The 72,089-nt window shown below is 35.6% G+C and overlaps 3 protein-coding genes across 3 annotated transcripts in view; 2 read left to right on the forward strand and 1 right to left on the reverse strand.

Moving 5' to 3' along the window:
* Positions 1–1,953, forward strand: part of LOC127840416 (uncharacterized) — a 2,897-nt gene extending 944 nt beyond the window's left edge. The window contains exons 2-4 of the mRNA XM_052368831.1: positions 1–220; positions 624–839; positions 1,711–1,953. The exon at positions 1–220 is cut by the window's left edge and continues 17 nt beyond it. Coding sequence (XP_052224791.1) covers positions 1–220; positions 624–839; positions 1,711–1,953 — 679 coding nt within the window. The remainder of the gene's footprint in view (positions 221–623; positions 840–1,710) is intronic.
* Positions 1,954–13,221: 11,268 nt separating this feature from the next.
* LOC127842766 (coatomer subunit alpha-like) lies at positions 13,222–57,566 on the reverse strand. The gene is made up of 29 exons (XM_052372476.1): positions 57,405–57,566; positions 55,473–55,586; positions 55,117–55,190; positions 53,478–53,558; positions 53,075–53,151; positions 52,330–52,466; positions 46,410–46,598; positions 45,408–45,543; positions 43,742–43,975; positions 41,522–41,588; positions 40,852–40,930; positions 40,274–40,356; positions 39,532–39,671; positions 33,915–34,000; positions 32,906–33,044; positions 31,936–32,098; positions 29,971–30,117; positions 28,144–28,333; positions 26,881–26,976; positions 24,877–25,176; positions 24,122–24,300; positions 23,332–23,400; positions 21,471–21,607; positions 20,457–20,643; positions 20,202–20,312; positions 18,267–18,428; positions 17,838–17,950; positions 15,970–16,051; positions 13,222–13,839 (listed from the first exon to the last, which is right to left on the reverse strand). The coding sequence occupies exons 1-29, from the start codon at positions 57,442–57,444 to the stop codon at positions 13,780–13,782; spliced, it is 3,672 nt and encodes a 1,223-aa protein (XP_052228436.1). The 5' UTR covers positions 57,445–57,566; the 3' UTR covers positions 13,222–13,779.
* A 13,497-nt stretch (positions 57,567–71,063) lies between these two features.
* LOC127842772 (tetraspanin-18-like) overlaps positions 71,064–72,089 on the forward strand; it is a 2,692-nt gene continuing 1,666 nt past the window's right edge. Inside the window, exons 1-2 of the mRNA XM_052372483.1 lie at positions 71,064–71,151; positions 71,772–71,954. Of these exons, the coding sequence (XP_052228443.1) occupies positions 71,083–71,151; positions 71,772–71,954 (252 nt within the window). The 5' untranslated portion in view covers positions 71,064–71,082. The remainder of the gene's footprint in view (positions 71,152–71,771; positions 71,955–72,089) is intronic.

The raw sequence follows: 72,089 nt of genomic DNA on the forward strand, positions 1-72,089 counted from the left end.
TGTGCGAAACAGCATTCGCCGAACAGAGGATGAGGTGAGAGTCCTCATCTTGACGAGCACATCGAAGGTGCTCATGTCGGCACCCCTTCAGGTGCCTCCACAACATGTGCAGGAGGGTGAGAGGCTTCTGAATCCACCACCGGCAGAGATTGTTGCAATAAAAACTGCACTAACTTCACCTGCAAAGAAACGGGTCTCCATAAGTGGGAAAGTCACTCAGGTATGCATACAAAAATTTCATTTCAATTGATATACATGTATTTAAATGAATCTCTTTCATTTCTGTCTGACTAAAAGAATTATTTTATTATTATCTTAACAATATAGAAGATATAATAGCTGTATTTCCACAAATTGCTTAAATCTTCATTATTGATGTCATTTGAATTGACAAATAATACATGCATATACATGTCTATACACATAGTGGCTCAGTTTTGTGCACTTATAATTTTTTTAACCTCCCTTGTTCTTCACCTTCCATTGCATTCAACATTGAGACAATGTTGCCCACCAAAATCAAAAGCTGGTCATAACTAACTAATGTTTGTGCTGAAATCTTCCTTATTGGACACTTACTATTTATGCAGTATTTTATGTACTCCATAAATTCATATGAGCAGGAAGACGAGCCAAGAGAGGTGCAGGTCCAATGTGGAATGGTCCCCATCAAGACCATCACTGTCATGGATGACAGTTCAAAGACACAGGTCACTCTCTGGCGTGATGCCGTTCAAAGTGATGTGAGGCCTGGTGACCATGTGACGATCACCGATGTGATCGTCAACAGCTATCAGAATGTCCTGTCACTGTCCACAACTGCGAGGTGGAAAATCCAAGTGAGCATTTTTCTTAAGTTTTGGCATACATTCTTATGCATTAAGGAAACTTTCTGCATAAGTGAGCGATATAATTTTTGGATCATTGTTGCATGTCGTCAAGCTCGGCGTTTGATTACATGACCTGTGAAAATTATGCCATTACTGATGACTGAAGGTCATCTAGTTGGCTATTTTGGTGTCAATGCTTTTCACATTATGCATCTTTTTTGCCTATCACTATATTCTTAGTGTCTATGTTTGAAATTTCTTTATTTAATTGATTCATTTACTTTTATGTGGCTCTGGATAGACGCGCTCTTTCAACCTATGTACTTTGGCCCTTATCAAGCATATGTGGCTTCTTCAAAAATTGCATAACAATAATCCAAATAACGCTAAATCTCTTGAGCTTTTTTGTAAAGTGGAGATATAATGTACAATATTGTCTTCTATATTTGCTCTGTGCCTAAATTTGGAAATTCTTTCCTTGCCAAACTAAAGGGTCGCATTGTACACTAAGGTTTCCCTCTTGCTGGTGCAACAAAATGTTCAATTTTATATATTTTGTCCATTGGGACATCCCACCTATTACATAAAAAAATTACTTTTAACCAGAACTTTCTTTGGCTGATGGTTAATCCTTCTATTGAGTCATATTCCTTATGCAAAAAAGTTATAGTATCTATTTTCCGAAATCAAGTTCAATATTCCAAATGATTGTTTAAATTGATAATGTTTAAAAATAAAAGCACTGTAAAAGTGTTAAAACTACTATTGGAACAAACAAATTGATGATTAGAATTTTCAATAAATCAAAGTTTATCTATAAACTCAAGAAATAACAATTTACAAAAAAAAGGTTTGTTTATATTTATTTCTTTTTATATAGAAAACAGAAGCTCCCCTTGTACAGTCTATCGTCACTGTGGAGGCAATCGGTGTGAGCGACGGAGTTGCTGAATGTTTTCGTAACAACGGAGAAATTGTAAACATGCCTGCTGAACTTTTCCAGCAGGCATTAGAGGAGGATGGACTTGTAATGCCTGACATCGAGATGGCCACTGCAACTGCTCCAATTGACCTGCAGTTGGTCTCCAAGGGCTCTGAAGTTGTGAGCGTCATCAAATTGTAGTTAACATGAAAGTTCTGTACATGTACAAAGTGTAAATATAGTAAATATAGTCTGTTTTTTTTGCGTGTTATTAATGTCCAAATACCTCATTTTAATGACAATAAATGCTCAATTAAATGTGCTACCTTTACAACCTATTTGTGGTTAACTTATAGAATCAAAATATGCTAATTATCTTAAAATAGAAAGTAAAAACATGTGCGCTTTATTTGCAATAACCGAATTTTGTATGAAACATATTCTTCTTCTAAAGTTAGTGTAGCATGTTTATGATGTTATCTTGTTGCTATGTAAATATTTCCTTCTAGTCTAATTGTTTCTAGAACTTTTTGCTATGTAAATATTTATGCCCCCCTTCGAAGAAGAGGGGGTATATTGCTTTGCACATTTCTATCGGTCTGTCGGTCGGTCCGTCCACCAGGTGGTTTCCGGATGATAACTCAAGAATGCTTGGGCCTAGGATCATGAAACTTCATAGGTACATTGATCATGACTCGCAGATGACCCCTATTGATTTTCAGGTCACTATATCAACGGTCAAGGTTACGGTGACCCAAAATAGTAAAATGGTTTCCGGATGATAACTCAAGAACGCTTATGCCTAGGATCATGAAACTTCATAGGTACATTGATCATGGCTCGCAGATAACCCCTATTGAATTTCAGGTCACTAGGTCAAAGGTCAAGGTCAGGGTGACCCGAAATAGTAAAATGGTTTCCGGATGATTATCCAAGAACGCTTATGCCTAGGATCATGAAACTTGATAGGTAGATTGATCATGACTTGCAGTTGACCCCTATAGATTTTCAGGTCACTATATTAAAGGTCACCGTCACTAGGTCAAGGTCATGGTGACCCGAAATAGTAAAATGGTTTCCGGATGATAACTCAAGAACGCTTTTGCCTAGGATCATAAAACTTCACAGGTACATTAATCATGACTTGCAGATGACCCCTATCAGTTTTGAGGTCACTGGGTCAAAGGTCAAGTTCACGGTGACCCGAAATAGTGAAATGGTTTCCGGATGATAACTGAAGAACGCTTATTCCTAGGATCATGAAACTTGATAGGTACATTGATCATGACTGGCAGATGACCCCTATTTATTTTCAGGTCACTAGGTCAAAGGTAAAGGTCACAGTGACAAAAAACATATTCACACAATGGCTGTCACTACAACAGAGAGCCCATATGGGGGGCATGCATGTTTTACAAACAGCCCTTGTTCCTTCTAGTCTTATTGTTTCTTGAACATTCACTATTTCGCCATTAAAATAATCTTATTTAATAATTACATTACATTGCTAGTCAGGTTTTTTCGGCAGTGTAAAAAGTAGATGTCAATTTGTTTTATGTTTATGCCCCTCTTCGAAGAAGGGACCAATTGACCTGCAGTTGGTCTCCAAGGGCTCCGAAGTCGTGAGCGTCATCAAAATGTAGTTGACATGAAAGTTCTTTACATGTACAAAGTGTAAATATAGTCTGTTTTTTTTTTGCGTGTTCTTCATGTCTAAATACCTCATTTCAATGAAAATAGATGCTCAATTAAATGTGCTACCTATACAACCTATTTGTGGTTAACTTATAGAATCAAAATATGCTAATTATCTTAAAATAGAAAGTAAAAACATGTGCGGTTAACTTATAGAATCAAAATATGCTAATTATCTTAAAATAGAAAGTGAAAACATGTGCTCTTTATTTGCAATAACCAATTTTGTATGAAACATATTCTTCTTCTAAAGTTAGTGTAGCATGTTTATGATGTTATCTTGTTGCTATGTAAAATTTCCTTCTAGTCTTATTGTTTCTAGAACTTTTTGCTATGTAAATATTTCCTTATAGTCTTATTGTTTCTTGAACATTCACTATTTCGCCATTAAAATAATCTTATTTAATAATTACATTACATTGCTAGTCAGGTTTTTTTCTGCAGTGTAAAAAGTAGATGTCAATTTGTTTTATGTGTATGCCCCTCTTCGAAGAAGAGAGGGTATATTGTTTTGCAAATGTAAGTCTGTCCGTCTGTTGGTAAGTTTCCAGATGGTTTCCGGATGATAACTCAAGAATGCTTAGGCCTTCATAGGTACATTGAACATGACTGGCACATAGCCCCTATTGATTTTCAGGTCACTAGGTCAAGGACAAGGTAACATTGACTCGTATTAGTAAAATGGTTTCCGAATGATAACTTAGAATGATAAGGCTTAGGATTATGAACCTCTATAGGTACATTCATCATGACTGGCAGATGACCCCTATTGATTTTCAGGTCACTTGGTCAAAGGTCAAGGTCACCATGATTCGAAACAGTAAAATGGTTTCTGGATGATAACTCAAGACTGCTTACGCATAGGATCATAAAACTTCAAAGGAAAATTGATCATGACGGGCAGATGTCTCCTATTGATTTTCAGGTCAAAGGTCATTGTCACAAATACTCAAAACAGTAAAATGGTTTCCATATGATAACTTAAGAATGCTTAAAATAGTATCATGAAACTTCATATTTACATTAATAATGAATGACAGATGACCCCTTACGATTTTCAGGTCACTAGGTCAAAGGTCAAGGTCACAGTGACTCAAAACAGTAAAATGGTTGCCTGATGAAAACTCAAGAATAATCAGGCCTAGGATCATGAAACTTCATAGGTACATTTATCATGACTGGCAGATGACCCGTATTGATTTTCAGGTCACTAGGTTAAAGGTCAAGGTCACAGTGACAAAAACGTATTCACACAAAGACTGCCTTTACAACTGACAGCTCATATGGGGGGCATGCATGTTTTACAAACAGCCCCTGTTATTTTTTCAGATAAACAAAATTTAATAAGCATACAGAAAGCTTCTGTATATTTCTGTTGTTAACATTGACATTGAGAACATTTCAAATATTTTTAAGATTAACAATGTATTTTGCTACAAGTCTTATATTCTGCCATGTGTCAATCCTTGTCACACCAATTGCAGGTCATTTGTTTATATGATTTAAGTCACACATCTTAATTCCTAAATCTGTTCAGCAACACCTACCAATTGTTCTACAGCCAAAGCAATGAAGCATCACATGTATATATTATTCTTGTATGATCTTTTGTTTATACCATTTAATGATGGAAATCGATTTTGCTTATTTGATTCGTATGGTGATACAGTACATGCACAGACTCTAAAGTTGTTTTATTCTGTTAAATTAGCCAATGCTGGACGTTATTTGAATTTCCCGACATCATTTCTTGTTTAGTCAGTCTAAGCTCATTTATCGCTCAAATGGTGCGATGATGATTAAGTGGGTATCCCATACTTCAAGTTATTTTCTTTTTACTTCAATGTTTTGTATGATATATGCTAACCAGTGATTGCAGACTTTTGTCTTTTTACAAAGTTCCTTCACTTGAAATATTGTTGCTGCAGCTTGTAAATAAATATGGTGATAATAAGCTTTGGAAAAAAATCAGTATTTCTTGATAAGCCGAATATATATGTAAGGCATATTTACTGTTTTTTTGTCAAATAGTCTTAATACTCACATAAATGCATACATATTGCAGCTTCATATTAAGGACATGCCCTGCTGTGTTGGTAATAAATATATACTAACATTTTCCTTTATAAACATGTATAACATATTTTCAATAAATGTATTAACTTATGTAAATAGTACATTTCAATGATAATGTGCTTGCCAGTTTACTTTTCCACTTACTAGTATTTTTATTGATAGCCAGGGGACCGTTTCAATAAACATCGTAGCACACATTTAATTTACCATGCATTTTTCGAAGGTGCATAATTGCTTTAGTCCATATCATATGAGTATAAATTAGAAGTATTTAATTAATTACATTGGCATCATAAGCGCCGTATATATTTGACAAGCATGACGAGCTAGTTCGTCTACATATAATGAGTACAAAATTCTCCCGGAAGTTTAAATTGTCGTACGATCGTTTGTGAAACAGCCTCCAGCATTCTATCAGGAACATTACAGTGATTTTGGAAGTAAAAGTTAAGAAATAAATTTAATAAATATATGTCAGTACAGTCATTCAAATGTGAACCATTTCATTTTCTTGTGTAAATTTCATTTAATCGACAAATCATGTTTGGTGAATATGATATTCTACTATTTGAGAAAGAGACATTTGTTCTTGTTTAAGTGAATTGATATTTACAATTTTGGCATTGTTTTTCTGTTATACATGCATTCTTTTACAATAAATAGGTAAAATTTGAGTGTTCTTTTCTTTTTTGTTGTCCCTTATGACAACGTATTTGCCAACTGATTCAAAACAGGACCGTAATGTCCTCCATTCAGATTCTTCCATTTTTGTTGCAGTATAGATGTAAATGAATACTCTTTAAAACCTAACCCTTACCTTGATAATTTCAAGTGGAGTGTTGGATTCAATGGTGAATCCTATGTTCAATTATGAGAGATGGTGTACACTAAGTGAAATCGCATTTATGTGTTTGTATTCTTCGTGGCAATACCATTGGCCAAACTTAGATGGTTTCACTTTTATCCTGTGACTGTAATATTGAATACATTTCTAAGAGCGAACATCTGCAGTGCCTTCAGCGCTTTGATTACTTCAGGACTCTGGCAGGACTGCATGGGTCACTGGTTCGAAACCTGCTCCGGGCAATGTTCTTTTCCTTTTTTAATTTTATTCTTGATTTTTTACTGGAGCTTTTACGATCCAATGTTTACATTTATCAATATAAAGCATTTAATGAATAAGTTAAAAAATGCCAAAATCTGTGAAAAGGCCCCTTTAAGGTTTTGCTCACATATACTTCAACATTGTTCAAGCCAAATAGCTTCATATGGAAAGTAACTGAATGTTGCATTTTTTAACCTTCAACTGGGATTTTTTAGAGCAATTGGGAAATTTGTATGCTTTTTCCAATTGGGAAAGTGCCGTTTTCTGGTACTTTATAAAGAAGGAAAAAATTCGCTGTTTAAACAGTGAACTATTTCGGTTGAGATTGAGTTCGTTTAGAAATGATACACATGTCCTACATGTTGTTTAAACTTGTAAACAGTTTATGATAGTTGTATAAAACGATATGTTACATATATTTATTCAACATCGAAATCCTCATTTGCAGGATGGTTATATGGAACACTAATTTATGCAAACGTGGGTACCCTTGCAAGTGAAGGTGGATCTTAAAATGTGTGCCATGAAAACATGATCTTTTTATGCAGTGTATATATATACATTAACACTTGCTTTATCAATAGTCAAGTTAATGCTTAAGAAAAAACTGGGGGGGGGCGTGATTGAGGGGGGGGGGGGGGGGGCGTGATTGAGGGGGGGGGGGGCATGATTGAGGGGGGGGGGGGGGCGTGATTGAGGATTAGCAATATGGAATGTTTGAGGACCCTTAATTATTCGGAAATGCTTTCTTTAACCTTCGTTTGGATGCAGCATGCCATGACAAAGTGAAATATGTAAAGAAAGAACTGAACATCGAAATGTGGTATTACAGTTCAAAAATAAAATCTGTATGTAGATATAATGCGGCTTAGAATTGTTCAGAAAAAGTCTTTGATTTTGTTGATTTTTGTGACGATCGTTTTAAACCAACAAAAAAAAAACCACAAATAACACCGATGTCGTTTAATTTATCTAAATATTTTTTTCTCACTGATTCATCGTGGGTATGGGGTTGGTGGAAAAAGGTCAGCTCTTCACCGTAACTTATAGCCCATAAACCATCAAGATCAACGAATATTCCATACAATATTTCGAAAAATAAAGTTAACACATAAACAAATCAATGTTCCTTATAGCAAAAGCCAAAATATCAACGATACATGTGGTCTGGTAACATAGATTTAACAAGATACACAATGCTCTGTTTTTGTTGTACACTATATTCAGCACATGTTCATGTACCAAGTTTGTGTTCGTGTGTCGTATGAATAGATATCGTTGCGGGAAATTAAAATGAAAGCGCTCCACACAAAATAAAAGCGAGCATTTTGTATCTGTTTAAATCTATGTTACCATAGCATATCTAGCCTCTAACGTTTGATAATGAACATTAATTTAATGTGTTAACTTTATTTTTTCGAAATAGTGTACGAAATATTCGTTGATTTAGAGTATTTGTTACTTTAAATGAATTACAAATACACCAATACTTTGTTAAATTACATGTATACGTACAAACCAAATATAACAGTCATTGCTTTGTGGAAACTGTGCTTATGTGCAACTGTAGTAAACACAAAGATCACATTTAAGAGGTCAAAGGTCATATAATTTATTTCAATGCTGTTTTACCACTAGTGGATGGCCTTGTCATTTCAACCAAGTAAGTTGATGTATCAAAAAGGAGCTTAGTCGCACAGGTGGAAGTAACGTACCCTGGATAGTATTTTTATGTTATTTATTTTTTTAAGAGCCCAATATTTCAAATAAATACATAAAATCATGTTTAATGAGAAAAAAATTGACAAAGAGCCGTGAAAAAAAAATCCCCACCCTCTGATATTGGAATCATAACAAGGTCATTAACTAGAATTTATCATAGACCTGTCTTCGCGGGCCGCAAAAATGTCAAAAGTAGCTTTAATCAAAAGCATCCATTGATCCTCCTATGGGCCATTGGACAACTTTTCAAAAAAAGTTCACTTTAAAAAAATCTGTCCAGCCGTTAACTCACAGTCGGTCGAAAACCGAGCAATATTTCGAGTCCGTTTGTCAACCCGAATAAATCTTCTACAGACTTTCAAACAATATTTTCGAGTTTTTGCCGCTTAATCGATAGCTCGCGTCCTATTCCTTTAAAACAACGAGGCGTGTCAAATAATGCATGCACATGCAACCACTTACCCCTAAAAACTTATTCCAATACAATCAGAATGATAAGTATTTTTCATTTATTTACATTTATTAAACATCGTTGTTGTTGTTGATTGGATATTTATGTGCCTGGCTCTGTCAGTGTAATTCACTGCTAAGCCGGGTTCAAGAGCGATGGCTACTTTCGTTTTCAAGTAAATCAAATTTAGAGTTATAACAGTTGTTGCAAAGAAAATATAACATTTTGGAATAAGTTTTTAGGGGTAAGTGGTTGCATATGCATGCATTATTTGACACGCTTCGTTGTTTCAAAGGAATAGGACGCGAGCTATCGATTAAGGGGCAAAAACTCAAAAATATTGTTCGAAAGTCTGTAGAAGATTTATTCGGGTTGACAAACGGACTCGAAATATTGCTCGGTTTTCGACCGACTGTGAGTTAAAGGCTGGACAGATATTTTTGAAGTTAACTTTTTTTTAAAGGTTGTCCAATGGCCCATAGGAGGATCAAGGGGTGCTTTGGATTAAAGCTATTTTTGACATTTTTGCGGCCCGCGAAGACAGGTCTATAATTAAGTCTAGTTAATGACCTTGTTATGATTCCAATATCAGAGTGTGGGGATTTTTTTTCATGGCTCTTTGTCAATTTTTTTCTCATTACACATGATTTTATATATTTATTTGAATATATTGGGCTCCTAAAAAATATATATATGAAAAATACTATCCTGGGTACGTTACTTCCACCTGTGCTTAGTCGTGGTAAAAACTGACAGTATTTCGAAGTTTAGTAATTCCTTTCGCGTCTGAGGCTGCATTTCGTGAGGATGCGGAGTGTGTCACAACATTGCTACCTGATTTACCTACCCGACACGCGAATTTTGATTTATAGCTGCAATTTGCGCATGCGCATTCTAGATGAATGAAGAGGAGCGGAATGCGCGAAACATAACCGATGATGACACTATTCGCATATGGAATGGTTTTTCATCGGCGCAAATTTGGCCCTAAATATTACCGCGCCAAAAAGCACCTGTTTTGTTACTAGGGTTTTGAATGACATAACATTATTTAACGTATTTAATATTTCCATAAACCGACACAATTTGTCTTATAGGAAATCGTATAATTATGGGGTGCATGGTTTGTTGTTTGTATGTCGTATTCATGGTTTCAATAAACACGTAGCCCGCCAATATGAGCTTCAGTGCTTGATACTTTGGCAAGTATATGTAAGCATGTATTACATCGTACTGTCTTCGATTGTGTCATATAATCACGAGATTAATGTCAGTACAACAGTAAGTTAGAAGAACATGCTTTAAATATATGTATAACCTACATCCGATCAAGGTGATGTTTAAAAGTTACAAATGCCTTACAATTCACTTGGGTAACTGGGTAACTAAGTGTAAAATGTTAAGCTTGAAACCGTTGACTGCCCTACTGGAATCAGAGATATGAGAAGCATAGGTTTCGCGTATACAACCTTTGAATACCATGGGTAACAACGCGAAAGTGCGATGTGCGGGCACCAATCATCCAGGGGTAAAAAGCGAAAAAAAGCCTTAAAATAACACCCCTGTTAACCTTAAATGCACGTGTTTGTATAGTGGTCCATTTTTACCCTAATTGAAATACCAATTGGTTGAATACCAATACAAAATGTATTTGTGCACGAGAATATAGATCCATACATGTACAAAGTACGTAGGTGTAGGTATTTTTGTGTATTTTAAATGTTAAGTTATACAAGGCACGACATATACCTGTGTATCAATTTTTGCTTCGCTTTTAACATTATCGTTTATGGCATTCTTATGTTTGATTTTTTTTTATCTAAAAGTTCGGTTCTGTATATTTGTGAATTAATGGCACTTGTTCACAGTTAGGCAAAAATACAACAAGAGGGCTTAAGATGGCCCTAGTTCGCTCACCTGAGAGGAGTCGGTTCATTCAATCTTTACCAAACGTCAAACTTGACCTAGATATTGTCCAGACAAGAATTCTGGTCAAGTTTCATCATTATTGAACCAAAACTCTGGCATATGGAGTGTTTTTGTTTTTGTAAGATTTGACCTGGTGACCTATATTTTGAGTTGACCCCCTTACCAAACATCAAACTTTGCTTACAAAACTAAATATATTTACCAAGATTCATAAAATCTGAAACAAAATTGTGACCTCTAGAGTGTTTACAAGGATTTTGTATAATATAATGAAAATTTGGACAATCTAAGGGCAATAAATATGGCATTAATTATGTGATTTTGCTCAATATCAAACTTGACTGAGATCTTTCAGCAACTTTCATAAGGAATGCTTGAGAAGTGTGAATGCTTGAGTGTTTACAAACCAAATGTGGACGGACGGATGGTGGACAAAGACCAATCCTAAAACCTCACCTGAGCAATCAAGTGAGCTAAAAAGTGTGTTTCACCGATCTGAGCCATTTTCCAACTTGTCCGAGAAATCAATAAAACCAATGTATTGACTAAGTTTCACGTTTATTAGGCAAAAAATGTGACTTCTATAATGTTTGATCACAAGGTTTCTCTGTAGTCACATAAGGAACACTGCCCCACCCCCCTGGCGGCCATGTTTTTTGACAGATCGGGACCATTTGCGAACTCATCTGAGATATATATAAAACCAATCTTTTCACCAAGTTTCATGATGATTGGGCAAAAAATGTGACTTCTATAGTGTTTACAAGGTTTCTCAATAGCCAAATAAGGACAGGAACCACTTTTGAACTCAACCAACATATCATTAAGACAAACATTTTGACAAAGTTACATGAAGATTGGGCATGAAATATGACTTATACAGTGTTTATAAGTTTTTTCTTTTTTTTGACCCCTTGACCTAGTTTTTGATCCGGCACGACCAAGTTTCGAACTCGACCGAGATTTCATAGGGACAAAGCTTCTGACCAAGTTTCATGAAGATCAGACAATAAATGTGGCCTCTAAAGTGTTTACGAACAAATGTATACGGAGGGACGGACGTACGATGGACAAAGACCGGTCACAAAAGCTCACCTGATTGCTAAAAGTTAAAAAAAACACACACCACATGTTCGTATATTGATAATCATCAATTGAAATCAGACATGTACTAAGGCGTTTCTAGTACCATCCAAATTAAAAAGCTGGAATGGAGCCATGGCAGGGCTTTATATTTTAATTCTAGAATTCCCGGGTTTGAACTAAAGTGCAGGCACATCTTTGTATTTTGCCATTTGCCTTGTTAGTATAATTAGCTTGAACTTTTCCAAATCTTATAGTTTTGTCAGTAAAATAATATATTGACATTTTTCAATAAAACGAAAATCTGTTAACAAGTCTTTTAACAAGAGCTGTCAGAGGACAGTGCGCTCGACTATTCAAGTGCTTGTCAGTATAACATAATCCATCATGGGGAAATTGTTCATATTCAGTAATTTATAAGACGATCGTTCAAAAATAAAAAAGGAACAAACAGGGTGGTGAGAGGGGGGTATAATGTGGGGTGTGGTAATTTATTAGATGATGTTTAAAAAAAAAAATGGAGGGGGGGAGGTGGGGGGGGGGGGGGCAGGGATTCTGAGTAGGGGCGTGGGGTATTGTTTGGGTGGAATCCATTGTGGTCTTCAGGTAAGTGTTGTTAGTTGACAAAGTATTAATAAAATGTGATCATAAATAAAGAAGTTATGGCAATTTAAGCAAAATGTTCAATTATCTAAGTGTAAAAGGGGCCATAATTATGTCAAAATGCTTGATACAGTGGTCTGCTCTTGTTTATAGGTTGGGGTCATTTTGGTAAAAAAGCATGCAACATATAAAAGCAAAATGTTAAAGGATATAGGAAATATTTGGGGTAGTACGCAAACTTTAACATAGATTTATCAATAAAATGCATATTCTAAGTGTAAAAGGGGCAATAATTCTGTCAAAATGCTTGATACAGTTGTCTGCTCTTGTTTATAGGTTGGGATCATGATGGTTAACAAGTATTCAAAATATGAAAGCAATATGTCAAGGGACATTGAAAATAGTTGGGGTAGTACGCAAACTTTAACATTTGCTGCATATTCTAAGTGTAAAAGGGGCCATAATTATGACAAAATGCTTGATATAGTTGTCTGCTCTTGTTAATAGGTTGGGGTCATGATGGTTAACAAGTATGCAAAATATGAAAGCAATATGTTAAGGGACAATGAAAATAATTGGGGTAGTACGAAAACTTTGACATTTGCACGCTAACGGAAACTTTAACGCCGAAGCCGTGGTGAGTAGGATAGCTCCACTATATATATTTCATATATAATAGTCGAGCTAAAAATCCAACAAAACCTTTCTTTATAAGGGTAGGCGACAGTGGTAATAATGAAACATCCACAACTTGTACTTGGCTGAAGTGTGTACTTAGTAGCAATGACTTTACACAACATACATCAAATAATAAATATTGTTTATTCTTCTCGCATAACCTTCATACAATATATGTTGTAAACATTTAAGTTTAATAATACTTTGTCACTAAAAAATTATGAATTTACAATCACCATTGCACAGAAAAAGTCATCAGCATAAATAAAAGAAAAAGCAACTAGTTGTTAAGGAACAATGACAACATGTATTAGCCTTTTCATCATGATGAACATGTCCACAGAAGTTATTTTAAGGTGGCTCATTTTATTCTCTGTTAATATTATGTTGATTAATTAATTCTTGCTATTTATCCCTTATTACCTGGGGCAAACACACAGGAACATTTTCATAAAAGAATCTCAAGAAACGAAATATACCATTATAATCCAAATGTTATTTCATGATTTAAAATGCCTTTTCCAACATCATGGTAACACATGAAGTATATACATCAATACCCTCTCTAATGATATTTCCAAGTTAAAGTTTGATAAATGAATGCAGTTTTTTTTTTAAACAATGAAATCATTCAGAACCCAGCAAGTCTTTGTACAGCACTGTTTGTATTTGTCACTGTGTTTTCCTATCGGAACTGGATTTGGCTTATCCGAAGCCCGATGCAATCTTTTCCAATTTCTGTCACCTAAAACAAACAAGAGAAAGATGTTAAACTTAATATATAAAATACACAGACCTCCAAATGATCTGCCATTTACTTCAAATAATTTTGGAACTGTCTGTTTAAAATGCTGTTTTAAGGAGATGATAATAAATAAAGATTGCTTTAAAGAAGCACAGTTGATTAATAATCATTTTTATATATGTCACTACACAAGATTTAAATTAAATTCATGTAAGAACAAGCAAATTCGTTGAATTGATATCCCCCGCCAATATGCTTCTGGACACAAAAGTGTTATATTTGACACTCAAAAAAGCATTTTTTCAAGATACAAAGGGCCACAACTCTGTTATTAACGGATGGTGTACAATGCCATTTGGCGTGCATCATCCTCTTATCCATAAATATACTCATACCAAGTTTCAATGAAATCCGCCAAGCACTTCCAAAATATGGCTCCTGACGGACAGAGGGACGGAAAGACAGATGGACGGACAACACCAAAACAATATCTTGGCGGGGGATAAAAACAATGGCTGCTGCAGTCGTTACAGACTTTCGCAACAGAGAGGATTTAAGCTTAGAAGCAAGTCTCTTGGAACTGATTCAAAGTGCAAACAGCAACTCTATTTTACCAATCTCAACACATGATTCCGTCATGCAAACAAGAGCTGTCAGAGGACAGCGCGCTCGACTATTCGAGTGCTTGACATTATAACGTAAGCCATCATGGGGAAATTGTTTATATTCAATAATTTATTAGACGATCTTTCAAAAATAAAAAAAGGAAAAAAAAAAGTAATGTTTTTTTTTTTGGGGGGGGGGGGGAGGGATTGACAGGGGGTATAATGGGGGTATAATGTGGGGTGTGGTCATTTATTACACGATCTTTCAAAAATAAAAAAAGGAAAAAAAAAATTTTGGGTGGGGGAGTGGGGGAAAGGGGGTAAAGTAGGGGGGGGGTAGGGGGATGAGAGGGGGCTATACTGTGGGGTTTGGTAATTAATTAGATGATGTTTAAAAAAAAAAATTTGGGGGGGGGGTAGGTAGGGGGAGGGTAGAGGGGGTGGGGGGTTGAGAGGGGGTATAATGTGGGGTGGGGTAATTTATTAGATGATGTTTAAAACAAAAAAAAAATTGGGGGGTGGGGGGTGAGAGGGGGGTATAATGTGGGGTGGGGTAATTTATTAGATAATGTTAAAAAAGAAAAAAAAATTGGGGCAGGGGGGAGGTTGGGGGGGGGAAGGGATTCTGGGTAGGGGCGTGGGTATTGTTTGGGTGGAATCCATTGTGGTATTCAGGTAAGTGTTGTTTTGTCAAAGTAATACTAAAATATGATCATAAATAAAGAAGTTATGGCAATTTAAGCAAAATGTTCAATTATCTAAGTGTAAAAGGGGCCATAATTATGTCAAAATGCTTGATACAGTGGTCTGCTCTTATTAATAGGTTGGGGACATGTTGGTTAACAAGTATGCAACATATAAAAGCAATATGTCAAAGGATATAGGAAATATTTGGGGAAGTACACAAACTTTAACATAGATTTATCAATAATATGCATATTCTCAGTATAAAAGGGGCAATAATTATGACAAAATGCTTGTTAGAGTTGTCTGCTCTTGTTTATAAGCTGGGGTGATGTTGGTTAACAAGTATGCAAAATATGAAAGCAATATGTCAAGGGACAATGACAAAAAATGGGGTAGTACGAAAACTTTAACATTTGATGCATATTCTAAGTGGAAAAGGGGCCATAATTATGACAAAATGCTTGATAGAGTTGTCTGCTCTTGTTAATAGTTTGGGGTCATGTTGGTAAACAAATATGCAAAATATGAAAGCAATATGTCAAGGGACAATGAAAATAATTGGGGGTAGTACGAAAACTTTAACATTTGCACGCGAACGCTAACGGTAACGCCGGGGTGAGTAGGATACCTCCACTATATATATTTCCTATATAATAGTCGAGCTAAAAATCTGTCTTATGCCATATTTATCCAGCGTTGTTGAAGACGGTGTAGCTCGTAACAATACTGTGCAAATGCGCAGGCTAGTCTTGAGCTATGCTGCGCGCACATGGTATACCACCAGGCTGTATACCACCCATGATGTGGCTAATATATCTAATAAATTTGTACGACTTACCTTAGACACTCTGCACACCTGTCCCTTATACTCAGGCAGGTAACAGGCACCACTCAACGGGCACTTCACTACTGGCTTGCCCCTGCAAACAGAGGAATCTCTTTTTATTTACCCTTTGCATGCTGGGAAATTTGTCGTCTGCTAAAATGTTGTCTTCTGAATTTGTAAAATAAGTGTTTTCTTCGATTTTTTTCAAAGAATTCTATTAGAATAGCAAACAGCTTGGATCCTGATGAGACACCACGTTTTGTGGCGTCTCATCTGGATCCAAACTGTTTACAAAGGCCTTCAAAATTCGGTTCCAACACTGAAAGAGTTAAGGACATATGAAAATCAACAGTATACTAATTTTTTTAAGGTATTTGATGTTATAACAACATCGATGATCTGTTAAATTTCCTCAATGTTTATTTTGCTTCAAACATCGATAAATTACGAAGTTTGCTGTTTTTATAGTTTTGGTCAGGGAAGGTGGAAACAAAAATGCAATAAAATTTACTGGTACACAATTAGTATACATCTCTTACTAGTTGATTATAAACAAACATTTCTTGTAAAAAAAAATCAATCTTACAGACATAAAGACATTACAGCAGATAAGAAATTTTAATATTGTTTGTATGAGATATGACCAGCAAATATGCAAAATAAGTCAATGCCAGAATGATCCTTGGTACAAATCATATAGCTTAAGCATAACACATATTTCAAGAACGCCAATACATAATTATTGTGTTGATATCTTATCCACTGAGCTTTATAAACTGCCAAATTTGTTTCTCACAAAAGTTACTTTATATGAACTGTTGCACAACCAAACCTTTTGATGTTATTAGTGGTGATAAATAGGACAAATTAAACTTCAACGTCACTTTTTAGTCAATAGTTTGCAAACCAGATGATGCTCAATTAACATGGAGCGAAGAAGCATAAAAGCAGTGTTTGTATCAAATAATGTATTTGCTTTCTACTTGCTTTTGATCAATTATTATCAAGTCGAATGAAGCCAAACTTGCCATGTGTAGTAATATGGTTTTAACAAGTAGCTTTAATTGAACAAATTTTATTATGTATGCTAGCGATTGATAGCCATGTTTATTTGTTAAATAGTCAATTATGCTGTCATCAACCAAATAGTAACAAATTTGGTTATAAATGGTTTAAAAGTTGTCTGGGGCTACTTAGCATATAGTACTAAATTTGACCAAAAAGTACAGCATAAAATCACTGCCAAAGGCACATTCATGATTTACACAGCTGTTCTGTTCAGTCTGAATTAGTTAGGTTACGGTCACAAAGAAGGAGCTGATGTTTGACAGAATTGTTAGACAAATCAATCTAGATTCAAAAGTAAAGACATTGTTAAGTTGATTTGACTTCTTTGCATTGAAATTTCAAATCAAACGATGTGTGTTTTCTAAGACATTCATTAAATGAATACCTATTTCTGTAATGCCCCAAAGATATGTCTATTAAAGTTATAAATATGAAACCATACTATCTAAAAAGATAAATGGAAATTGACTTTTTTTCAAATTTTCACTATTCATGTTAACATATATGTTATGTTTGTTATCCATTTCGAATTTCATCTCAAATTGGATTTGATATTTCAAACTTACAATGATTCTGCAGGTTACTAAAGAGCACTTTTTAAATGAAAAATACAATAATAACTTTATAGCAATTCAAATGCCCTACACTCTAGCAATTTTTAATGTTTAAATGTATTTAACGAATATAAACGCATATTAATTTGTAGTAAAATGTTCCTGAATACAAAATATTGCACAAAACAGCAAAATAATGTAAAATAGACTCCTTCCACTTATTCCACTATACGTATTCTAGGGGTCTAAGAAACTTACTTGTATATGGGGGTGTAAGAGGCTGCACAGATGTCAAACGGATTGTGTTCATCATATTTAAGGTCTTGTTCATCTGTTGGGTTCTTTTCACAAGCCGCTAGAATCTTCCTGGCCTGAAATGTTGAAAGTAAACTAAAGTTAAATGGCTCTGCAATCATGACCTCCAAATTAAGTCATGAATTTCTATATAGTCATGTGACAACAGAACTTTTCCAAGATTATAATTTTAACACCCATGTATTTCATATGATAATTTGATAAACTTTGAAGAGGATAACTAGACGATGTAACACTCCAATCAATCAACCACTGATCCTTGCAGTTTCAGAAGAGAATATTTTAAAAATAAGTTAGTTTAGAATTTCACTTAAATCATGTGACCCTGGGGGCATGATTTCAACAATCTTTGCAGAGAATTAGAGTTTTTACCGTAGTAGCAATATCCGGTTTGGGTCCCAGCTCCAACAGCCGTCTTGCGAAGGAAGCAGCGGTCTTGCAGTTCTTCAGTTTAAAGAACAGCGTCATGGCTGTTCTCAGTGTCAGAATCAGGTGAACAGGCTGCAGCTTGCAGTGAGTGAAGTAGGCAGCCATCTGCAGGGAAATAATCAAACATCACGTGGATGTGAACAATTTTGAATGAACAAGAGCTGTCAGAGGACAGCGCGCTTGACTATTCGAGTGCTTGACAGTATAACGTAAGCCATGATGGGGAAATTGTTCATATTCAATAATTTATAAGACGATCTTTCAAAAAAAAAAAAAAAGGAAAAAAAAAAAATTGGGGGGGGGGGGGGAGTAGGGGGGGTTGAGAGGGGGTATAATGTGGGGTGTAGTCATTTATTAGATGATCTTTCAAAAATAAAAAAAGGGAAGAAAAGGGGGGGGGGGCAGGGATTCTGGGTTGGGGCGTTGGGTATTGTTTGGGTGGAATCCATTGTGGTATTCAGGTAAGTGTTGTTTTGTCAAAATATTAATACAATCTGATCATAAATAAAGAAGTTATGGCAATTTAAGCAAAATGTCCAATTATCTAAGTATAAAAGGGTCCATAATTCTGTCAAAATGCTTGATACAGTTGTCTGCTCTTCTTAATAAGTTGCGGTCATGTTGGTAAACAAGTATGCAAAATATGAAAGCAATATGTCAAGGGACATAGGAAATATTTGGGGTAGTACGCAAACTTAAACATAGATTAATCAATAATATGCATATTCAAAGTATAAAAGGGTCAATAATTATGTCAAAATGCTTGATACTGTGATCTGCTCTTGTTAATAGGTTGGTGGTCATGTTGGTAAACAAGTATGCAAACTAAAAAAGCCATATGTCAAAGGACATAGGAAATATTTGGGGTAGTACGCAAACTTTAACATGATTTATCAATTATATGCATATTCTTAGTATAAAAGGGGCAATAATTCTGTCAAAATGCTTGATACAGTTGTCTGCTCTTGTTTATAGGTTGGGTCATGATGGCAAACAAGTATGCAAAATATGAAAGCAATATGTCAAGGAACATTGAAAATATTTGGGGTAGTACGCAAACTTTAACATTTGCACTGTAGGGAAACGGATACGGGAACGGCAACGCCGATGCCAGGGTGAGTAGGATAGCTCCACTATATATATTTCATATATAATAGTCGAGCTAAAAATGTCACTTATTTTCAACTGTTTTACACCAGAAAAAAATTATCGCAGTGAGTGAAGTAGGCAGCCATCTGCAGGGAAATAATCAAACATCACGTCGATGTGAAGAATGTTGAATGAAAAATTTCACTTATTTTTAACTGTTTTACACCAGAAAAAAAAAAAATCAAGCTTCAATTAATGTGTCTGAGGATAATCCTTTTAAAATTGCTGCATGACATTATCAAACAACAAGAACACATGACTTAAACTGCCAAGTCAGATCCTCATGTCTAGACTTTTATACGGGACAAAAAGCTAAAGAAGAATTTGTTTATGTTAATGACTATTTTCAAATAATGTCCATTGCACTATGTCTTTATGTCTTTATTACATGTTTAATGCACACTTACAATACGACAATATGAAAATTGTTAGCTTAAGCTTCTTATGCATTAGCATAATTTACACCTAACTTTTGAGAATTTCAGAAATCTGGGGTCAGGTGAGCGTAAAACATACTTCATCTGATAAGCAGTATATATTAACATGGTATTTAATTTGGTAAGAAAACTGAAGTAAAAAAGCCACTTATAATAGCATAAATACAATTTTTTGTTTCAATTTTAGTATCAGCACAATAAAAAATTTATCACTAAGGATAAATAAACAATGTAGCAGCGTAAAACGCAAATTCCTAGTATTGCGCAATATGGACACGCCCTCCTGTCTTACCTCACACAACCGTTTCTGTTCCTGCAATGAGTCTTTGGGCATGTCCTTCCTTGCCATCTCCATCGTGAGACCCACGATGTATTCCCTGCAGATCTCAACCAACTGCTGGGCCTGAAACACAGTATACACTGCTGAACAGAAGCAACTAAAGCCAAGCCTAACAAAAGTCATTGCTTCCACTAACATCGCACACAAAATTAAGGTAAATTAATAAAAGCTTTAAGCAGGTCGAAAAATAAATATTAATATTCAAACCTCTGATATTTCCTGCTTAGTGTCCACAACAAGCAATGGCACACTGAGTAGAAGTGTTCTGAACTTCTCTGCTGCCTCTGCAAACTTTCCCGCTGTGGTGAGGTTATATGCCACCTGGAGTTGCTGGACAAGGTTGTTCAACTTCAGACCCACTGCAGGGACTCCCGATCTGCCACCTGCCTCCTTCCTGTGAGGGAAAATACCTTAATATCGTAATTATAACTAGTGTTGTAAACGTTATTAACCCTTTACCACTTAGATATGTATTTTTATGCATTTGTAGTCCCTTAAAAAGTTAAATTAAGCTTAAGATTTTTCTTACTATATTCAAGTTTTAAGGCTTCATTTCCAATCCTTTGATACTGCTTAGCAGCAAACAAGTTACTCGCAGGCTGTTCTGGTTTAATGCTGTTTGCAAATAGCCATTTTCGCTTTGCCTCTTTGTGGGAAAGGGTTAATCAGCTTTGGCGATTTAAAATGAATACGGTTACCGGTATTTGTACCTATCCAAATTGACCGAGGTAAAAAGGAAAGGTTCTAATGTGTAGAAAACTAGATGTTTCCTGACACACAGACTCAGACAATAACAATGTTTGGTTCTAATAGAACATCTGAATTTAAAATGTAAATGACATATAATTTCATATATTAACTTCTGAATTACTTTTGAAAGTCTGAAGTTCATATTGAACAGTTTGACAAACTGTCTTCACCAGGTGATAGGCAAGACATCAAAATTTGAAAACATCTGAGAACATTCTTAAATCATGTGCATCATGCTTGTTTTTTGTGGGAAGAGCCTCATATGGACTTTCCCAATCATGTGACAGTGGTCTACCTACCAATTAAAGTCGCCTGCCTAGTGGATATGGTGTCCGCCTAGCGACCAAAAGATCATGGGTTTGATCCCCACTGTAGGAGCATTCAACAGACTTCCCAAATAGACAGCAAGGACTGATTCTACCCAGGAAATGGACTTATTGAGCTTAAATAAATAGGATTTAAACTACCAACCAGTTCCTGTGTGGGTGGCCAAACAGCGGTGGTAGGGAAGGCAGGCCCTGGTGACACGTCCGTGACCGACTGTACGTGGCCATGAACAGCTGCCTGTACTCCTCAAAGTTCACCACCCCCACTTGGTCATGCAGAAGCTGTCCAATGGGATATGGTATTGTATATTACCGGTATATTGTGATCTCAATAAATAACAAGAGCACCGCATAACGGGTGCCACGCTCGGCTGCAAAAGCTTGTCAGAATATTTTTTTTTTAAGAGGTCACAGTGACCTTGACCTTTGACCTACTGACCCAAAAATGGGTGTGGCGTGTAGAACTCGTCAAGGTGCATCTACATATAAAGTTTCAAAGTTGTAGGTGGAAGCACTTTGATTTTAGAGCCTATGTTAAAGTTTTATATTAGAGGTCACAGTGACCTTGACCTTTGACCTAGTGACCCTAAAATGGGTGTGGCGTGTAGACCTCATCAAGGTGCATCTACATATGAAGTTTCAAAGTTGTAGGTGGAAGCACTTTGACTTTAGAGCCTATGTTAAAGTTTATATTAGAGGTATCAGTGACCTTGACCTTTGACCTAGTGACCCAAAAATGAGTGTGGCATTTTTAACTCATCAAGGTGCATCTACATATGAAGTTTCAAAGTTGTAGGTGGAAGCACTTTGATTTTAGAGCCAATGTTAAGGTTTTAGCACGACGCCTACGGCGGACGACGAGCTGGCTATGACAATACCTCGGGTTTTCTCCGGAAACAGCCGAGCTAAAAAACTCTTAGTTTCAAAAGTTTTAAAACAAGGGACAAAATTGTCACAAAACCGGGTTTTCAATTTGAAAGAAAAAGTCTGATAAAGGGAGACATTTCAAAATGTGCATTGTTACCCCCTTGTGTAAGATTTAATCTATTTTTACTCGTGGCGACCTTGCTTTCAATTTGAAAAAAAAAAAAAAGAGTCTGATAAAGGGAGACCAACTCAAAATGTGCATTGTTACTGATTGTTCAAAGTAACCCCACTTCTTTCAAAATCAATCTATTTTTAGTTGTGGCGACCTTGACCTTGGAGATATTGACGTAATTCTTTCGCGCTACACACCGTCCAATGATGGTGAACAAATGTGCCAAATGATTTTAAAATCTCACATTGAATGACATAGTTATTGCCCGGACAAGCTCATTTATGGCCATTTTTGACCTTTGAACTCAAATTTGAAGTGTGACCTTGACTTTGGAGATATCGACGTCATTTTTTGGCGTGACACACCGTCTAAAGATGGTGAACAAATGTGCCAAATGATTTTTATATCTCGCGATGAACGACAAAGTTATGGCCCGGACAAGCTCATTTATGGCCATTTTTTACCTTTGAACTCAAATTGTGACCTTAACCTTGGAGATATCGACGTAATTCTTTCGCGCGACACACCGTCTTATGATGGTGAACAAATGTGCCAAATGATTTTAAAATCTCACAATGAACAACAAAGTTATGGCCCGGACAAGCTTGTTTCGCCCGCCCGCCGACATTCGCCAATCTAATAACCAGTTTTTTCCTTCAGAAAACCTGGTTTATGATATAAATGCTTAATTCAATATTATTTTTGTTTCTGAATACTTCTTAAATGCTTGGCAGATTACACATTTTTACAACCAATCTTTCCTGTACATGCCCTTACACAATCACTTTGATACAAGCTAACCGACTTAATAATCCAATAGAAGCAAAAAGTAACTGCATCAATTTCAATGTCATTCTGAATTTGTACACTTTTGGCAAGGATAAAGAAAATATTGATCAAATCAATGTTCAAGTGTTTAACATTATTCGTTAAATTTTGAAGTCAATATTATATTGTACAAACTTACTCTCATGGCTGTCTCAAACGAGCCTGCCAGTACATGGTCCACTGGCAGCTGCGAATTATTGCACCACACCTGAAACAGACAAAATAATGAATGTCTTAAAAAGCAAACAGAACAAACAAATTACAATATTATTTCCCATAACTGTTTAGTAGACTAACCGTTTTATGAATAAAATTAAAAGCTACATTTTTCCTTCATTTAAACTTAATAAAGGTCACAATTTCTTCACATATAATATAATAGCAGTATTTTTTGCATACAGCAAAAACAGTCAGATGGCAGTGAAACCATGGTGCAAACAAGATATGTGTGTTGTCAGAAACACTATGACCCCTTTTGCGCCGCTTTGAAGCTATATATTTGACCTTTGACCTGGAAGGATGACCTTGACCTTTCACCACTCAAAATGTGCAGCTCCATGAGATACACATGCATGCCAAATATCAAGTTGCTATCTTCAATATTGCAAAATTTATTGCAAAATGTTAAAGTTTGACCAAACAAACCAACCAACCAACAAACCAACAGACAGGGCAAAAACAATATGTCCCCCACTATAGTGGTGGGGGACATAAAAATCCGGGTAATACATGTAGTAAATCAACAATTTGAACCACACAGAGGCTTCATAACTTACCAACAATCTCTTTGATGACATGAAAACTATGAGCGGCCTACTGCAGGAAGCTAACAACAGTGATTGCTAATCTGATGCTCATACATTATTTTAAACTTAGTATGTATCTACATTCAGTTTTGCCAGTATAAAATTGTATAAAGAGCACTGTACCTGTCCCTGACTTGTGCCTTTGGTAGGAGGTACAAAGAATCCCTCTCCTCCAGAAGTCGGGGTCGACGGGACGTCAAGGTCGGCAGGGAGGTCAAGGTCTTCATCAACATCCCAGCCTCCCCCCTCACCTCCCTCCTCATTCCCTGCTTTAGCCTCCTCGCCACCTCCAAACTCATCATCTAGAAGAGGTACAGAAATAGACAGTCAGTAAATCATCAACAATCAATATATAAGAATTATACAGTCAGTAATTGTCAACACTCTATCCAAACTCATCATCTAGTAGAGGTACAGAATTATACAGTCAGTAATAGTCAACACTCTATCCAAACTAATTATCTTTAAGACGTACAGAATTGTACAGTCAGTTATTGTCAACACTCTATTAGACCCTTCAGTTTTTTTTATTTCTAGAGTGTAGTTTTGTGGGTATAAAATGATAACATTTTACAAGAAACACAAATTCACATATTTCACAATATACACACCTCATAAATTCTTCATCCACATAAAAATGGAATATCATTAACTGCATGATCAGGTTTTATGTTAATTGAGAAAGAACACATGACTGTAACAAGAGAAGTTTGTAAAACATGTATTGTATGCCCCCATAATTGAATGCAACTAAAATGAATTTTAAATGATTAAATTATTTAAAGCTGCAATTGTTAGAGAAATGAGTCAGCCATAATACAAATCAAGGTATGGAAGACTAAACAGAGAAATTCTGTACTAAATGAGCCCCTGCTTACCATCGTCCAGTTTGATATCGTCATCGCCCCAGCCCTCCCCTGCCCCCTCGATCTCTACGTCGTCAGCAGCAGCCAGCTTGCTAGGGGCCCCTCGGGCGGCCATGGCTCCCTCAAAGAACCCCTTGGACACTGTGAGGAGGGGCCAGTTGGACTCCTGCTGGGTGATGGGGACAGGGGGGGTCAACATGGTCGCGTGTGGGTACAGGTCTGGTACCCGCTCGGTCTCCCCGAAGGATTGTTTGAGGGTCTCTGCCTCTGCTTCAAGGCCATTGGTAGCCGCAGTCAGGTACGCCAGGGACTCTGAAATAGAAGGGCATATTAACCTCCTCATGTACAGAATTTTCTTTGAGAAACATGGGACGAAATGATTTTCTTTCAAATTCCTTGTGAATCACTCACTTTTTCAAAAAATAAGAGTAAAGACTTTCAACCTGGATTTCTGTCCCCCTTTCACAAATGTTTCACATTCACTTAAATTACCGCCAAATTAAGTGCTCTCAGCCCATGCCCAGCCTCTGCCATGGCGTATTCCACTCTGTAGATTGCGCCACCATAACATGTTTTATCGTAATCATGATGAGATCTACATTTTTTTATCAGCTTACTCTGCATATGAACTCAACTGATATTGGTAACTATACAGTGTCCGCTGTGTAAATACATGTGTGTTCTTTATACAATAACAATGGAGGAATATATGACATGTTTAACATGAGATGTGTTTGTCAGAAACACAATGTCCCCTATTGCACCGCTTTGAAGCCATATATTTGACCTTTGACCTTGAAGGATGACCTTGACCTTTCACCACTCAAAATGTGCAGCTCCATGAGATACACATGCATGCCAAATATCAAGTTGCTATCTTCAATATTCAAAAGTTATGACCAAACTTTAACGAAGGTTAAAGGTTTAGGAAAGAAAAATACAATGATATTTGACCTTTTACCTTGAAGGATGACCTTAACCTTGACTTTTCACCACTCAAAATGTGCATGTCCATGAGATACACATGCATGCCAAATATCAAGTTGCTATCTTAAATATTGCAAAAATTATGAGCAAGGTTATAGTTTTTGTACAGACACACACAATGACAGACAGGCAAACTGAAATAGGCAAGGTAGATGCGTCAGGATGAAATATGAACAGAAAAGATAATGTTAATAAGAAAATTTTAGTAAGTAAGAGATTGCACGGAGAAATGAATTTTGTTTTAAATTTTTGACCTTTGACCTTTAAGAATGACCTTGACCTTTCACCACTCAAAATGTGCAGCTCCATCAGATACACATGCATGCCAAATATCAAGTTGCTATCTTCAATATTCAAAAAGTTTTGACCAAACTTTAACGAAGGTTAAAGTTTAAGGAAATAAAAAATACAATGATATTTTACCTTTGACCTTGAAGAATGACTTTGACCTTGACTTGTCACCACTCAAAATGTGCAGCTCCATGAGATACACATGCATGCCAAATATGAAGTTGCTATCTTCAATATTGCAAAAGTTATCAAACTTAAACTAAGGTTAAAATTTTGGGACAGAAAGACAGACAGACAGGCCCAAAACAATATACCCCCGATAATTCGATCCAGGGGCATAAAAAACAATGGAAGTGTACTTTACTTGTCAATTAAGGACACATTCCTATGATCTATAAAGGTAATGGTCTTTTTTATTATAGTGTCACCCCTATTGAAAGAGCCAGCCAATTTTGCTTATGAGACACTTTTTGCATGTATACCATGTACCTCCCAACTCCTATCACTATGCCAGGTGCCAGGCAGATAGAAGTCGGTAACCATTCATTTTTAACACTCGCCACTCACAAACTGGCCATATCGGAACAAGTCCCATGACAAACATCCATCCTTCGACAAACGCTCTGCATGTGGCTCGAACCTTTGACCTGCCGATCCCGAGGCGGACACCGTATCCAATAGGCCACAGCGACCGATCTTCAACTATAAGATCTATATTTATAAGGAAAGGTGGCTTACTCTGTCCACACCCAGTGAGGATTTTCACTCTCTCCTGTACGTCTCCCAAGAACAGGGCATTCTGGAAATGACCACTGGTGTCCTTACGAATCTCAGCTGAAATGAAGACAAGGAATACACACATTAACATAATATTCCTAACAAATTACAACTATAATAACATATACACTTCAACACCGTTATTTCGAACACCGATAATCCGAAGTCACCGTTATTTCGAAGTATTTTTCGGGTCCCGATTTTGGTTCTTCTTTGTTAAATGTAAAATTTCATTGTTAATCCGAACTTCGGTAAACCAAAGAAATCGTTATTTCGAAGTGATTATCAATCTTTAATCCGAAGTCAAAACTGCAAAATACTGAGCGTATTTTTACACCTTGTCGTGGTGCGTCAAAAGCCGATAATTACACTTTTGTCGTCTGTGCGAAAGCTGGTGTTCAGAGAGACATTGCGTATTAGTTAAAAAAAAGTTAATTCATTTCCTAAAATGTATTCATATGTTTGTATGTCTGATAATTTGTGCTATTCGTTATATTTTATATGTTGTGTAATTAGACAAAAATAAAAACAAGAAAAAGAATCTTTTTATTCCTCTGTTTGTTACAAGTGGTAATCTATTGCTATATGACTAGTTTACGCTTTTAAGTAAGCGTGTATCCGAACCATGCGACTTCCACAACGTTTTATTTTTACAGAATCAAAGAAGTCTTCTGTCAAATGTTTATTTCGAATTATTGTTAATCCGATTTTTTTTTTAACGGTCCCGATGACTTCGAAATAACGGTGTTGAAGTGTAACTTAAACCCATTACTCAAGCATTGTGTGTCTTTCAAAATTAGAACACAAAATGTCACCGTTGTGGGAGCTTTCTTTAGATCAGGTTCTACCCAAGAAACGGACTCCACAATGTTTCAATAATCCTGAGGCTTTCGATGCAGTAGAGCAATAAAAAAGTTTAACCCTTTACCCCATAAGAAGCAAAGTGAAACGGCTTTTGAAACCAGCATAAAACCAGAAAAGCCTGCGAGTAACTCCCAGTCTGTTAAGGCTTTATGCTGTTTGCTGCTCATAAGTAACTAAGGGTTTGAAATTAAGCCTTTAAAAGTTTAATCTAGGAGGAAAGGTCTATAATTAAATTTAACTTTCTATGGGACTACAAATGCGTCGAAAAACATTTCTAAGTGATAAAGGGTTAAACTAAACCACTAACTTGATATTTGATTACATCATGGTAAAAATTAACCAACACCGACTGCCTCTTACCAATCTTGGTCATTTTCTTCAGTTTCTCCAGATTCCCGGTGATCAGGTAGAGGAATGAGAGCTTGTCAAAGTTCTTCGTGCGCTGGTATGACATCTCCACAATCTGGTGGTTCCCCTGCAGTAGTGCAGCCTCCCCTAGCTTCTCCCAGCACACCTGGTCATCTAACGCACGAGCTGCCTCGAGGGCAATCTTGGAATATAGTCAAAGAGTTGAAATATAAACATAATGGGAAATATAACAGCATGCATTTGGAAAAACTGGGATTTAAGCATTTGCATTTACCAAGAAAAGCCTGTGCAGAATCAGGGACAACACTTTGGGCTTTAATGGAGTTGTTTGTTTAAGGAAGTGGGCTTTAATGGAGTTGTTTGTTTAAGGAAGTGGGCTTTAATGGAGTTGTTTGTTTAAGGAAGTGGGCTTTAATGGAGTTGTTTGTTTAAGGAAGTGGGCTTTAATGGAGTTGTTTGTTTAAGGAAGTGGGCTTTAATGGAGTTGTTTGTTTAAGGAAGTGGGCTTTAATGCAGTTGTTTGTTTAAGGAAGTGGGCTTTAATGCAGTTGTTTGTTTAAGGAAGTGGGCTTTAATGGAGTTGTTTGTTTAAGGAAGTGGGCTTTAATGGAGCTGTTTGTTTAAGGAAGTGGGCTTTAATGGAGTTGTTTGTTTAAGGAAGTGGGCTTTAATGGAGTTGTTTGTTTAAGGAAGTGGGCTTTAATGGAGCTGTTTGTTTAAGGAAGTGGGCTTTAATGGAGCTGTTTGTTTAAGAAAGTCTCTTCTTATCAAAAATTCATTTGAGTCGGAAAGTGTCATCCCTGATTAGCCTATGCAGACTGTAAGGTTAACCTGGGAAGACGCTTTACGCGCATAAATCAACACCTATTTTTGCTAGGACAAGGCTCATGTAGTCAAATAGTTGAAATATTAACATAAAGGGAAATATGATTTTATATTGATTGATTTTTGTTTAATAAGATGCTTGTTAATGAAATGATTTTACCACAGTCATTAAAAATAAGCAGTTTGGTTGTGAAAGACAAACTTTTGTATAACACGGCTATTGTCAAGCAATATTGTCCAATACCAGTAAACGTCCACCATTTTTAGCAATATTCCTAGTCTATTTGTTGCCATAGCAACCAGAATTCTTGATGTAGGAACAAAAAAAAAAATGACCTGCATAATCTCCATATTGCCATCTATCCATGTTTGAAGTTTCAAGAAAAAATATGAAGAACTTTTTAAGTTATTGCAGCATCCACCATTTTCAGCAATATTTCTAGTCTATTTGTTGCCATAGCAACCAGAATTCTTGACATATGAACAAAATGAAATGACTGCATAATCTCCATATTGCCATCTGTCCATGTTTCATAAAAAATATGAAGACCTTTTAAAGTTATCGCAGGATCCAGAAAAGTGTGACAGACTCACGGACACACAGCGCAAACCGTAAGTCCCCTCCGGTTTCACCGGTAGGGACAATAAATAACTGAAAATAAAAAAATGCTACACACTTGCATATATGAAATTAAGAATCTAAGCAAGTCCATTTAAATATTTACAACTATAGGCCTTTGAGACATGAACATGTGCTTGTCACCACTTCTTTGTAAACACTATGCAACTATAGCATATACTCATCTTAATAGTATTTCATACTTTTATTTTTTATCCTTTCAACAACTTAAACAAAAATGTAGAGGGTGTAACGTGACACTATTGTATCTCATACAGAACAACTGTGTCCTGATCAAACCACAAATGTATAAAAGTACTTGCCCTTATTTTCAAGCTTAATTAATTTTGTGTTTACCATAAAATTCAACCTACCTCCAGATTTCCACACTCCAAGGCTAGACCGAACCTTGTTTTCTCATCCTTCACAAAGTGGAGTGCAACCTCTGGGTAACCCTTTTTCTGTAGGTAGGCAATTATAGACTGACCCACAAGCTTGGCATTCCGTACCATGTGCAGAACCTGAAAACATAATTACAGTGATCATAAGCCCTGAATTTTAAGTTTCAAGAAAGAATTTATAATTCGAGGATCTAACTATTCACAAAACCTGAGGTGTAAGAGTGAGTGACCAGGAATAAGTACAACAGATATAGAATAAATTTAAGAGATTTGAGAAGTTTGACAAAATTCAGACGAGAAATGGTCTATTACACTTTGATGTGTTTGTAGTCTCTTAGAAAATCAAAGTAAACAAAGACCTTTCATACTATTTGTTAGAAAGCCTCAAGTTTTAAAGAATCAATTCCATCCCTTATATACTTATTAGAAGAATACAGCAAAAAACAAGCAAATTCGTTGAATTGATATCCCCCGCAAATATGCTTCTGGACACAAAAGTTTTATATTTGACACTCAGCTAAAAAGCATTTTTTTTTTAATACAAAGGGCCATAACTCTGTTATTAACAGATGGTGTACAACTCCATTAGGCGTGCATAATCCTCTTATCCATATATATACTCATACCAAGTTTCAATGAAATCTGCCAAAGCACTTCCAAGATATGGCTCTGGACACAAAAGTGCCGGACGGACAGAAGACGTCAAAACAATATCCCTCCGCCTATGGCGATAATAAAACAAGAGCTGTCAGAGGACAGCGCGCTCGACTATTCGAGTGCTTGACAGTATAACGTAAGCCATCATGGGGAAATTGTTCATATTCAATAATTTATTAGACGATCTTTCAAAAATAAAAAAAGGAAAAAAAAATTTAAAAAAATTTGGGCGGGGGGGGGGGGTGTGAGAGGGGGAAAGGGGTGTGTGTGAGAGGGGGGTATAATGTGGGTGTGGTAATTTATAAGATGATGTTTGAAAAAAAAAAAAACATTGGGGGGGGGGGGGTAGGGGGGGTGGGGGTGAGAGGGGGTATAATGTGGGGTGGGGTCATTTATTAGATGATCTTTAAAAAAATAAATTGGGGGGGGGGGAGGGATTCTGGGTAGGGGCGTGTGGTTATTGTTTGGGTGGAATCCATTGTGGTATTCAGGTAAGTGTTGTTTTGTCAAAGTAATAATAAAATGTGATCATAAATAAAGAAGTTATGGCAATTTAAGCAAAATGTTCAATTATCTAAGTGTAAAAGGGGCCATAATTATGTCAAAATGCTTGATACAGTGGTCTGCTCTTGTTTATAGGTTGGGGTCATGTTGGTAAACAAGTATGCAACATATAAAAGCAATATGTCAAAGGATATAGGAAATATTTGGGGTAGTACGCAAACTTTAACATAGATTTATCAATAATATGCATATTCTAAGTATAAAAGGGGCAATAATTATGACAAAATGCTTGATAGAGTTGTCTGCTCTTGTTTATAGGTTGGGGTGATGTTGGTAAACAAGTATGCAAAATATGAAAGCAATATGTCAAGGGACAATGAAAATAAATGGAGTAGTACGAAAACTTGAACATTTGCTGCATATTCTAAGTGGAAAAGGGGCCATAATTATGACAAAATGCTTGATAGAGTTGTCTGCTCTTGTTTATAGGTTGGGGTCATGTTGGTAAACAAGCATGCAAAATATAAAAGCAATATGTCAAGGGACAAAGAAAATATTTGGGGTAGTACGAAAACTTTAACATTTGCACGCAGACGCTAACGCAGACGCTAACGCCCACGCCGGGGTGAGTAGGATGGCTCCACTATATATATTTAATATATAATCGTCGAGCTAAAAACTGAACACCTTGCGAGTTACTCGCAAGCTGTGCTGATTGTATGCTGGAAGAATAAAGCCATTTTCGTTTTACTTTTGAGCGGGAAAAGGTTTAAGTACCTCATCATATTTCCGGTTTATGAGCGCCAGTTTGAACTTGAACTCAGTGGGGTCGATGGCCATGACCCTCGGCCTGCCTTCACGATCCAGACAGAACACGTTGTTGCCCTTGATACGCGTGATGTATATCGGCAGGTCCAGCGTGCGGATGATGCCATGGTCACTGAGATAGGGGAAGAGCACATGTAAATATTGTATAAGTATTGTAATGAGAGCTGTAAAGTTCATATGAGCCTTGCACTGAGAAAAGGGGGTTTAATAAATGTACGAAGTGTGTCCCCGATTAGCCTATGAAGTCCGCACAGGCAAATCAGGGACAACACTTTTTCACTTCAGTTGTAAGTTATGTTTAATGGAAACTATTCTTGATGAAAATCTTGTCAGGTAAGAAAGTGTTGTCCCTGATAAGCCTGTGTAGACTGCACAGGCTAATCACGGATGACACTTTAGGCACATGCATTAAACCCTGTGTTTTTCAGAGGGCGACTTATATGTGTAAGTTTTGTAACAAGAGCTGTAGGAATAATAATACTCTGACATGAAAAAATGTTATTACAAAGTAAAACTTTTCACTGAATAAAACATTTCATAGCCATAGCAATTAATACACCAAAATTTATCCCATTATCCAAAGCATAAAATAATGAACATTCCCTTTTCTTCAACTTATCAGAGTAATTGACAATATTTTTTATTGCAGACGCTCACTCAACAATGTTAAAATCTCAAATATCTGACTAGCAAACTTTTCGTTTTAATCATCAGTCAAACCTTACGAATACTGATGTGTGCCTAAACTGATTGTCAAAATTATTGTGAGACATTGTGGCAGAAATAAGACATTTTATGGAGAATGAGACATATTTTTTTTCTAAATCTAATTATCATATTATGGGACAACAAAAACATAATTTATTTGCAAGTGTCCCATCATGTAGAATAAATATCATATATACACAACACAACCCACCCGTTGTTGAGGGCGTATTTGATGTGGTTGCTAGTGGTGTACACAAACACCCCACTCTCCTCCCAGGACCCACTCTTCACCTTGATGTTCTCGTGGATTGAACACAGGCTCTCCAGCTTGCGGTTGCAGATGGTGATCACTGAGGGGAAACAAACGAAATGCCATGTTTGGGTGTCAGGAGATTTATTTTTTTTCAAGAAAACAAAAGATTTTAATTTCCCAGGATCAACATATGCCTCAAGATATTTGAAATAATTTTCAATCATGTGAAAAAAGCTTTGGTATTTCCATGAAAAACGATGCTTCCTTTGTCAGATAATTAAATTATGAAATATAAAACATAACAGAAATCTAAGATTCACTCAAGCTTTGTCACATAACTGACTTATATATTTTAATTATTTTAGCACCCTTAGCTACCATGCCCATGTGTTCAATCAAGATTACGAGAGAGCCACATGGGACATTTCACCTTACCAATAACGGAATAAAACAACTGTTAACCCTTTACCACTTAAGACACGTATTTTGATGCATGTGTGGTCCCTTAGAAAGTTAAATTTAATAAAAGACCATTCTTTCTAGATTCAGGTTTTAACGGCTTGATTTCCAAGCCTTGTAACTGACGAGCAGCAAACAGCATAAAACCTGAAGAGACTGCGACTTACTTGCAGTCTGCTCATGTTTAATGCACTTTGCTGCTCATTAGTATCTTAGGTTTGGAAATCAAGCCTAAAAAACTTGAATCTTTTACAAAAGTTCTTTAATTTAATTTGATCTTCTAAGTGACAACAAACGAGTCAAAATGCATACATGATTGGGAAAGGGTTAACAAACCACAGAAATGAAATATTGAGCATTGTTTACCCTCTCCCACTCACCATGTTTGCTGATGAGGGCCAATTGGGACATGATACCTGACTGATTTAACTAAAAAACTGCAAAGACTGAACAATCCCCACCCACCAGCCTATGTAGTATTGCGCAATGATTACCACCTCCCACTCACCATGTTTGCTGATGAGAGCCACATGGGACATGTCACCTGACCAGATCACAAACTTCACCTTGGCCATCTTCACACTGGACAGCGACCTGGAAATGGAACACAAGTACCATCCTAAGTCTTGGTGAGAACCATGCTAGACAGTCAGGGCTCACCCTGGCTCAAAAATTTCTGTAGCCAACATTTTCGATTTTTTTCTAGCCAAATTTTAGAAAATGTAGCCAAAGTTTTAGCCAAGCATTTGGGACTGCCCGTTGTCTAAAATTATGGAATGACATGAGTTGGCATTGAATTGCATACCATTTATTATCTAATTGAACAAATTCAGGTATTTTTTAATTTAAACATTCTTCTGTGAAAAATACAAGAAACAAACGAATGATTCACACCTCAGTATACAATGACTCACTATGAAATTAAACAAGTTACTGGAGAACTAAGGTTATCAGAAAAAAATAGATTTTTTTTTCAAATTATCTTTCAGACGGACGGATTGTTCATTTTGTTTCAATAAAATGTTTCAACAAGAAACCGTCCGAGACGGGTGATGCTCCCCAAAGGTTTTTTTGGTCACAATATTGCACAATATATTCAGATAAAAGAAAACGTCTTGAGGGCACAGTAGTTGGGGGGATTCTTTGGTGCGATGGTTGGACGGTATTTCAAAATAAAATAATAAAAATAAATATTTGTGTATTTTAACGGTTTCAAACAAAAAAATTGGGGGGGGGGGGGTATAGTGTGAGGGTGTGGTGGTCATTTGTGAGATGATCTTAAAAAAAAATTTAGGGGGGGGATTCGGGGGGGGGGGGGGGGGGGGGGGAGGGCACGGGGGATGATTTGGGTGGAGTCTATTGTGGTATGTCAGGCAAGAGTAGTTTTGTCAAAGTATCAATCAAATCTAATCATAAATGTTGTAGACGTATTTCATTGTTGTAAATATATTTAGTTCATAAATATATTTATTCTGAATGATATTGAAGTAAATTATTTTTTAAAGGAAACATTGCTCTGATTGTTCAATGGTTGGACAGAGTAGATTTTAACTTTAAACAGAATTAGTAGCGTTCTTTTGTAGTAGTTGATTAGTTTTCAGTATGTAGAGACTGGGTAGAAAGGTGAACTGTTTTTACTAACATTTTAATACGTTAATTGGCTTGTCAAGCATGAGTTTATTCACTCAACCACATCCGTGTGCATGAATGACTATTTCGAATGTCATTCTTTGCATATCATTCATGCTGTCAACCTGTATGTTTATGATATTAAATCATAAATATAATATATTTAGGTAAATATGCATTTTATACATCTTTTATACTCATGTCGGTCGGTTGTATTATTGTAATTATTTTGTTTTAATAGTTGTATTTGTGTATTAATTCAGTTGGTATCTTACCGTCGGAACACATCATTTTATATATAATTGAAATGTATACTTATTATAAGAATGTGATTCTTTGCATATCATTCATGCTGTCAACCTGTATGTTTATGATATTAAATCATAAATATAATATATTTAGAAACCCAAACGTGTTGTTCGAAGAAAGAACCCTAAACGCCCATACGGCAACACTGGCGCCCAACGTGGGGCCCGAACCCCCGACCCTCAGGCAACACTGGCGCCCAACAACGAGTCTTCGGCAACAACAGCGTTTGGAGCAGAAAAACGGAAGTAGCGGACACGTTACTACGGCGAAAATCCCTGAACAGACAGGAGCCTCAGACCGGTAGCGAGGAGGGTAGAGTCCAGGAATTTAACTCAGCGATTCCTTGGAAACCGGTTTTTGATTTTTCCCGGGGAGTAGGAGTCCACATTTTTGCGCGGCATCGAGATCGAGCACCGATGTGAGTACAACTACGTATTTCTTGTGCACAAAACTTTGACGTCAAAACCGTTAAAACGTACGTACAGGATTTCACGTTCTGCTACGCAAGGAAGGATTCACGTTCAATCAGGACGGAGAGTGATGGACACTTAAATCATTGTGGACATTGTGTATCGTGTCATTATTGTGTTTTGCTTGTATTTTGTAAGTGTTCCGACGGAGTTCGGTGAGTGTAAATATTTTTATAATTATTGTGCAATGTACATATATCTATTTATTGTAGTTTCATTGTCGTAAATGAATAATTTGAAATACCTATCAGTTGACTTACAAAAACAACAACAACAATATAGCTAATTTAAGTTTATGTGTTCATGCATTTTGCGAATTGGTCGAGATAAATGAAACGACCTTTTGTCAGCTCATTGGTAAATTAGTGTCATATGAAGTTATTTTAAGGAAATTATAGTCCCTTCACGAGCACAAAGTTTATTGCATGGCGAAGTTAAATCTACTCACCACTTACATGACGTTAAGTAGTAGATAGGTTTGAGTAACTGGATTTATTTAGTAGCAGTAGATTTTGCCCAAGGGTTATAATAAGTATCGAGAGGTTTCAATGCGTAAATTTGTTAATTTGTCATACTTTACGTATGGTTGAATTGAAAACGCTTTGTGCGTATTTTTAAAGAGAAAACTCTCTTTATAAATACCGAAAAATAATCACTGTTTTTTTTCTAAAAATTGATAATGTTAAAATGTACATATACGATTTAAACTGCATTATGTAGTTTAATGCGTGTATGTGCGACTGGCGTCTTACCGGTAAATGCACGTGCTCGCGATATCGTAGCGCAATAAACGCTATTTCGGCAGTGTGGTAAACACGCGATAGTAAACCAGTTGCGGGTTCGAATCGAAATAAAATCGAACTTAGTAAACACCTGGTACAAAATAAAAGAGCTTTGATTAGATATTTGTGATAGTCAGGCTGTTGGCTTAAAATAAGCCCAAGGGAGGTAATACAGGTGTGTTGAGATAACTGTTTCGGTACGTTTATTGGAAAAAAAGGAAAACGGCGATGTGGGCATTAAAACCGTCCACCGGAATCATCTGCTGCCGTGTTCCTTCTTACCGATACAGGAAGTACAGCGTGTTTCGTCACCTGAAGTTTCCGACGAGTCCTCCACGGACGTGGATGAACGCACAGGGAAGACGAGTTCCGACAGCAATCAGTCGGAAGATGAAACAGATAAACGACGCTCCAAACCGAAGAAAATACCACGGCGCCGCAGCCAACGTCAGACCCGTCGGCCGGCTTGGTTTACATCCGGGGAGTATAAATTGTGATTGGTGTTGTTATGTATTTGCAAAAATGATTAAGTACAGTGACAGCATAAATTTAACATGTGTGGATTTGTATTGGAAAGATACACAGCTGTTAACATTCACTTCTGAGTATTTAAATACAAATTAGTGTATTATGTTTTTATTTGTCAAATTGTCATTGTTTTCAAATTGAAAATAAACAGTTGCAAACGAAAACGTTAATATTGTGGTTGTCATTATTTTTTAACAACGATGCTTTCATAGATATTTTGATCACGAGATTAATCAAACCTCGCTTTAAAAGCGATGTTTGAATTTTAATAATGTCGAGGACGACATTTTCTTAGAGAGGGGAAATGTGTTGTAGACGTATTTCATTGTTGTAAATATATTTAGTTCATAAATATATTTATTCTGAATGATATTGAAGTAAATTATTTTTTAAAGGAAACATTGCTCTGATTGTTTAATGGTTGGACAGAGTAGATTTTAACTTTAAACAGAATTAGTAGCGTTCTTTTGTAGTAGTTGATTAGTTTTCAGTATGTAGAGACTGGGTAGAAAGGTGAACTGTTTTTACTAACATTTTAATACGTTAATTGGCTTGTCAAGCATGAGTTTATTCACTCAACCACATCCGTGTGCATGAATGACTATTTCGAATGTCATTCTTTGCATATCATTCATGCTGTCAACCTGTATGTTTATGATATTAAATCATAAATATAATATATTTAGGTAAATATGCATTTTATACATCTTTTATATTCATGTCGGTCGGTTGTATTATTGTAATTATTTTGTTTTAATAGTTGTATTTGTGTATTAATTCAGTTGGTATCTTACCGTCGGAACACATCATTTTATATATAATTGAAATGTATACTTATTATAAGAATGTGATTCTTTGCATATCATTCATGCTGTCAACCTGTATGTTTATGATATTAAATCATAAATATAATATATTTAGAAACCCAAACGTGTTGTTCGAAGAAAGAACCCTAAACGCCCATACGGCAACATAAATAAAGAAGTTATGGCAATTTTAGCAAAATTTAATAATTTGACCTTAAGAGTCAAGGTCATTCAAAGGTCAATGTAAAATTCAACTTGCCAGGTACTGTAACCTCATGATAGCATGAAAGTATTTGAATTTTGAAAGCAATAGCCTTGATAATTAAGAAGTAAAGTGGATCGAAACACAAAATTTAACCATATATTCAAAGTTACTAAGTCAAAAATGGGCCATAATTCCGTAAAAATGACAACCAGAGTTATGCAACTTGTCCTTTTACTGTACCCTTATGATAGTTTGCAAGTGTTCCAAGTATGAAAGCAATATCTATGATACTTTAGGGGTAAAGTGTACCAAAACACAAAACTTAACCAAAATTCCGTCCAAATGCCAGTCAGAGTTACATAACTTTGCCTGCACAGTCCCCTTATGATAGTTAATAAGTGTTGCAAGTATGAAAGCAATAGCTTTTATACTGTAGGAATAAAGTGGACCTAAACACAAAACTTTACCAAATTTTCAATTTTCTAAGTATAAAAAGGGCACATAATTCTGTCAAAATGCCAGTCAGAGTTACATAACTTTGCCTGCACAGTCCCCTTATGATAGTTAGTAAGTGTTGCAAGTATGAAAGCAATAGCTTTGATACTTAAGGAATAAAATGAACCTAAACACATAACTTAACCAAAATTTTCAATTTATAAAGTATAAAGTATCAAGTATAAGAAGGGCACATAATTCTGTCAAAATGCACGCCAGAGTTATCTAACTTTGCCTGCCCATTCCCCTCATGATAGTAAGTAAGTGTACCAAGTTTGAATGCAATAGCATTGATACTTTCTGAGAAAAGTGGACCTAAACGCAAAACTTAACCGGACACCAACGCCGACGCCAAGATTATGACAATAGCTCATAATTTTTTTTCAAAAAATAGATCAGCTAAAAATCATCTGACCAGAACCCGCTGATAATATGCACATGTCCTCTTGGTAGTGAAGCTTCCCATAAAGTTTCATTGAATTTCGGTCATTAGTTGCTTAGAAATAGCCCGGACAAGAATTGCACTATATGTACAGTTAATGGAAAATTTCAAAGGGCCATAACTCTGTGAAAATCATCCGACCAGAAAAGGCTGATAATATGCACATCTCCTCTTGGTAGTGAAGCTTCCCATAAAGTTTAATTGAATTCCGGTCATTAGTTGCTGAGAAATAGCCCGGACACAAATTGTGCACGGACGGACGGACTGACGAAGCGGAGACTATATGCTCCCCCCAAAATAATTTTTGGGGGAGCATAAAAATCAATGATAGTATCAAAAATTAAGAATATTTGTATTATTTAAAACATTTTTTTTAATATGACAACAAGCTGCAGTAATTTGCAAGTAACCAATTTGAATCACTTTCAATCACACATAGCAATACATATAACAACCTACCTCTTCTGTTGGACATCAAACAGTGTGACACTGTCACTGTCCTTCAACAGTAGACAGCCAGTGCCTGCGTAGAAAATGTCCTCACAGTTGGGAGTCTGCACTTTCTTAGTGATCTCATTCTTTAAGTTCTTGATCACAATCTGAAATGGCGAACAATAATGGACCTCCTGGCATGTGATAATACAGAAATGGGTTCTTATTAATTAAAGGTTTATACTTCAGCAGGCATTATAAGCCAATGGTTCTGTATAAATCATCCCAGCGCAATAACACTCGTAAAAATTTATGGACTAAAACAATCTGACAAGGAGGCACATGTCCAACAGATAGTGAAAGATGCTTCATATCAAGTTTCATCAAAATAGGGTCATTAGTGTTTGAGATCTCCTGTGGAAACAAAAAGTGAGACAGAAAGACAAAGGACAGAAATTCTAATCTAGGCAATTCTTTTCAGACCAATACAAACTACATTCCATAAAGTTAGAAATTGAACGGACAGACAAAGCAGCAAAGATATTCTCCCCCTTTTTTGGTAAAATATAAATATCTTGTTTTAGTTTTTTTCTTCAATACATCAATGCAGAGTAATTGGACCATGCCTTGTAATTTCGGAAATCTTTATAAACTATAAACAGATTATCAAATGTGTTTATCATTAAAGCAGTGATGTCACTTACAGAGTGTGTTCAACAAAGCACTGATGTCACTTACAGAGTGTGTTCTCAGCACAGATGTAACTTACAGAATGTGTTCGGTCCAGCACAGCAAATCGGTTCCTGGCAACCCACACAGCAGTCAGACCAGAGGACCTCTTACTGTCAGGAGCTGGGAATAAGAGAACATTTTGCAGTGATTTTCAAAAATATTTGTTGTTGTGATAATTGTAAATGTAACAGATGTTGTCCCAAAATTGTGATAAACAAATGATGCCTTAATGGTGGGTCAGGAAATTTCCTATTTGTAAACATACATCATATTTTGTTTGCATTATTTTTTTTATGACATGCTAAGCTTAGAAGACACCCAAAAGTATGATGCAAATGTTGACAAGCAAATAAATGTATGTAACTTGCATTTCTTGTTTAAATAATGGACCTCAAACTTTTATTGAAAAGACAAACCATATGAATCACAGGGATACTAAAATATAACATTGAAGAGAAACCCTGCTGTCTTGAGAAAATTAACATCCTATCATCACATACTCTGCAATTAATCAAAGTTTTTAAAGTCACAGGACTTAGGCATTTTTGAAAAAATTCTTGGTTTGTAAACAATATAAAACAAAAACAAAAGAACAACTAAATTCATGTTTCCTACCATCAGGGTTCTTGGCATCTTGAATGTCTTTCGGGATGTCATACAGGTCATATATGCTGTTTTCCACATTGCTGGTACGCTGAAATAAGTATGTCCAAGATTTGTCAGGAATTGTTTGAACTCTACTAAAACAATTAAGATTAAAGAGTTTTTGTAATCATCTGTTAAGCAAAAATAAAAAAATATGCTACTTTGAATATCATGCATATAAATATACATTCATTTTTATAGAGAAATCAGTAGATATAATCATCTTTAATTCACAAAGATGAAAACATGCTCTTTGGGGCCCGTATTCACCAACTGATTCTTAGACTTAAGAATAAAGAATAGACTTAGAACCAAAAAAAATGTGTTCAGTGTTTGAATATATACAGGCCTCCACTGGTGATTGTCATTAACAACATGTTCTATATGAAGAATAATATAGATAGAGATGTTTACTGCAGAGTTTGACTCAAAATTAAAGAAATTTTTGAATATTCTAATTTAAAGAATTTTCTTTATTCTTAGACTTAATTCTAAGAATTGTTTGGTGAATACGGGCCCTGAATATCATTCATATGCCAATGTACAGTAACACAAGCACCTGCGTTTTGGATTTCAGTAAGATTTTATAACAATGAGCAATATTGTAAAGTATAAACAGTAAAGACTTAAGATCACTTACAGTAACAACTAAGATTGAGTTCTCAGCTGGGTTGTAGGACAGTGAGAACACTGGGGTCTTGTTTCCACTGAAATGAAACAGAAAACATGCCTTTCTTATCTTTCGGAGCAAGTTTCTTTATTTTTAAACAGTTTTGCTAGTAGACATGTTAACAAGAGGGCCATGATGGCGCTGAAGTGCTCACCTGATTTAAATAATTGACTTAATTTTGAACTTGATATTGTAAAGTTGTACATTCTTACAAAGTTTTATAAAGATTAAGTTATAACTGGGTCTTCTAGAATTGTGATAAGGTTTCACTAAGATTTGAACATGTCTAAATGTAAATCCTACAGTGGCAACAAGCTTTCTTCTAAGACCGGCCCCTTTTACCTAGTTTTTGATCCCACTTGACCTATATTCACACTTGCCATAGATATTGTCTAGATATTTCATCTAAATAAGACCAAAGTTGATTCATAAATGTGGCATCCAGATAAAAAACAAGCTTGGTTTCACTTGGCTGAAATATTTTAACGTGTTACAAAACTTAAAGCTGACAGCGTATGATGCACACTGCATGACAACAAATGTATCTTTAAACAGATGCAATCTACATTAAACAGCAGTGACTTTTTTTTAATTTGTAACTGGGTGCATCAGATGTAAGGGTGTCACATTTACTGATTTTTCTAAACATTTAAACGAACTGAAATAAACGAAACTTTACGTTTAAACGGTATCCCTATGTCGGAGTAAAAAGCATCAGTACCATCTCGCATTTCCAAAATGAAAATAGTTATTTCCGGAAGTAATATTCAGTGCATATCCCATTCGCGCAATTACGTCATATTAAAACCCTATAAAATATTATAAAACAGACCATCCGTATCACCACATGTGTATTCGTCATTCTATAAAAAATAAATAAAAGAACGTCGAAAATAATGTAAAATCGATGAAAAATACTGTTTTTCGAAAACGACACGTATTTTGCACATTTTAAATACAATGTGCATATCGTTTGACCGCAGAAAATGAAAAACCAGTTAGGGAGCAAACACGTAATCAATACATAATTTGGTTAAAATATTGCTTTTCAAAATGCTACCTCAGTGTTTAACTTTGCTAATCAATCAATTAAAACATTTCAAGATGGCGGCATATGCACTGTTTCGTTGCCAAGTTATAAAAATTTATGAAAGTAGTGCAGATTTTCCATTAGTTTCCGTTCATGTCTGTGCCATCCACTAACCAATCAGAAATAAATTACTGCCAAACTTGGTAGCCCGGATTTACCGCAAGTGACCGGATTTCGCAGTTCTTCATCGATATACCTCGTACGGCTAGTCGGCTACTTTATATGCACCCCAATATTTATTATATTGATATTGACTGTCGTTTAAACGTTTACTGTTCTGGTAAATGCTTTTCAGCAAAACACGAAACGCGACCGTTTAAACGTGACACCCTTAATCAGATGGACCTTGTTTAGTTTTCAAAATGAATTTGAAAACATTTCAAAATCAGAAAAAATCCTAAATACATAGGAAATGTGAATCTGCCCAAGTTGCAGTCATTCAATTATTTTTTTCTAACAAGCACAGGTGGGCCTGAGATCACAAAAAACTTAGGTCAATAATCTCACACAACCTTGATTTTTTTTCTCAAGTTTTTACATGAATTTTATATCACCCTCATGTTTGGTGTTCAAATAATTTTTTTGAGTTTGAGTTTAAAGTTTAACTCAACCCTGATTTTTAGGGGAAATGTGTACAAATTCTTTCCGCTTAAATCGAGATTGTTTGTGTAATGACCGATATTCTCAATACTCAACCAGTGTTTTTTAACCATTTTGGGAATGTCCCTTTGAATTGGGAAAATTTGCGGCGTTTGACTACAATTGGGAAATTAGTGTTGTTGTTTTTTTGCTAAAACATGCTTCAAAATTGAGAATAAGTGTTTTGTAATATATTAACTATTTAAAGATTGAACTTATATGGATTGGAGATGAACAAAATATTGAGATCTAAAAAAATAAAAATTGGGGGGAGGGGGGAACCTTCCTTTGGGAATTTTTACCTCCCATTTGGGAAAAATATTTACTTTTTTCGATTGAAAATGGGGCATATTATCGGACCCAATTTTGAATGAAAAAAACACACACTGTCAACTGAGTACAAACTCAAATCTCATTGACTGTGATCTCTAAAAAACTGAGAATGCTTCCTAATAACTTACCCCTTAAGCTGCATGCAGGGCTGGTCCTTATTGGTGGTGAAGTCCAGCCTGCGCAGCAGTTTGTCCTTCACATAGTAGAGAAAGTTTGCGTGCACTGCATACGCTGGTCGTTCACGCTCTAGCTTGAAGATGATCATACCGCTGTCATGACCGGCCGCAAACACGTTCAGTGTTGGGTGTGCAGTCATAACCCAGAACCGGTCGTTCTCACGTCGGAATGTCTGCACTCCAGTCCTGCACACGAGAGAAGGGAATACATTATGATCATGTAATTTTGTTCTAAATAGTCATTTATTACATTCACTGCTTTAAAAAGCATTATATGTATGTCTAATACATGGAGAATCATAAAATATATAGATTTAAGACAGATGATAGAAGAAACTCTATGAAAAGCTTGTGTATGAAGACCTTTTTTACATTTATTAAAAGTAACTGGAAAACATGATGGAGTGAAATAAACTTGATCTTTTATTGAATTACATTAAATTTTATGTAAATGTTGACTGTGTCACAAAAACTAAGTTCAGCGCCAACCTTTTTTTAAACAAGAGCTGTCACCATAGGATGACTTATGCCCCCTATAAACGCTTGGTAGAAGTTATGAGCTTTTTTCGAAACCTTAAAGCAGATTTCCAAACCTAAACGCGGACCCTAAGTTCAAGGTCAAGGTCACAGGGGTCAAAATTTGTGTGCGTATGAAAAGGCATTGTCCATATACAGATGCATGCCAAATATGAAATTGCTATCTGAAGCGACATAGAAGTTTGTTTTTTTTCGAAATCTATAGCAAAGTGTAACGGACAGTCCGATCACTATATGCCCTCCTTTGAGGGCATAAAAATGTCTTAGAAAATCAAAATAAATCAGAAAGCCACATAAACTAGAGAGCGGACACCATGCTAAAACCTTGAAATGCACTAAGTGATCCCGTGACCTAGTTTTTGACCCGGCATGACCCATATTCGAACTTAACATAGATATTATCTTGATACAACTTCTGACCAAGTTTGGTAAAGATCAGATGAAAACTACTTCAATTAGAGAGCGGACACCATGCTAAATCCTTGAAATGCACTAAGTGACCCCGTGACCCAGTTTTTGACCCGGCATGACCCATATTCGAACTTGACCTAGATATTGTCTAGATACAACTTCTGACCAAGTTTGGTAAAGATCAGATGAAAACTATTTGAATAAGAGAGCGGACACGAAAAGTGTGACAGACTGACAGACAGACAGACTGACAGACAATGCGAAAACTATATACACCCTTTTCTTGGAAAGGGAGCATAAAAAACTTTAAGTGGTTCTACTAAGTCTATTTATTAATTGTATTAAAGGAGTACATATAAAAACACACTAAGCTAAGTGGCCTTTCCCCAAATTGATAAAATGAAGTAAATAAAGTATAATTTAGCCTTTGTCTGGGAAAACTAGGTTTAATGCATGTGCTTGTGCAGTCTGCACAGGCAAATCAGGGATGACACATGCATTTATGGTATTATGTCTAAAGGAAGTATCTTCTACGCAAAAATCCTATTGAGGCAGAAAGTGTCTTCCAAGCTTGGGCTTTATGGCCAACACTTTATGGACAACACTTTATGGACAGGCGTTCAGCCCCAGAGAGAGGCTGATCTGTTATTTGTCTGCAGTGTTTCCATACCTCTTGCTCATGTCCCACACGCGGATGCTTTTGTCCTCAGAGTTGGAGAGTATGAGCTCCTGCCTGGGATGGAACAGGCAGCAGGACACGTTGTTGTAGTGACCTCTACAAGTGTCCACCTCCCAGGCCTTGGACTCTGTGGGGAGAGAAATATGGCAGTAAGACACTGCGGTGGGAGAAATATGAAAGCTTCAGCTAGACTCTGTGGTAAGAGAAATAAGAAAGCTTCAGCTAGGCTCTGATGTGAGAGAAATAAGAACGCTTCAGCTAGGCTCTGATGTGAGAGAAATAAGAAAGCTTCAGCTAGGCTCTGATGTGAGAGAAATAAGACAGCTTCAGTTAGACTTTGATGTGAGAGAAATATGAAAGCTTCAGTTAGACTGACTCTGATGTGAGAGAAATATGAAAGCTTCAGTTAAACTCTGATGTAATAGAAATAAGAAAGCTTCAGTTAGACATTGATGTGAGAGAAATAAAAAGCTTCAAGTAGACTTTGATGTGACAGAAATAAGAAAGCGTCAGAAAATATGGGAATTTATTGAAGGAGTATTTCAGAGATACACTTCTCACATTTTAGCCCTTTATGAAATAAGAAACAATGGCTGCAATCATAGCAGGGACAGTACTTTATTGGTATTAGAATGATACTTGAAATCTGAGTGTACTAAAATATTATGCAAACTGAAAAACATTACATTCAAATGCTCAAATATTGATATCAAGGATTTTAATGTACAATTGTTTATCAAGATGTTCATTGGGCTGACTTTGCAAAACATCTAAACACAAAGTACTAAACATTGATTTTTATCTAAGTGATGTAGATACCTATAGTTTATAGCAAATACTTATTTAGAAGATTTATTATTTTGACTTTGTATAACCAAAACATTGGTTAACAACATGCTAAGTAATTTACAAACTGTTCATAATTGGTTAAAGGCTATTTCTAAAATGATGCTTCCATTTAAGAGCTTGACTTCCATTGAACCAAAGACCTACCATTCATCCTCCACAGCTTCACCTGCCGATCATCGGCCCCTGACACGATCAGGGGAAGTGTGGGGTGGAAGGTGACCCAGTTAACTCCCCTGTCATGCCCCTCCAACACGTGCTTCACCACTGCGTCAGACATGCCGAACAAGTCAGGCTGGCCCGAGTTACGTAGACGCTCTTCCAGAGAGTTTGAGCCTGCAAATATAGAGCATAATGGTTTGGGGTATTTACGTATTTTTAATAAACTCATTTCCATACCATGTTGTAAGTAAGAGAAACTAAATCTATGAGAATGAAGGGAAAAGAGCAATACTCTATGCCAAAAAGGTATTTCAATTAAATACAAGATGCTACTCTCCATAAACGAAGCCATGTCAGCATTAACCCTTTCAGTGGCGGAACCGAATTTTAAAGGCCTTTGCAAACAGTTTGGATCCAGATGAGACGCCACAGAATGTGGCGTGTCATCAGGATCCAAACTGTATGCTATTCTGATAGTATTCTTTGAAAAAAATCGAAGAAAATGCTAATTTTAAAAATTCAGCAGACGACATTTAAGCAGACAACAAATTTCCCAGCATGCAAAGGGTTAATTGATTGGCCCTCTAAATAAGCCTAAGTCCCAAATAAGCTGAATGTGAAGGTCAAAATGAGTTCAGTAGATGCAAGTCTGTCAAGAGTTGTCAAAGATAACAGTCGAGGAAGTATCAATAAGCTAATTTGCCTCCCACATCAGTAGATGCCTGAGGCATAAAAACAACAAAGGTAAACTAATGGCAACGCTTATATTACCAAGAGGAATTTCCAATCAATCCATGTTTATTTAATAATTTGTATGTCCTCCTTTTTGTTCAAAATACATATCAAATTAATTCAAACAGTTGGAAATCAATTTTAGTATTAATAACATCGACAAAAAAAGTTATTTAAGACAACCAAAGTAATATGTACTTCACAAATCTGTAATAGCCTAATCCCCTGTCCGTATATTTTTTTAATTCTTTGAACATCCCAAACCATGCTCAAAATGTTACAAAATAACCCTCAGTGTTGCACAGTACATAGTGTGACAAACAACTGAAATACATTTGGAGTGTCTACATTGGTTAGCAATCATAATCGTCCAACCTTCACCATTTTATGGAGCTCATATTAACTTCTTTCAATCATTTGTTTAACATTAAACATTTACGTTACAGATTTTACATCATTTCAATTTGGCATTTATAACAGCTTTCTGATGGTATAATCATATATTATCAGGTTTTTTTAAAGACAGTTTATCCTATCGGCCAACAATAATTTCATAATAGATACACCTGTAAGCTGTATCATACTAAAACTTAGCAAAGTCAAGACAGCTCACAAGTTCAAATTTGCAAATTGCAATTTTCCTAAGATCTGCTACATTCAGACAATTGTATGATGATTGTAAAAACAAAACAAGAGCACCACATAGCGGGTGCCAACGCTTGGCTGTGGGTGAAGTTTTGAATAAATGAAAGCTTGTCAGTGACCTTGACCTTTGACCTAGTGATTCAAAAATGCAAGGTGCAGCTACATATGAAGTTTCAAAGTTGCAGGTGGAAGCACTTTCATTTTAGAGCCAATGTTTAGGTTTTAGCACGAAGCAGACGGCGGACAACAAGCTGGCTATGACAATACCTCAGGTTTTCTCCGAAAACAGCCGAGCTAAAACAAAAAAAAAACAAGAGGGTAATGATGGTCCCAATATTTTCTTCAGTTCTGGCATGGTGACCAAGTTTTTCAACAAATATGACATAGACTTAAAAATCAGGCTAGATATTGCCAAGATAGATATTCTGACCAAGTTGAATCTATTATAGATGAATAATGACGTGTGAAGAATGCGTTTGAGCTAAAAGTTAATGACAGAAGAGCAACGATGGACTTTGCCCAATACAGTACATTGACTGACCACAAACACTCACCATAAGCACCGAGTGCTCAGGTGAGCTAAAAATACATAAAAAAGCATTAACCACAGCCAAAACTAAACAGCACATTATACATGTACATGTAGTTGCCTTCCTTATTCCATTCATGTGACTGAATAAATATATTAATATCTTCTTGGTTTGACTTAGTCGCAAATTTTGTATTTTTGTAAGGCATGCAATATTTTCAAGTGTTAAATATTTAGCTACACTTCTGTTTGCATTTTAAATTAAAAATTTAAAGCAAAAATACGAAAATGCCTTAATAGTACATCTCTCAAAGACTTCTCTTGGCAAATTTCTTCAAAATAATAGTACATCCACATGTCTTTTGATAAAATATCAAAACATATGATAATATATTTGTTAAAATGACATAATCCCATTAGACAGCAGTAAATAAATTGAAAGTAAAACAAACGTGAACATAATTTTTACACATGACAAAATGAGCAGTCCTTTGTGAAAACCAGACTTAATGCATGTGCCTTGTTTGTAAACCACATTATCATGTAAACACATGTCAACCGGATTTCTACTCTTAACATATTTAAACGAGAATTCCATAAAAGCAAAGTGTCATTTCGGACATGAGAGGCTAATCTTGAAAGAAAATTACAGCACATGCATTAAGCCCAGTTTTTCCAGATTACAGCTCAAATATATCAGTATCTCGCTATAGCAGGCCCAAGATACATGCTTATATAGGACTGGGTACTCACGCGGCTGTTGTTCTGAAAATGAAGCACAGAGTCAGACAGAAGAAAGAAAGCAGACCTTGGCTGGTTTTCATTCAGTGCACACAGGCAATACCCAGGTATAATGGATACAAAATACAAAGTGAGCATTTTCTTTGCATGGTTTCTATACATGTTATATGATAATTTTTGGCTTCAAATGCAGCAAAGAAGAATCATGCTTGCTTGTTTATTGCTCATCAAAAACACCTAAAAAAAACTAAATTATAATGAAAACAGTTAATAAAGTAATTATTTATGATTTATACAAATGTGTCTTTTCTAAGGAGCGCTGCGTATGTATTATCAACCAGAACCTAACGGAATAAGCATAGGACTAAAATAGGTAAAGAATGTCAAGACATAAGATAAGAACCACAACAAACAAAAATGGGTCTTACGCTGTCAGAGTTCTTGAGCCTAGCCTGCGTTACTGCGCAGTCTGATCAGGAGCTAACCCAACCACTAATGAGCTAAGAAAACCTTGCGTAGCAGGCTGGTTAGCTTCTAACCAGACTTCCCCAATGTGCAGGCTGGTCTGGAGCTACGCTGCCTGCATATGACATAAGACCCATTTTGCATGAAACTTGTACATCAATATATGCAATCAGACATGCTTTGTAAATGAAATGAGTTTAAAAGATGACCTGCTTGAATTTTGTCATGCAGATGGAAATGTGAAGAAACCAGGTCTTACATGATATTATGTGAAATTTGATGAATATACATGTAGCAAATATTTAAATCTAAAACAAGAGCACCGCATAACCGGTGGTGCCACGCTCGGCTGCGGGTGCAGTTATGAATAAATAAATCCTTAACAGATTTTTTTTTTTAGAAGTCACAGTGACATGTGACATGTAGAACTCATCAAGGTGCAGCTACATATGAAGTTTCAAAGTTGTAGGTTGAAGCACTTTGATTTTAGAGCCAATGTTCAAAACCTTGACAAAATGTTAAGGTTTTAGCACCATGCGGATGGCGGAAACGACGAGCTGGCTATGACAATACCTCCGGTTTTCTCCGAAAACAGCCGAGCTAAAAATTACATTGGGTATAACATAATTATACTCTACTATAGGCTTCCACTCAAATATGGGCCTTTAAAAATATGTTAAATGTGTCAGGCAAGTTTACCTATTTAATGCAATCTTCACTAGTTTTGGGAAGATGACTCCTAAATGTGAGCTCAAGGAATGAATAGGAGAATGTGGTAACAAATGTTGCACAAGTAGTAGTAGGAAGCATACAAACACTGATGAACTATTAACCTCATCTAAGAAGAAAAAGGTTGAACTTAACTAGGGCTTACACTGCCAATCTTTAAAGTAAGATTATACAATTTTGCCAAATATTTATGAATTTATACAAAATGTGTAAAAAACTTATTATATATATATATTTCAATACAAATGAAAATAAAAGTGTTGGAGAACATGTGTTGAAAAATGCGAAATAAGTGAAAAATTTAATCCTAAATCGAAAATGTCTGTACAGTCAAATTCGCCAGCATGTATATCATGCACGTACGTTGTGAATCTAAATTTAATTCCATTTTAAATTCCTGCAACGATATATATTCATATGACACACGAACACTAACTCTGATTCTAATAAAAAGTCAATGCTTCGTTATTGTAGGAAAATATGTACGAAATATCTTGGTCACAATCAGCTCGGCGCGCTAATCTGTCTTTGATGCATGTTATGAAATTCGTCTTCAATGTTTACGTTTTCTTGCGTATTTTGTGTTATTGTAACATATTTTATCAATTTATTACAATTTAACACATATAAACAAGAGCTGTCACCATAGGATGACGTATGCCCCCTATAAACGCTTTGATAGAAAATATGAGCATTTTTCGAAACACAAACGCAGATTTTGAAACCTAAACGCGGACCCAAGTTCAAGGTCAAGGTCACAGGGGTCAAAATTTGTGTGCGTATGGAAAGGCCTTGTCCATATACACATGCATACCAAATATGAAGGTTATATCTCAAGGGGCATAGAAGTTATGAGCATTTTTGAAACCTTAACGCATATTTCGAAACCTAACCGCGGACCCTAAGTTCAAGGTCAAGGTCACAGGGGTCAAAATTTGTGTGCGTATGGAAAGGCCTTGTCCATATACACATGCATACCAAATATGAAAGTTATATCTCATGGGACATAGAAGTTGTGAGCATTTTTCGAAACCTAAACGCAGATTTCAAAACCTAAACGCGGACCGTAAGTCCAAGGTCACAGGGGTCAAAATTTGTGTGCGTATGGCAAGGCCTTGTCCGTATACACATGCATACCAAAAATGAAGGTTATATCTCAAGGGACATAGAAGTTATGAGCATTTTTCGAAACCTAAAGGCAGATTTCGAAACCTAAACGCGGACCCTAAGTTCAAGGTCAAGATCACAGGGATCAAAATTTGTGTGCGTATGGAATGGCCTTGTCCATATACACATGCATACCAAATATGAAGGCTATATCTCAAGGGACATAGAAGTTATGAGCATTTTTCTAAACCTAAATGCAAAGTGTGATGGACAGACAGACAGACAGACAGACAGTCTGATCACTATATGCCCTCCTTCAGGGGCATAAAAATCGTATAATCTCGCTTTAAAGTAATTAAATGAATATTTGGAAAAAGAAAATCATGTTTAGTGTTTACATTTTCCCACAGACATGGTTTCAACAAAAGAACGAAAAATTGGGCAGCACAAGAAATTGATTCAGCCAAGGAAAGCACTGAAATGTCACAGACACCGTGGCGTAATGGATATGGTTTCCACCTAGCGACCAGGATGTCATGGGTTCGATCCCCACTGTGGAAGCATTCTTTAGATTTCCCCCATAGACATCAAGTACTGGTTCTAGTCCCAGGAAACGGACTTGAGAGCGTTTCAAATAAGCCTTAGGCTTTCTGTGCAATCGTGTTAAAATAATTAAGTTTAAACTAAACTAAACTAAAACTAAGGGACAATAGAGTCTATATAAAGTAAATGACTACATTTCATAACTTAAATAATGTAAGGATTGGGCAAGACACGTATTCACCAATATCTTAATAGAACTATAAATCATTCTAAATGAAAAATAACTGGTAAATACTAAGTCAAAAGCTTTTCTAGAAGTAGATAACTACATTTTTGACAAACTCTTTATTCCGAGTCTGAAAATTGGTTGGCGAATATAGGCCAAAATTCAATATATAGGCCAGTTCCACTCACCTGGGGATACGCTTTTCTTTCGTAGGCCGGAGATGTCCCACACGCGGACGGTCTGATCAAGCGAGGAGGAAACAATCAGGTCCTCTGAAGGGTGGAACTGGGCGCACATGACAAAGTGGCTGTGGCCTGCCAACACGCTGTCAAGTACAGAGTTTACAATGAGGCGATAAAAAAACAAGACGAGATTGAAAATGCGATTGAGGTCGCAAAGGTTTAGTGGATATGGTGTCTGCCTAAGTCACGGCTTCGATCCCCACTGTGGGAGCGTTCTTTAGGTTTCTCCCATAGAAACCAAGTACTGGTTCTAGTCCCACAAAACAAACTCGACAGTATTTCAAATAAGCCATAGGCTTTCTATGCAATTGAGCTAATAAATAGGTTCAAACTAAATGCGCATTGCCATTCAAAAATCCAGAACCCAGCACTTCATTATTGGATGTAGAACTTGTGCATCAAGAGTGTTTGTGAAACACAAAGCCTCCTACTGCGCTTTGAAGCCCCACAGCAGCAATTTTGGAAACAAGATTATATTTTGAATTCAAAGGTCACAGACTCTAACACACACACACACACAGACACCATGCCATCCCATAAGCTCTTCTGCCTTTGGTAGTAGAGCTAAAAATCAGAAAACCCATAAACCCTTAAGAATATGTACCTGTACATGCCAATCAGCTTTTATCAACTCAAATGAATGCTCTATTTCATTTATGGCTATGTATCATCCCATCTACAAGCTACCAACCAGATGCAGTTTCTTGACTGCCAGTTCCAAATGCGTATAGTCTGATCATCTGAGGCACTGAGAATCCAGGGGTATTCCTACAGAGAAGAATACTTATACAGTGGTGTAATTGCTTTATAGATTAAATACTTGATGTTTTGGTTGAAATGGGGAGGTAATCTGAATATGCAACCTGATATTTCAACAATGATTTTACACGAATTTATACATTAACCCCCAAAAAATGTTAGTAGAAAAATTGTACATAAACTAGGCAATCTTCAATGCCAAAAATGTTTTCCACAAATCTGACAATGCCTGGATAATGTGACAAGTTTTGCAAAATGTTTTACGAAACAAGCGCATCCGGTTGAATTTCCATATTGGTTGCTATGGCACTTACATTTCGAATATTATTACTTACATGGTGAAATGTGGTTGTCCGGATATAGTCCTGATGTCCAAGCAGAGTGAACAGGCATCGTTTCAATTTGTAATTCCATAACTGAAATAAAACAAATATTGCAACAAATTTCAAAATATATTTTGTTTGTGTAAAGACTTTTATGAATGTTTACACTGTAGCATATTTCTATATACTTATGTACAGCTCAAAATAATTTGAATGAATGTGACTTTTATTTTATAAAACCCATGTTTTCATATTTGCAAATGTTACTGGTGTCAATATAAATATCAAACATGGAAAAATAAATGAGAAAAAAAAATAAAAAATCAACATTTCTTATGAATAACAAAGAGGCCATGATGACCCAGAAGAGCCCACCTAAGTTCAAGGTACCCAAATTGTCAAAGACTTGACGTAAAACTAGTTTTTGACTCAACACGATAAAGTAAAAACTTTGGCCTTGAACCTGGTGACCAATTTTCCGTAGCACATGACAATTGGGAAATAAAAGTTGTTGTCTTTTTGCTAAAATTTGTTTTAAAATTAAGAATACGAATTATGTCAATAAATTGACTAAGGTTTAACGTAAGGAGCTTGATATGAGATCAAATAATGTTGAGATTTAATTTGCACATTTCTGTTTAAACTTTCAATTGAGAATTTTTAGTTCGCATTTGCGGAAAAAAATATCAAAATTCCAGCCAGTTAATATCAGTACTTAGAGAGTTTAAAACACAAATTTTGGGACAAAACAGAAGAACAATTATGATCATATGGATTATTATTAGATGGTGCAATTAATGACTCACACTACGTACATGTAGGTGATAAAAAAATACAAGTTTAGCATTAAAATCTTGATTTAGCTCACAATTAATGTAATTCTCCATGCTGTTCTCAATCTAAATGGAACAAAGTCTCTAACAATAATTATACTGACTGTTTTGGCATTATTTAAAGCGGGTATATACGATTTTTTATATGTGTTAAATTGCAATATATTGATAAAATATGTTACAATAACATAAAATAGGCAAGAAAAAATATACATTAAAGCCGAATTTCATAAAATGCAGCAAAGAAAAATTAGCGCCCCGAGCCGATTGTGACGTACAAATTTTCCTACAATAACCGAAGCATTCGTCATTGTATTAGGATTGGAGTTAGTGTTCGTGTGTCGTATGAATAGATATCGTTGCAGGAATTCAAATAAACCGTTAAACTAAGTTTAGATTCACATCGTACATGTATGGTATACATGCTGGCGAATTCGGCTGTACAGCCGTTTTCAATTTCAGAATTAAATATCTGGCTAATTTCGCATTTTTCGACACATGTTCTTCTTAACTTTTATTTTAATTTATATTGAAATATATATATAATAAGTTTTTTACACATTTTATATAAATTCATAAATATTTGACAAAATCGTATATACCCGCTTTAACATGTGAAACAAATCATGAACAAAACCCATTACAAATAACTAGGAAATAAATAAGTAATTCATGCTTATACACCTAATGAATATTAGGTAGATCTTTGCAAACTATACCCTTAATAAAGACGTTTATTGTCACTATTATTTTCACCTAGAAGAATAACTGTTTAATGGTATCTGATTTTGGAAAGATGTCCTTTCTTTTATTCTTACCTTAATTTTGTAGTCATCTCCACCAGACACAAACAATGGCTGCTGTGAATGAAAGCAAATTCCTCTTACTGGACCTACAAGAAAGGATGGAACTTGCGTTGATTTACATAATACATGTATTTAAAACAAAATATGTTCATAAAAAGAGCTTGATGTAAAAGCTTAATCAATACTTTTAGCATTTGGCTATTTTGCATAAACACTGATCCATGCTTTGTTAAGCAAGCTGCCTTAGTAGGAGTTCCTCTCTTTAAGGAGTCAAAGATACTTTGAAAAGTTAAATATTAAATCCGATGCATGATTCAAATAATCAGACACATTCCTCAATTAAGCATGTATTATTGTTCAAGTCTTACCATCATGTTCATCGAACTTGTCAATCAGAGTACACATGCGGTAATCCCACAGCTGGATGACTCCATTGAACAAGCTCGTCAGAACCCATGGCCGCTTGGGATGAAAGGACAGCCCTAGTGGAAATAATTTTGGATATTTCATGGTTGTGAAACCTACATAGCAATATAAATAACTATGAAACGTTTCAAACTAGGTTATGGACAGGACAAAAGTTTGACCATCTTGAAGCTTGAAATCTACAACTGTTAACCATCAGAACACTAGCCTGTGACTCTACCATCTGAGCGTACCAGGCAGCTTCATTGGGGATGTCTGTCTTGGGGTAGGAGATAAATTTGCATGCAATTGCATGGGTAGCTAATCCAGGCATTTGTTATGGGATCGCCAACCTATATTTTAAAACAATGTACTGAGTTTGTCGGGTTGGAAAACTATATACAAGAAGGCCAAAAGTCCACATTGCTCACCTACAAAAAAAACACTAAAGAATGAACTTTTCTAAGCAAGTTTTTTATGTTTGTATGATAAATCTGACCATGCTCTTAGCCTGGAATCATTTTCCAGCTTGGTAAGTTGGTTTTGATATCAGTAGAAAAATTGTTTCAAATGTTTCGACAATAGCCATATATAGAAAATATAAACAGCAAGTAAAATATTCTTGCACGTGCCTTTTTTAAGAAAACGTTTAGTTACAGTGCTCATTTGGAACTGATACTTTACTTGAACAGTCTTTTAATACTTCAATTAACTGAGAACCTGACTGATGAGGGTCTTGCGTCTGCTTTGACACTGACTCACAATTGCCTTAAACATACCTAGCAGATAAAATTGCAAAAAGATTTAAAGTAACTGAAATGACCTGATTGATCGAGTGCAATTTTTTTAATTTAACTTAATTTTATCAAGAAAGGTGCTCAAAGTATGATGCATTTTGTCCATTTTATTTTATCACTAGCCCCAGTGTTTTTTTTCCGCCATTTTGGGAATGGGGCCGGGTCCATTTTTATCGGGAAAATTTGCGACGTTTTGACTAAAATTGGGAAATATGTATTGTTGTTTTTGTTTTGCTAAAAAATGCTTCAAAATTTATAATACAAGTGTTTTCAGAATTATATTTACAAAGGCTGAACTCATATGGATGGGAGATGAACAAAATAATGAGATCTTAAAAACAAAATATTGAGATCTTTAAAAAAAGGGAATTTAAAGCTGCCATTTGGGAAAAATATATACTGAAGTCTTTTTTCCAGTGGGAATAGGGCAAATTACCGGACCCGATTTTGAATATTATTCATTTTTGTGGAAAATGAAAATGTTTTTTTTTCCATATTCGCAAGTGTTATTTACAGGGACTTAAACAAGAAAAATAAAGACTGACAGGGAAATAAAAATTCCAAATTTAGGAATCTATGTCGTACATTACAAACACATGATATACGGAGATGCATGGTCAAACTATGTCATCAATTAACCTATGACTGAAAATTAGCAATTATGTTGGTAGGAAAAATCGCATTCAAAGTGGCTGCAAATTGGTAACTTCAACTCTGTACTGTCAACAATCGTGCTTGATAATGACTGACAGGCGCTTGTCTGGAAAACAGTGTGTTAGTTTTTTTAAATTATGTGCAAAGAATGGGTTAATTAAACAAGTAATCAACTCATAATGTTTCGGTTCAATATACAAATGCAATCACAGTAGTTAGGTCTTTAAGTTTATCATTTAATACTGGGTGTTATTCGATTAATATAGTGGTCTAATGACAATTTGCTTTAAGTTTATTTTACAGAACACCGTTCATAACCTCATCTCGGTAACTAGCCGGTAAGCAACTCCGAAGTTTCGCCGTTGCGGTGACTTCGGCATTATCCGTTTATCATGATGAAGCAACACTTAAAATGAAACAGATTTAAAAAAAACTCAAACAAACCTTTGACTCGAGCTGACTTTGTTTCAAATTTAGTAAGCATGTTGCCTACTGAACCTGTTGCACGAACTAATCGTTGTAAATATGTAGTTTTTACGTGTACGAATGGCTGACAAGAGTGAATACAACTCACTTCCGGTTTGACGTGTAAAAACCCGAAAGAGAATATACGAAGGCAAGAGACAGCTAAACATAACGTGAAACTACAGCTAAGCCAGTAGGAGAGAAGCATTGGAAAACAAAGCGGTCCTTTATTAATGATAAGGAAACAATTGCCAAATGGTAGACACAAAAACAAACGTTCTAGACATTACACATAGGACAATGCACATAGCAAACGCACACACATTAACAGCACTCGGGTCACCACATTGGAACAGAAAGGCACTGACGGGTGAAATCGTTTTTGTTGAAGCTGCAAACTCACAGTAGGCATAGAATGAATCATATAACATTTAAGTATACGTAAAAATTACACTCAGTGCATCACATTTAAAATTATATAAAAAATAAAAAATGCATTTCGAATCTATGTTATAACCATTAAAATTCTCAGGTCCAGACAACATCAAACCTCTTGTTCTAAAAGAATTAAGTTGACAAATTTCTCCAATAGTAACACTCCTTTTTCAGAAATCATTGGACACCGGAATTTTCCCGAAAGTATGGACATCTGCAAATGCAATACCGCTGTTCAAGAAAGGGAACAAAGAAGACCCAGCAAATTATCAGTATTTTATGTAAATCTTTAGAACATATAGTTTATTCTAATCTTTTAGCTCATTTCAATAAATATAACATACTTTAATTATGACTAACAGCATGGATCCAGAGAAAAGCGTTCCTGCGAAACACAAATTCTACAACTCATTGATTACCTGGCACGAAATATGACATCTGGAAAACAAACTGATCTATTATTTCTTGATTTCAGCAAAGCGTTCGACAAAGTGAACCATCATAAACTGCTTGTCAAATTACAGGAACATGGTGTGGATAAAGATACTTGCTCATGGATCGAATCATTCCTTATAGGTCGCACTCAACGGGTTGCTCTAGATGGAGGACTACTAGTATCATCCGAGGTACCAGTGACATCTGGGGTACCACAAGGGTCTATGCTTGGTCCGTTACATTTTCTTCTCTACATAAACGACTTACCTAAGTCTATTACCTCTCAAGTTCGCTTATTTGCGGATGACACTGCCGTATACATAACAATCAACAATATGCATGACTGCCACACTCAACAAAAAGATCTAGATAAACTAATGAAATGGGAACATCTTTGGGACATGGAGTTCAACCCAAGTAAATGTCAAGTTTTAAACATAACCAGAAAAAAATCAAAATTCTCTTTTAATAACAGGCTCCATGGACAAATATTAGAAACTGTTGACAATGCAAAATACTTAGGTGTGGACATTTCAAAAGACCTTTCATAGAACACCCATATAAATAGAATTACAAAAAATGCTAATAAATCTCTTGGTTTTCTCCGCAGGAACATACAGACGAGAAATTCCAACATTCGCCAGCTCGCATACAAGACCATGATTAGACCACAGGTTGATTATGCCTCTTCCGTATGAAGCCCTCACACATTACAAAATATACAAAAAATTGAAAACGTACAGCGCCGAGCAGTCCGCTGGGTCAAAAATAACTGTTCCCCATATGACAGTGTCACCTCCATGGAACAGGAACTTGGTTGGCAGACCCTGCAAGAAAGACGAAATAACACTACATTAATAATGTTTTTCAAAATTGTTCAAGGTTTAGTGGCTGTGCCCCTTCCATCATATATCGAGCGACCCACCCTCTTACTCGTCACATGCATCCCATCTCCTACAGACAGATCCATACTACTGCAAATTATTATAAGTTTTCATTTTTTCCATGTGCTATTGTGATGTGGAACAACCTCCCCGCCACTACAGTTTTATATCCTGATCTTGAAGGGTTTAAGCAGTCCCTGCCTTTCCCTTCTGCCACTTAAACTCTGGGAGACATGTTTTTATCAGTTTTTAACCTTAAATCACTTCATCTTGTAATAAATCTAACATACTTTTAACATTCTACCTGCACCGACTGCGCCCGATAATACCCGAAAGGGGAGTTAGACAGTATATATAGATAGATAGAATGGACTTAATAACCACATATCGAAAAGAGGGTCCTGTCGGTTGAGTGTAAAAATGTGGTAAAAATGCCCGAATTTAGTAGGATGTTGGCAGACGAGGTAGATAAGATAATTTACATTGAATTGTCTAATTCTTACAATTTTAACTCGAAAACTTTTTTCGAAGAGCTTCTTCTAGCACCATTTTGATTGATTTTTGTTAAGACTATTTTTATTGAAAAAAAAACGTTCTTAGAAAATAAAAAATAAAATTATATCGTTCGTAAAACAATTCTATTTTTGGCAAAAACTTTTAACGATTACTATACAGAGGGGGTAATCACGTGATAGTCAAGATGGCGACGTCTATGCCGGGGCAGATTTTTCGCCGTATTTTACCCTTGATTACCTGTATTGATTTTTCAAATGCCGCTCACCTTCCAGCTATATCAGCAAGAATGTTACTATCATTTATTTCGTAATAATATTCACTCTATATCTCGACTTTCCTCGCTGCGAAATTTCTTAGCGGGATGAACTAATTACAGCAAATTTTCACTAATATAATTTGCGGGGAGTAAACAGTGGCTGATCCAGGATTACTGGTTAGGGGGGGGGGGATATTGAAAGATTTGCTGGGGGTCAAGGGGCCGCTATGGCCCCTGGTTGGTGCAGGGCAAAGCCCTGCGAGGCCCTCCGTAAGGTCCAGTGATTTTGCAGGCTTTGGCAACCACTTCTCAAGCATGACACACCTTACATACTTTCATCAAAAAACCGTCTATGGTAAAGTCGAGATATAAAGCGTATTTTAATACGAAATAAACGCTTATCACCTTTTTACTGATATGGGTGGATATTGAACGTCCTTTAAAATTAAACAAAAGCAATGAAGGATATAAAACGGCGCAAAATTACTGTCTTGGTATGGACGTTGCCGTCTTGACTATCACTTGATTACCCCGTCAGTTATAGTTATTATGTTTAGGTTGGGCGGGTAAACGTGCCGCAGTGGTAAGCGCATCCGCTGACAGATCCGTGCATCACGGGTTCGAATACCGGCGATGTACGTTTTTTTTAACTTTTTTTTTCTTACTATAAAAATAAGTTCAGTCTATTAAAACTATTAAAGATGTGTAAGCAATCATATCCAATGGCATGTTAAAAAAGTGACAAAATATGTTATCAATTCCCTGAAAACGTGGATGGGGACGAGATTTTGATTAAATCATCGTAGTTCCACTTGTTTAATTCCTATATGCAATCATTCCAATAAATATGTTCCTTACTTTTTTGCTATTTTTGCATACTCAGTTATGTGTGTTATTCACAAAGTGAATATTGTCGTTTTTGATTTTGAAATAACATACTTTTTCAATGTATTATTAATGGGGTACGATACTTTAAGTAGTTTAAACAGATAGATAATTGTCTTGTTTCTTGCAGAAGAGTGTCGAGTGCTGTAATATCGTTAAACTGTGTGACGGCAAATATTTAACCTTGCGATTTTAAAACTGCAGAATTTGTGCTAAAAAATATAGCGTGTATGTCATATTTTACGTATGTAACGAAGTCGGTAAATATATATATATATATAACAACAACTTAACAACAACAACGAATTGTTCCTTTCTCATTAAAGGAAAAAGAAGCGATCGAATCAGTATAATTAATAGTAACAAAGCAAGAAAAACAAATATATATATTTGACTTTAGCGTTCGAATGAAAAGGTCGTTAAGACTCGTAAATAGTAATGATGTAATGATAACGTTAATACAAACAAGAGCATAAACGTCTAGCCAATACAAAATAACATTAACACCCGGGAAATTACATGCTCGCAAAATACCAACCTCCTTTGATACATATTTATGATTTTCCGATTGATTTAGGATGACTTGCAATATTTCACCACTTCTTGTTTCATTTATGTGTACTTATTCTAAAAAAATAAATTCTTTTTGATAGCCTCTATGATTTTCATTCAGTCAACAGCGTTCCTTTAACATTTATTTCAGCAGAAACTTCCCGATATCTTGCCAATTGACCTTCAATGCCGTCGGCGCTCTCGTTTACGTATGAAATATCGTCAATATCTGTCATTTCTATACCATCAATTAATATTAAGGTAGATTAAGTATCTTAGCCATTTTATCAAAATGGAGGCCATGCCACAATTTTATGCATTTCAATTTACAGATCTTTGAGCAAACAATAGCATGTGTTTACTATAATTAGTTATCAATCCGAAGCTAAGCCTATGACGTTTGCATAGGAAACGTTTAACGTTTAAAAACCGGCGAAAACCATCGTTTTTTTAAAAACCTTTACCACTTAAAAACGTATTTTGACGCATTTGTTGTCCATAAAAAAGTAAAATTTAATTAAAGACCTTTCGTACTAGATTTAAGTTTAAAAGGCTTTATTTCCAAGTCGCCAAACCTTAGATACTGATGAGCAGCAAACCGCATAAAACCTGAACAGACTGCGAGTCACTCGTAGGCTTTTCTGGTTTTCTGTTGTTTTCAAAAGCCATTTTCTTTTTGATTCTGATGAGGAAAGTGTTAAAGAAAAAGCTTGTCAAATAAGATTCAATTTAATTACCTTGGGTTAATATATCCCTTTAATTGTGATGAATTATACGTATCATAATGTAGATAGTTTTCGTGACATTATGAGATTGAAGAAATTTAAATGAATGTTTAAATGTTTGAGTAATGAATTTATATTATTTTTCCTATCTACAGCTAAGTTTCTGTATTAACAATTTGGCGACAAAGCACTAAACAATTTTCATGTACGATTGCTATTATATAACGAAAATGATATACATCTAACCGCGTCACGTACGTCTTTACAATTTATTTGAATATATTATTGTATACCATTTTATATAGCATCGGACCTTAATTTCACCGTAGCATAACATATACAGCAAGGATGGATTTTCCACACTCAATTATGAATATACAATGACATGCAGAAATCGTTTCGATTTTTATTTTATACTAGTTTTAGTTAGTTATGTTCATTAAAAATTGATTAATCCAATAATCCTATATTAGAGAATGAAGGCTAAACGTATTGCGAACTTGACTATAAATTCAGGGAATTTAGGACAAAATGATAGAAAACTGAGCTTGGGTCCGTATTTACCAAGCCATTCTTACAATTAAGAATAAAAGAATTCGTAGACTTACTAAATAAAAATACTTGCAAGTGTGCATATATATACTGGCTAAATTGTTGCCTGTTCCACGAACATCTTATTCTAAATGAAGAGTGAAATTTTTAAAAGAGTAAACTTAAATGCTTAACTTCTCTTTCAAGTAGTTTTAGAATAAAAGAGTTCTTTATTTTTAGACTTTAGTCTAAGAACAGGTTGTTGGTGAATACACGTCCTGGACGATCATAAAAGGTTATGGTCTGTACACACAAATTAGAAGAGGAAACAGACAATGTTTAAGGCGTAATGGTTGGGATCCATGTCATATTTCAATGTCAAATGTGAACGAAGTCGTTACAGTACATTGAGATTTTGTCAATCCTTCATTTAAGGAAGATTTGTTGACAGGCATATCTATGCGTAGATGTCAGACTTTGTTTTCGTTTAATTACCAAACAACCAGTAAAGGTAAAAAATGGCTTACAGTGAACGACCCCTTAAAGGAAAACTTTATTAAAATACAATTTTTAGCTCATCTTTTTTTTTGAAAAAAAAATGAGCTTTTGTCATCACCTTGGCGTCGGCGTCTGCGTCGGCGTCGGCGTCAGCGTCCGGTTAAGTATTGCGTTTAGGTCCACTTTTCTCAAAAAGTATCAATGCTATTGCATTCAAACTTGCTACACTTACTTACTATCATAAGGGGACTGGGCAGGCAAAGTTAGATAACCCTGGCGTGCATTTTGACTGAATTATGTGCCCTTTTTATACTTAGAAAATTGAAAATTTTGGTTAAGTTTTGCGTTTAGGTCCACTTTTTTCAGAAAGTATCAATGCTATTGCATTCAAACTTGGTACACTTACTTACTATCATGAGGGGACTGGGCAGGCAAAGTTAGATAACTCTGGCGTGCATTTTGACAGAATTATGTGCCCTTTTTATACTTAGAAAATTGAAAAATTTGGTAAAGTTTTGTGTTTAGGTCCATTTTATTCCTTAAGTATCAAAGCTATTGCTTTCATACTTGCTACACTTACTAACTATCATAAGGGGACTGTGCAGGCAAAGTAATGTAACTCTGACTGGCATTTTGACAGAATTATGGGCCCTTTATACTTAGAAAATTGAAAATTTGGTTAAGTTTTGTGTTTTGGTCCACTTAACCCTTAAATTATCATAGATATTGCTTTCATACTTGGAACACTCGCAAACTATCATAAGGGTACAGTAAAAGGACAAGTTGCATAACTCTGGATGTCATTTTTATGGAATTATGGCCCTTTTTTGACTTAGTAACTTATATATGGTTAAATTTTGTGTTTCGATCCACTTAACTTCTTAAGTATCAAGGCTATTGCTTTCAAACTTCAAATACTTTAGTGCTATCATGAGGTTACTGTACCTGGCAAGTTGAATTTTACCTTGACCTTTGAATGACCTTGACTCTCAAGGTCAAATTATTAAATTTTGCTAAAATTGCCATAACTTCTTTATTTATGATTAGATTTGATTGATACTTTGACAAAACTACTCTTACCTGACAAACCACAATAGACTCCACCCAAACCATCCCCAGTGCCCCCCCCTCCCCCCGAATCCCCCCCTATTTTTTTTTTAAGATCATCTCACAAATGACCACCACACCCTCACACTATACCCCCCAACCCCCCCCCCCATTTTTTTTTTAAACGGTTAAAAAACACAACTATTTATTTTTATTATTTTATGTTTGAAATACCCTCCAACCATCGCACCCAAGAATCCCCCACCACCCCCATCCCCCCACCCGAATCCCCACCCCCTATTTTTTTTTTTAAAGATCATCTCACAAATTACCACCACACCCTCACACTATACCCCCCCCCCCACCTCACCCCCCCCCCCGATTTATTATTTTTTTTAGATCATCTCACAAATTACCACCTTACCCTCACACTATACTCCCCCACCTCACCCCCCCCCCCCCAATTTTTATTTTTATTATTTTATGTTTGAAATACCGTCCAACCATCGCACCAAAGAATCCCCCCCTCCCCGATTCCGATTTTTGAATTTTTTTTTGCATTTTTTTCGCATTTTTGGAAGATAATGTAATAAATGTCCACACCCCCACACCATACACCCCTCTTCACTCCACCCCTCCCTCCTTTGTGATTGAAAATGAGAGCCCCTTCACCTTTAAAAAGAAAATAGATGAGCGGTCTGCACCCGCAAGGCGGTGCTCTTGTTTTATTTTTGAATTAATTTCATCTTCACTTTACTTGGTCTGTTTAAAAATATTACGGATTATTTTTGTTATTTTTGAAATACAACTTTTAGTTTTAAATCAATTAAATTTTCAATTTACTTGATATTTTAAAATTATTTTGGATTTTTTTTCAGTCACACTAATGATTATCCTGGTACTCAACAAAACAGCGTGCATCGCAGCTGGTTAACACGGCATTTTTATCTAAGTATAATACAATTATACGAAGTGAATACCTTATGATACCTTTTCAATACGTGAATTTTTTGTTGTTGGTTTAAACATATTTATTCAAGAATGTATTTTACAACATAAGTTACTAAAGTTTATAGGATTGGAACGATAGCTAGTGCTATTAGGATTCATTTCCTGTTGTGTTTTTTTTTTTAATTTTACAAATATTATTTACACATAAATACATATGACTGATATTATCATTTCATGGACAATTTTTATTGAGTTTAAACATCACATTTGAGTAAATATATACACTAGTTAAATGATTTGTGTCTGATAAAGATAAATTCTGACAAGTATGAACATAGAGTATTTAAACATTCTTTAATATAATATGATATGATATGTATCATGAATCTCGCACAAGGCTGCCCATTTTATTGTTTTATTCTTAAATACTTGTTTTCAAACATTCAAAATATAGAAATTCCAAAGTTAAAAATAATCAAACAAAATATAGAAAGACACAATCTGTAAAGAAGTTTTTCTAATGTATATCACGTGATATGCTTGAAGAAAAAAAACAGTATACAACTCTTTTACCGTAATTTTGACACTGTTTTAGTATACCTTTTTAAATCCATTGTTTTTCTGATTGCTTATTAAAATGTATTGGACAAACTTGTTTGATCTGCATTGCGTCACAAACAATAGCTGTATACCGGTAACAGTTTTCAATACATTGTGCGTAAGTGGCAACATAGAAATCAAACCAGCGAATAACAACAGAATTAATAGGATCAAATTTTCACAAAGGATTTGTTTTTTTATTGGTTTGATTACCAATACACAGGTAACCACAAGTATAAATAAACTACTGTCATTAAACATATTATATCAGAATTTATTGCGAACATTTCAGTAAGGCTAATTGCGTGCGTATATTTTGTTTGAAGAAAAAACATCTTTTCAGTGTGACTTTGCAGACTTGAAGAGCAGAGATGGGATGTATTACAACAATTGGACGAGTAGTTCTCGTGGTGCTAAACATCGTATTCTTCGTAAGTCAGTTTATTAAGATTTGCGATTAGTTATAATACATGCTATTGAATCGCTTGTAACTTTAAATATTTGCAGTATACAAAGACCTATGTATTTTATAGGTCTTTGCACTATATTTTTTAATAATTATCAAGGTAAACGTGTTGAATGTTGGACCTTACATGGATAAACAAATATTAAACTATACCGGAAGAGTGTTCAAGTTATATACACTTATTTAAAAAAGGACAGTATATTAGTGTTTAGTTTTTAATATTATGCTACAAGTTTGATCCATGATGAAATTAAATGTGTTTTATGTCATGTGCGGCCATTGGAGCTCCCTACCAGCGTGCGCATACACGCAGTCTGGTCACGAGCTACACTTTTCGTTAATTAGACCGCGAAATATTGCGTGACTTTATTGCGGACTGCATTGGTAAAGACCAGGCTTGTCTACATATACGCTGGCCGGAATTCGCATAAAACCTTATTTTTCATTTCCGCTCAAATTATTTTGGCATTTACTTATAAGTGTATATCAATGCACTATTTTATACATGTAATAGTGTTGAAAACAGCAACCAACTTTGCATTGATTTCAAAGCAACTGTTACCGTACGGTTTTACACTAGTATTTTTGCGAATGTTATATTGATCAATGTCGAGACAATACTATTACAGTTCGACAGTTTATTTGTGAATTTATTTCGGCAGATTCCTTTACCTTTTCACAAAATTGTTCATATTTATATTTTAAACAACTATAAGTTAAACGCTACTAAAGTTTAATATGGTAAACTTTACAAATAGCTTTCTAAAAAATGCCAATTTTAGAATAGGCCAAAACTATTGCATATTTAAATGCTTCTCAAAATATTGATAAACATTATGCTATGTCTGATAAACTGTCATTATCGGTAATTTGACATATTGTATTTGCCACAGTTGAATTGTTTTTGCTTGAACATAATATTCTACACATGTTTTGAAAAAATTTATAGTCATAATATTTCCTAACATACATTAATCCGTTACTTACATAAAGCCGCTTGTATATTTTGATTGGCGTGTTTGCAAACAATTATTTTTAATCTCCTTTATTGTATAACATCATCCGCAATATGCAAAATTGATATTTGAACCGTTAAATCATGGTGTGGCAAAACAGTGTCAGACGCATAGGCTTCAGTTCATTGATTTATCATGTTCACTGTCTTATTAATGCCTTTTAGAGACCAAACGTCGGTGCGTTTTCATAACTAAAATATATTTCTCCTAATTTGCATAATCATCCGCTCTATCTCTACCAAACCCTTGAAAAATTGACCAAAAATTAGATTTAAACGAGGAGAAATCCATCTTCATACTTTTATTCCTCCATATACATGATACGAAGATCGAAACACAATATAACTATAATAAGCAAGGGTGCAGGTAAATACAAACAAACGATATACATGGATGTTAACAACAACATCAGCAAAAAAAGAGAGAAAATATAAACATTATTATTTAGTAAAATCTCGATGCTTTGTTATTTTTGTTTTTTAACAGAGTCTCCAGGTTGTCCCATCTAGGAGGCAAAAGCGAAATTCTAGTCAGGCGCCAGGAGTATCGTGTTATCTTTATCATTATGTTAAATTGGAAAATTATATAACCAGCCAATCTCGAGCCTAGCACCGAAACACGAAATTGCTAAACAGACGATTCATGGCTGTAAAAACAAATTATCTAATTGTACTGTATAATATATAATGTATATATATACACATATATACATAACACACACACATACATATATACACGCGCAAGGTAATCATTTAGAGAGTTCCCTACTGTGAAAACATTTTGCATACTAGTGATGAAAGTCTTGTATGAATGAAGTTGTCATAGTTTATGTCAAGAAACATCCGAAGAATATAATTGCACTGCTCAGAAAGACTAGAGCGACACATCTGGTTATTACCACTAAGACCATTGGTGTCCATTATGGTTTTCCATAACTGTTCACGAGTGTTTGAATTCGCATTACAGAGCAGAATACGATGGTGCACTATATTTGAATTAAATCCATTACAAAGTGCACATGTATTTAAGTACACGGGCATAGTAAGTCGCCCAATTACTCGCACTGTCTTGCTATTGAGAGAGGAGAGTTCAGGATTATTTCTGGCTATATTCAATAAAGCACACACTCCGTCGGATCGTAATATTGTTGAGCCAAGAAAGGGGTACTTCACCAAACACTCTTGCAGCAGATATCTTTGGATTTATGTCTGTGATGCATGGACTAGTATTCGACGTTATAGTATTATGCATCATCTAATTAAACTTATGTGCAGTACTTTATTTGTTTGATCTCTTTATCATCTTCTTCTATATTACACCAACAACCGCCCCACCGCCCGACCCCACCCTTGAAACATTGATAAAAAATAAACTGTTAATTTCAGAATGAACAGACTTCGTAACAGGGTTTTGTTTGCTGAAAGAATTTATCATTATGTCAATGTGAATATGATGTGTACATACACACAATCACATCTTGGCGCTTTTTGTTATGTCTTTGCATTTCCGTCAGTCTGCCTGTCTGCATAAACTAGTGTTCAACTGAATGGCTTTTATGCATCGTCTAATTAAACTTATGTGCTGTACTATATTAGTTTGATCACTTTTCATCGACATCTGCGAAATAGTAACGCCTCACAATATCAATCTTTGCTTCGATATTACGTCATTCACGGTCTCGGTATAAGATGAACGTCACCACATATGGTACTTAGTAACAATCTCTCTATGATTTTATTTCAGCTGCTGGGATTGTCGTTGATCGTTCTGGGGCTCGTACTCAGGTTTGGCGAGTCTCTGTACAAGCCTGTGCTGGAGGTGGGTTTGCTGAAAGTACAACAGGCTTTAGAGGACACCAACCTCGCAAACTTTGACGTCAACAGTATCAATCTAGGGGAGGTAATAAGTGACTTTCTTATTATTTCACCCGATCTTTATTTGCTTTATTAAGTTACGGTTTTATTTTTCGGTATTTCACCAACAAAATTTCTTATGATTATTTTCTGATTAAAGCTTACATTAATAGTGGAATTCTATTGATAATTAGAAACGCAATGTAAAATCAAGTCACAGTATTAAAAGCAATGTCCTAACGATATTTTTGTCGTTGCCTAGGTAATGGTGGGTATGTCTATCGGCGTGATATTGGGCGGTTTATTTCTGACGGCCATTGCTGTTTGCGGATGGTGCGGTGCGTGTTACAAAGTCAAGTGCTTCTTATACATAGTAAGTTCTCCAACACCCACATGCATGTTTGAACATTCTTGTGCAACGCATGTTCTCAAATATCAAAATGTATGTTTGTTTATTTGTGTAGACGATCAGTTATTAAAGACCTAAATGTATGTTTGTATATTCCTATTAACATTCAGTTCCAAAAAACTAATGTAAATCCCTGTATATAATAAGTTATAAAACTCCCAAATGCTTGTTTGACATAAGACATAAATTAAGAGCGACAATGTTGAGCAAACTACCTTTGGAGCGGGGGGGGGGGGGGGGGCTAAACATTCTACATTCATAGTATAATACAGGATTCATATTTAATCATGTTAGACAATTAAAGGGGGCTTTTCACGTTTGGGGAAATTTTCGTTTTAGTTGTGATATTTGTGAGGAAACAGTAATACTGAACATTTACCATGCTCTATAACAGCCATTATATGCATCTTTTGGCGATGTAAAAACCTAAAATTATAAAACGTTCCAAAGCGAAACGAATTAATAATTTGGAGAGTTCTGTTGTTGTCGTTATATTTTGTGAAACTATATGGATTGCTTATATAAAGTATAAAATACTTCCGTAACTGTATCCGGAAGGATGGCCGAATGGTCGGAGACTTTTTACGACTGGACTCCAGGGTCAGTGGTTCGAGCCCTACTAAGGGTTACCTTGTTCTTTTTTTAATTGAATTTTTTATTTTTTACTGGAGCTTTTTATATCAAATGTTTACATTTTTCAATATAAAGCATTTAATGACAAACTTAAAACAAGGCTATTGTCAAGCAATATGGTCCCCTGGCTCCACCATTGTCAGAAATTCCACCATTTTCAGAATATTTCTTTTTTTTGGTTACCATAGCAACCACAATTTTTGACGCAGGAACAAAATGAAATGACGTGCATAATGTCAAAATATGAAAAACTTAAAAAGTTATCGCAGGATCCAGAAAAGTGTGACAGACTCACAGACGCACAAAGCGCAAACCATAGGTCCCCGCCGGTGAAACTGGTAGGGGACAAAAATGCCAAAATCTGTGAAAAGGCCCCTTTAATACATTGTTATGCAGAGTTTACCGGGCTGGATTATTGTACTCGTGAATTTTGTAGTTTTGGAAAACTAACGTAAATTTCTTCTATACGTAAACTGCATCATTCAGTGTTTGCTGCCTGACTATATGAATTATGATTGTGTTACATGCTTAATTAATTATCGCTATTGTATTTTCAGTACACTGCAGTCATCGTCGTTTTCATGTTAACAGAAATTCTCGCAATCGGATTGCTGTATGGCAAACCGGATCTGGTAAGTCGACCCCCCCCCCACTAAATCATTTATGTAGTTTCTGATTTCATGTTATAATTTAATTTCGTGGATGCATTTCAGACTTTGTCTCCACATTTGGTATCTGTTTTTTCAACATCGTTTTCCTATTTTCTGATTGTTTACCTGTATATTACGTGTATATTCAAAACTTGTTTTCGCACAGTCCGTATAAATATATGTAGTGTTAATTTTTTTAATCGTTTTCGTATATTCTTTTTTGATTGATAATTGTACTTTCGGAACTCGTATTCGTAGTTTAACATTATTTATGTCTATTCCTGGTCACAGGTGAAGAGCCCCGTGAAGTCGTCCATGTCAAAATATAAAGGTATCGAGTCCTCTGAAGTGTACTCACTTGGCTGGAACGTCGTCATGGTCCAGGTATGACAGTGTTTTTGTGTGTGTTAAAAATCGGATCCGGTATTCGACCCAATTTCAGATTGAAAACGTATGTATTGTTTTCTTAATGGGCCCTAAACATTCCCATTTGAAGGTTGCAAAAAACAACAACATGATTTACTTTTTTCCATATATTTCAACATTTTGTTCAATTCCCATCCAGCCATACCAGTACAGCCTTATTAAAAATGATACTGAAAAATCACTTATATTCTCAATCGAACATTTTTAGCAAAACAGCAACAACACTGATTTCCCAATTTTAGTCAATTTTCCTAATTCAAAGGGACCCGGCCCCATTCCCTAAAATGGTAAAAAAACACTATGAATTAAAAAAACGAAACCTTTCTCATTTAAATAAAATAACTAAAATAAGAAGGTCAAGTACTATTAAGTTCTGCCTTTCTTTTTAACATAAGTCCGTAAATGGAAATGTTCACATATTGACGACTCGGTTGCAGGTTCGAAAAATAAAAGAAAGGTAAGGTATAACAGGTGATTACATCTTATAAATTACGGGAGATAACCCACAATATAATTTAAATGGTATGTAAAAACGAAATTTCTTATATACCGCTTTTAATGCTGTCATTTTTCCACAGTTCAAATGCTGCGGTGTTGACAGCTACAAAGACTTCGACTTTACGGGCGAGTGGGTACAGCCTGTGGTTGGTGTGACGTTAGAGACGCCAATAGCGTGCTGCAAGACGCTGCCAACTGGAGCGACGTTGGCGGATTTTGCTTGCGCGACTTCATATGACGAGACCCTCAGCAACGGAATGACGGTAAAGACTAATATGTGTATTGTTATAATATATTTGTATCAATATAACTTCAAATGTAAAGAAATATATAGAAACAAGCACGTGCATTTTTTTATTATCACATCAACGCTAAAGTCGGAAATCTTTTACATTTGG

The sequence above is a fragment of the Dreissena polymorpha genome, chromosome 8 (genome assembly GCF_020536995.1).
Source record: "Dreissena polymorpha isolate Duluth1 chromosome 8, UMN_Dpol_1.0, whole genome shotgun sequence".
Classification (NCBI taxonomy): Eukaryota; Metazoa; Mollusca; class Bivalvia; order Myida; family Dreissenidae; genus Dreissena; species Dreissena polymorpha.

Bases quoted from the DNA above. Each gene is read 5' to 3' on its own strand.
- LOC127842766 (XM_052372476.1), bottom strand. From the start codon at position 57,444: ATGCTTACTAAATTTGAAACAAAGTCAGCTCGAGTCAAAG. The intron at 55,191-55,472 runs GTAAGACTTGAA...CCTTTCTTGTAG, and splicing joins CAAGTTCGATGAACATGATG to GTCCAGTAAGAGGAATTTGC. The intron at 41,589-43,741 runs GTAAGTTATTAG...GTTTCATTTCAG, and splicing joins CCCTGCATGCAGCTTAAGGG to TGGAAACAAGACCCCAGTGT.